Source organism: Coregonus clupeaformis, unplaced genomic scaffold (genome assembly GCF_020615455.1).
Source record: "Coregonus clupeaformis isolate EN_2021a unplaced genomic scaffold, ASM2061545v1 scaf0279, whole genome shotgun sequence".
Lineage (NCBI taxonomy): Eukaryota > Metazoa > Chordata > Actinopteri > Salmoniformes > Salmonidae > Coregonus > Coregonus clupeaformis.
This window is the reverse complement of record NW_025533734.1, coordinates 171,026-243,114: the sequence shown is the minus strand read 5'-3', so window position 1 is coordinate 243,114 and position 72,089 is coordinate 171,026. Positions and strand designations below refer to the sequence as shown.

At 43.3% G+C, this 72,089-nt stretch overlaps 1 pseudogene and 3 gene segments (V, D, J or C); 3 read left to right on the top strand and 1 right to left on the bottom strand.

Annotated features, from left to right (window-relative positions):
* Window positions 1-4,441: 4,441 nt before the first annotated feature.
* LOC121580040 lies at window positions 4,442-5,517 on the top strand. The segment is given in 2 exon segments: window positions 4,442-4,450; window positions 5,014-5,517. Coding segments are annotated over 2 exon segments (321 nt in total).
* A 21,841-nt stretch (window positions 5,518-27,358) lies between these two features.
* Window positions 27,359-28,677, top strand: LOC121580049. The segment is given in 2 exon segments: window positions 27,359-27,408; window positions 28,089-28,677. A coding segment is annotated over 1 exon segment (243 nt).
* An 8,661-nt stretch (window positions 28,678-37,338) lies between these two features.
* LOC123484340 lies at window positions 37,339-37,786 on the top strand. The segment is given in 1 exon segment: window positions 37,339-37,786. A coding segment is annotated over 1 exon segment (243 nt).
* A 12,762-nt stretch (window positions 37,787-50,548) lies between these two features.
* LOC123484343 lies at window positions 50,549-51,079 on the bottom strand (annotated as a pseudogene).
* Between the last annotated feature and the right edge of the window lie 21,010 nt (window positions 51,080-72,089).

The following is a 72,089-nucleotide window of genomic DNA, read 5'->3' as shown; positions in this document are numbered from 1 at the left end:
AGAAACATGATAGCTATGTAATCACTGAAATGGTTTCTGATATAAGTGCTGAATAGGGACTGATATAATGACTTTAGACATCTACAAGTGGAGCATATTGTTATTACTGTGTTATTAGAGAAGATAGTATCTGCATTCTGTCTCCCTCCAGTGGTCAGGGTTAGTAACTGCAGTCTATGTGTTGAATATGTGATACTGCTGATTGGCTGTGCTCTACAGGGGAGATCTCCACAGATCATACGTCTCCAGTATCCTGCTTCACCTGCTGCTCTCTGGAACTACCACAGTGGTGTGAGGGAGGATGTATGGGTAATGCTTAAGTGGTATATTGTATGTGATGGAATCATGTTGATTAAATTATAGCTATTCAAAACACAGTTCATCTTTAGGGGTTTTGATCATTGCACATCATCTCTATTCAGATTGGATGATGGTTTTCCTTGAGTTAATCAACAGAGTCAACATGTAGTTAATGGTCAGGATAAACATTTAGTGATCAGTTATGATCTAAGGTCTTCTAGACATAGCTCTAGTTTGACTTTATTGTTGTTCAGCTCTACTACACACTGTGTCATTGTAGGATCATCTCCTCCCCTCAGCACCTGCAGTAGGTCCCAGCTGTAGCAGTACAGTCACTGTGCAGTCTGACTGAGGGAGGTTTTTGTACGGCTCTGTATCACTGTGTGAACACCCAGACACTGTTGGGGTAGTGGAAACTCTGACAGTCGTAATCTCCTGCATCTTCAGCCTGGACTCCACTGATGGTCAGAGTGAAGTCACTCCCAGATCCACTGCCACTGAATCTAGATGGAGTCCCAGACTGAATGGTTTTAGCCAAGTATATTAGGAGTTTAGGAGCTACTCCAGGTTTCTGTTGGTACCAGGCCAACCACTGTCCATTGCTCTCACTGTATGAAGTCAAATATTTTACCTTGAATCCAGAGGGCAAATATCCAGATAAAGATGGTGATAAAAGTCATGGTTGTTGTGGGTTCTGTTGTCATGAAGGACAGCTCTCAGTCATGAAGTGTTAAACTCACAGGGATATAAACACTCCCAGACCACTGAAGCATGTGCTGTCTATGCAAAGTGTCCTCTCTATGCAAATGGGTCTCCTGGAGCAAGGCAGATAACGTATGCCTCATTTGGTAATATATGGGATACACACCGAGTGTCCAAGACATTAGGAACGCCTTCCTAATATTGAGTTCCACCCACTTTTGCCCTCAGAGCATACTCAATTTGTCGGGTCATGGACTCTATAAGGTGTCGAAAGTGTTCCTTCCACAGGGATGCTGGCCCATGTTGACTCCAATGCTTCCCACAGTCGTGTCAAGTTGGCTGGTAGTGGATCTCTACTCTGAATTGCTCGTTCCATCTCATCCCACAGATGCTAATTTTATTGAGATCTGGTGACTGGGAAGGCCACTGCAGTAAGCTGAATTCACTGTCATGTTCGTGGAACTATTCCTGGACAATCCTAGCCTTGTGGCATGGGGCATTATACTGATTAAAAAATCAATTTGCAGATAGATACACTTCTGCCATGAAGGGATGCACCTGATTGGCAATTTAAACGTTGCTCCACTTTTATCAAGGGGCCCAATGTGTGCTATGAAAAACACACCCCACACCATCACACCACCAACGTTGACACACAGTATTTTGGATGCATGTACTCATGTGGTTTTGTCCATACCCTAGTCCTACCATCAGCGTGAAACAGCAGGAACAGGGATTCATCAGATCAAGCAATATTTTTCCAATTCTCCAGTGTCCAGTATTTCCGTTCCATAGCCCACTGCAAACTCAGTTTCTTGTTTTTTTGCTGAAAGAAGTGTAACTCTGTAAGGATGTCGGCTGCCATACCCCATTTGTGTCAAGGTACGATGAGTTGTGCATTATTTTATGGGTCTTTGGTCACAAATGTTGTACTAGTCTGTCAGTTGACTAACTGTAGCCCGTCTGTTGCTCTGCACAATTCATGTCAGACCATTCTTGATACACATGGGAAACTGTTGACTGTAAAAAACCCAGCAGCGTTGCAGTTCTTGACACACAAACCGGTGTGCTTGGCACCTACTACCATACCCAGTTAAAAGGCACTTCAATATTTTGTCTTTCCCATTCACTCTCTGAATGGCACACATACACAATCCATGTCTTAATTGTCTCAAGGCTTAGAAATCATTCTAGAACCTGTCTCCTCCCCTTCATCTACACTGATTGAAGTGGATTTATCAAGTGACATCAATAAGCGATCACAGCTTTCACCTGGATTCACCTTGTCAGTCTGTCATGGAATGTTCCTAATGTTTTGTGCACTCAGTGTATATCATCCATTGTGTGACTGTTTTCATTTTGAGGTGTTGGTCGGTCAAATAATAAAGGGAGCCTATGATACTCTAGACTGTAGTCCTCAACACTATCACTGTTCTAGTCCCTAACACTATCACTGGTCTAGTCCTGAACACTATCACTGGTCTAGTCCTGAACACAATCACTGTTCTAGTCCCTAACACTATCACTGGTCTAGTCATGAACACTATCAATGGTCTAGTCCTCAACACTATCACTGGTCTAGTCCTGAACACTATCACTGGTCTACTCCTCAACACTATCACTGGTCTAGTCCTGAACACTATCACTGGTCTAGTCACTAACACTATCACTGGTCTATTCCTGAGCACTATCACTGTTCTAGTCCCTAACACTATCACTGGTCTAGTCCTGAACACTATCACTGGTCTAGTCCTGAACACAATCACTGTTCTAGTCCCTAACACTATCACTGGTCTAGTCCTGAACACTATCACTGGTCTAGTCCTCAACACTATCACTGGTCTAGTCCTGAACACTATCACTGGTCTACTCCTCAACACTATCACTGGTCTAGTCCTGAACACTATCACTGGTCTAGTCCTCAAAACTCTCACTGGTCTAGTCCTCAGTACTATCACTTGTCTAGTCCTGAACAATATCACTGGTCTAGTCCTCAACACTATCACTGGTCTAGTCCTCAGTACTATCACTGGTCTACTCCTGAACACTATCACTGGTCTAGTCCTCAACACTATCACTGGTCTAGTCCTCAACACTATCACCGGTCTAGTCCTCCCCCTCAGCACCTGCAGCTAAGACTGTCTGAGAGTGGTCTGAGTGGGGAGGGGAAAACGGAAAACTAGCTGTTATTGGCAGAGAGATTTGGAACTCTCTTTTTTATTGGTCTATTAACTAATTTGCTACATGGTAATGTCACCATGGAAAGCCGAACCTCCCTCAAATGCAAACCTGCTAATTAGAAGGTCCTATGTACAGTACATCATATTTTCAACTAGGAACAATCATGAAATAACACTGATCCATTTTTTTCACACTTTTACAGTGTTAGTTTCATCAGCTGTTGTACAATATTATATAAAACACAAGAAATACTGAATTTTGACTGCACAGAGCCTTTAATGGATCACTGCTGGTTTTACAGCAGTGGAGAGTAACTGCAGTATGTGACCTGAAAGGACAGCTTTCACTGCAGGATCTGAGTCACAGTGATCTGCCCTCGGGATATTGAGAAAATAATAACACATTGTCAAGATCAGATTCCATTTAAGATCAGTTTTCTAGAACATAATATGCTTTAGAATTCAACAGCAACTTTAACTTGAAAGCAAATGACAAGCATCAAGATGAAGGGATCTATTCAATCCGTATTGCTGAAGTTCAGCGTTAAGCGTGATTGGAATTTAAAGGCAATGTTCCTGTATTAGCGGAGACTGCATTCACAGTAAACGCTGCATATGGGGTGGCAGGTAGCCTAGCGGTTAAGAGGTCGCTAGTTCGAATCCCTGAGCCGACTAGGTGAAAAATCTGTCGATGTGCCCTTGAGTAAGGCCCTTATTGCTCCTGTAAGTCCCTCTGGATAAGAACATCTGCTAAGTGAAGTAAATGTAATATGTCAGCTCAATCAAAAATTATCTTGACATTTCTATCCGGCAATCTGTAACACTTCAACGATACAACTTTTATTTCAGATGAAGGGCTCTATTCAATCCGTATTGCTGAAGTTCAGCGCTAAAGCCCAATTGAAATGTAAAGGCTTCAGCGATACAGATTGAATACAGCCCTAACTGTCACTTCACTCATGCTTGGACTCTTATGTATGTTCCTCAAATCAGTTAGTGAACATTTCTCTAAAATATTTGGGTTTGTTTTATACCTTTCTATTTTATAATAAAACTATAATGTTTTTCATTTAATCAAAAAACGATTTCAAATGAAGAATATAACATTATATTTGGCCAGTATTCATATGTGCTCATGATTTAAACCACAGTCTAAAACATTTTATTATTCAGCTTGCCCCATGGTCAGGAAGTTTTTGTACCAGCAGTTATAGGGTTTGTATCACTGTGGCACACTTTTAGTAATGGCACCAGACTAGATGTTGGAAGTACGTTTCTTGATGTTTGTCTGATTCAATTTTTTTCTTAAACTCTTTAATCTCTATTAAAACATTTAGATTTGAGATAATTTACTTTCCAAAAATATTGTTATATATTGATTTTGAAAGAGCCTTCTTTCAACAGTTTATTTAATCAAAATGTTAAATTGCGGGCATTTTTTTGTATGTTTTATTTGTATGATTGCAGACTATATAACTCTTATTCTGGTATGATAACTATAATATTTGTTATTGTAGTCATCAGTGCATTGTGTTCATGATAGCCAGAAAGGGTCTCTGTTATTTGTATCCAACCTCTTGGATTCTGCAAATACTACTTAGTATTCTGATGAGAAACGATCCTAAAAAAATATATTCATGCCAAAATAATGCTAAAGTTAAACACGTCATACTTGTATGCTTTCTGCTTGTATACTTTATACTTGTAATCTGCTTTCCTATCATACTAATGTTTGGGTTTCTTCACGTCTTTTAGCAATCTAATCTAAGTTTTAGAAGTCATTTCCAAAGTACTTTGTTTTGATGTAGTTGATGTGTTATGTTTCTTCCAGGTAACAGTTCCCAAACCCGTCCTGCCCCCCTCTAGTGAGGAGCTGTCCAGTACAACAACAGCCACACTGACGTGTCTGGCCAACAAGGGCTTCCCCTCAGACTGGACCATGAGCTGGAAAGTGGATGGGACCAGCAAGAAGCAGGAGGCCAGTCCCGGGGTCCAGGAGAAGGACGGCCTGTACAGCTGGAGCAGCACACTGACTCTCACTGCCCAGGAGTGGACCAAGGCAGGAGAGGTGACCTGTGAAGCCCAGCAGAAATCCCAGACTCCAGTCACCAAGACCCTGAGGAGGGCTGACTGTTCTGGGTAGGACCCCTCAGTCACACAGCCCTGTGGAGAGAGGAGGCTGGTTCCTCTGCTTTGACTAGCTTTGTTCTAAAATCAGTAATTCTCTGATTTAGAGATCACCCTGGTGTAGACTAACAGGGGGCTTGGCTTGAATTCATGTGTCAATCCATTCTGTAGATTGAGATTGTGTTAGTTTTAGATTTGATGTGATCTGCTTTTATTCACCATCATGTTTGCTTTGATGCTTCGATTGTGTGATAATGGATTAAAATAAATATTTCTTTTTGAAATGCATATTTTTGTTGTTTCTATTAATAAACAGTATCATAGATACTGTATATTTCTAATATTCTGGAAAAATATGTATTCAGTAAGGCTGATGAATGGTGTCTTTAAAAACTGTCAAGTCTAAAACTCACTCTAACATCATAATGGACCAGTATTTAATACTATCACAATATAATATGATATAATAGAAGAGGTTCTGCCATGGTAGCAGTTGACTGTCTTCATTCATCAGGATACTGAGTCTGTGTCAGACCTGTTTGACTTGACAGACTTTACAGTAATAAAAGAAGAACTATCAAACAGTCAACCGATATCTTGGACTCTCACGTGTGTTATAGGCTTTGATTTGAAGCTAAAAAAAATAAAATACAAATACAAATATTACAAGTGGCACTACTTCAAGATTTAGCAGCGTTTCCCATACTCGGTCCTCAAGGGGTGCACATTTAGTTTTTTGTCCTAACACTACACAGCTGATTCAAATTATCATAACTTGATGATTAGTTGATTATTTGAATCAGGTGTGTAGTGCTAGAGCAAAAACCAAAACGTGCACCCCTTGGGGTCCCGAGGACCGAGTTTGGGAAACGCTGCTATATAGTGTAGTGACAGTCTTCTCTACCTCCAACACCCTGGGGACAGAGTGAACATCTGGTGACAGTACTGCTCTATTCTGGGACAAGCAGAACCACCCAGCCCTGTCTATGGAAATCTCAGTTTCACTCCCACAGATACCAGTCTAGCAGTTGAACAGTTTCACTGCCTGAAATACCCTGGACTGGGCCAGATGTGAGGGAGTGGACTGGTTTTACTGTAACCTCAATTGTGGATTCAAGGAGGGGGACTTTCTTACAATGAATAAACCACCATTTAATAGATGACATAAAATATGGGTATTACTAAATATAGGTATTGACAGTTACTGACATCACATTCTAATTCCTAATTCTATGGTTACGGAGATGTTTGTAATGTCTGAGCTCAAAATCTTTTTCCTCAAAGCAGAGGGCAAGTGTCCAGATGAGGATGGTGATAAAAGTCATGTTTTTGTGGGTTCTGTTGTCATGAAGGACAGCTCTCAGTCATGAAGTGTTCAACTCACAGGGATATAAACACTCCCAGACCTCTGAAGCATGTGCTGGCAATGCAAAGTGTTCTCTCTAACCAAACAGACTTTCATGGTCCCACAGAGAAACTGTAGTTGAAGAGATCTTCTTCTTTGGTATAATAGTGTTCGCAACAATTATGTGTATTCCGCCACCTACTGTACATGTGGATAATAAGGATCCAAAAAGGAAAAAAATGTGGGGTAAAAAATAAATAAATACATATATTTTTTAAAATCCATACAAACTATCTGTAATGAAATGTTAATTAAACTAAATCAAAACGAAATGTGTTTTAATCAGGTCCCTACACAGGCTCAGAAGGACCCTGTGATGGCGGGACATTTCCTTGCGACAGTAGTCCTTGCAGTGCTTCTGCTGTTAAGTCTTCTCACCAGGCTGCAGATATAATGATGTCCAGCTTCTTAGACACTTGTGCAGTACAATTAATAACTGTGGCTATAAATGCTACAAAATACACCTTTTTCACAATAAGTGTATCCAGATTACTTGATTGAAGTATAACATTTGCAACTGGTTGTGGTGCATCCACCACCATATCTTCTTCAGAACTGAGGCCTCTTGCCCCTTCAATGCTCTTCACCACCTCCACATAGGAGATTTGCTGTACAGCCCTGATCCTTGACACCTCAACCTCTTTCACCCTAATAGAACACTCAGGGTATTCAGAATTATGATCCCCGCCACAGTTGAATCATTTTACATTCACAGACTCTTCAATAACATATTCCTTCCATCTGCAAACACTTGACACATGGCCAAACGTTTTACACTTTTTGCATTGCTTCGGGTTTGGCACGAATGCTCTTACAGCGTATCTTATATCCCAACTTTACATAGGGTGGTAAATACTCATCAAACATCAATAATACAGATAAACTTTGCTCCTTTTTCCCATTCTCCATACGGGTCAAGCAACGTGCATTAACTACTCCTGGAATTTTTTGCCTAAGATATTGATTATCAATGTCCAACGGGACACCAGAAATAACACCATTTACCGGTTTCCTGCACCGAAAACCAAAGCTGTTCACTTCATGCATCGATATTTTCGCGATCCACAATGCACATTCCTTTTGCTCTTTAGATACACACCATATCAACACCATCCTGGTTACTATGATATCAACACCATACCACTCCTGGTTACTATGATATCAACACCATACCAGTCCTGGTTACTATGATATCAACACCATACCACTCCTGGTTACTATGATATCAACACCATACCACTCCTGGTTACTATGATATCAACACCATACCACTCCTGGTTACTATGATATCAACACCATACCACTCCTGGTTACTATGATATCAACACCATACCACTCCTGGTTACTTTGACTGCATCCACATTTCCCAATGCCTTCTTCACCATCCTCTGACTTCAAAAGGGTTTCCCAAATAAACATCTTTATCCAAAAAGTACTCCAACAGTGAATCGATTTATCAGACTCTATTTTCCACACAATCTGTCTCTCTTGTTATATAAGCTTTTTTAAACTCATCTATGCGCTATCTGACAGGATCTCCATTTTCCACAACAATTTTAGCCCTTTTGTTCCATTCTTGGACTTCACTATTGTCCACTTATCTTTCTCACTAACTGTACTAGCCGCGCTTTCAGTTTCAAATGACACTTCTTCTTCCACCATCTCTCCCCTCGTTGAAGAGATGTGTGAGCAGCTGACCTTTAAAAAGGTTGAGAGCTGATTGTCCAGCCAATCATGGCCTTGATTGGTAAATGAGCCTCAGCTGGAATCAATTAAAGACTGTGAAGGTGCTGGAAGATAGCAGGGCGTGGCAGGAACGAGGTGTTGTACTAACGGTCAGGCGTTTAAGAAATATATAATTGATTTAGAGATTCAACCTGATGTGGCTTAGACCACATCTTGATTTGATTATTCCTGGTTATTGTTCAATCAGATCCGATAGATCAACTGGACAGGGTGGTATTTGTACTATGTTCATAAGAGAAGGTCTTGTATATCGCAATATACCTATCCCATCTGAATATGAATGTGTGATGGTGGAAATATACATTGCAGGTAGTAATATTAAGTTGCACAATTTTTACAACTGTCTGTAGCGATGTTTGATGAAATATCAGGAGAAATGGGCTCTAGAGAGATATGTTGCGCAACTTTAATGCACATAATAGTTTATGGGGAAGCACACATACTGATGCTGATGGTACTATTGTGGAAGATATGATGGAAACAAGAGCATTTGTCTTAACGATGGATGTGGTACAAGAGTTTATGTTGTTAGAGGGGTTACATCCTGCCTGGACCTCGCTGGCTTCTAACTCTATTGCATCTATGTGTGAATGGAATGGATGATTCTACTGTTACCAATTTCGTGTACCATGAACTTTGAACAAAGAAAGAGAGCTTGTGTACTTAGGGTCATTAAGTATGTCAAGGGAAATGCATGGAGACAGTTCTGCTCTACAATAGGCAGGGGTACTGAGCTGGGGGATGTATGGTCTATGTTGAAGAAGATGACCGGAAGAAGCAAGTCCACTCGAATTCCAGTTTTGGTTGTGAGTCAAAAAATGATAAAGAAAAAGCTGACTTGTTGGGGAAGACATTTGCTAGTGTACATAGTGGGGTTACTTTGGATGAAGTACAAAAGCAACGTAGGTGTGAGATTTGAAATGCTCCTGTTAATGTGTATAAAAAAGGGATACTGTTGACTCTTCTTTGGATGCTGATTTTACCATACATGACATGCGTTCAGCCTTAATAGGCTGTGGATATACAACCCCAGGTCATGATCAGTTGTGCTTTGTAATGTTTAAGAATATTAAGCATATACCTGATGAGGTAATGCAGTGTATCTGTTTACTGCATGTCTTTGTAGACTTAGGGGCAGTTTGCCAGACACATTAAGCTTAGTCCTGGACTGAAAAGCAAACTCAATTGGATAATCTTCATTGAAAGAGCTTTTAGTCTAGGACAATGCTTCATCTGTGTCCAGGAAACACCCTCCTAGTGTTTTGTTGCTCTTGGTGTGCTAAACTGTAGAGCATGAATGTAACATACATATATCTGATGAATTGTTTTGTCTAGAAATGTTTTCAGAGTTTATTTTTGCCTTTATCTTTATAGATGAAGTGTTTTGTTGTTGTCGGTTGTTCTCAGTACTGTAGCTAGTTGTTTATCCTGTGTGTATTACCTCTCCTCTCCTCTCCTCTCCTCTCCTAATATATTCCATTATACAATAGTAGTAGTAGCTGACTCTCCTCTATCATCTCTCCTCTTCTCCAGCTCTTCCCTCTGTCAGGCACACAGTGTCTCTGCTCCCTCCTGTCCTCTGAGTAACTCTCCGGGGGCTCGGCCAAACTGGCCTGCCTGCTGAGTGTCTACTCCCCCCAGGGGGAGATGGTGAGCTGGGAGGTGGACGGGGCGGAGGTCAAGGATGGGGTCCTGACCACCACAGAAGAAGAGAAGGGTGGCCACTTCAGCCGCAGTAGCACCCTGACCCTGAGCAAGGCACGCTGGGAAGATGGAGAGGTGTACACCTGCACGACGACGACACCAGTGATTCAGCCGCCTGCAGGAAAAGTCAATATAGTGTCTAGAGACCGGAGAAGCAATTGTAGGGTTCTAGAGAATCCCCACATGATGCTAGTTCTGGAAACATTAGTGTTTTAGATCTGAATGTTACAGTATAATAGTGAATAATATCAGTAGTGCTGTGTGCTAAATGAAGTATTTTGAGATTATGTTGTACATGTCTTCTTGCCTCTGAGTTCAAATAAAGCTTGCTTTGATTAGAAAATAATCCAATAATTGATTTAATCATCATTCCAGTGATCACTATCACATGAATAGGCAGAACACTTCAGACTAATTTAGATCAATCAGCTTCTTTTATAATTTCAGCATTGTAGCATATAGCTACTCTCATGTTATCAAACAGATTTAAAAGGGCATCTGATCCAACAAATACTCTGCAATCATTTCTACAACTGAATGATCCTGTTATACTGTAGCACCAATAACAGGTATAATAATTAGTGATATTTGATAATAAACCTCTAAGATCTGCTCTCAGAACTCACACTACTAAACAGTTACTTTCCATAACATATATATTTATGTTTAATTCCTAATATGATTTTATTAAATTAGATATTTTTGCAATGGTTTTCAACAATGTGTGGTCTACACCTCTCCGTTATATTTCCCCTGGTCTTCTCTACCTCCAACCCCCTGGGAACAGAGTGAATATCTGGTGACAGTGCTGTTCTATTCTGGGACAAGCAGAACCACCCAGCCCTGTCTATGCTGAATTAACATTACTTTTCTTTTTACTTCAGTAGATCTTACTCTGCATATGGACAGGTAATGTGTTCCAAAACTTCTAATACATTTTTATATACACTTTCAGTTCATGACAATATAACAAGTTTAACCATGATGATGATGAGGATGACACTTTCTAACCATTATCAAAGTTGACCTCCTCTACTGATCAGTGTTCCATGTCACTGTGTCCCCCTCAGCACCTGCAGTAGGTCCCAGCTGTAGCAGTACAGTCTTACTGAGGGAGGTTAATGTATCTGTGAACACCCAGACACTGTTGGGGTAGTGGAAACTCTGACAGTAGTAATCTCCCGCATCTTCAGCCTGGACTCCACTGATGGTCAGAGTGAAGTCACTATGAGTTCCACTACCACTGAATCTAGATGGAGTCCCAGACTGAAGTGTTGTAGCATAGTAAATAAGGAGTTTAGGAGCTCCTCCAGGTTTCTGTTGATACCAGGCAAGACGGGCATCAGAGTAACCTGCTTGATACACATTACTGCACGTTTTACAGTTCAGAGAGACTGTCTGTCATAGGAGAAAAGTTTTCACTGCAGGAGTCTGAGTCACAGTGATCTGTCCTCTGGATTCTGAAAAATAGAATAAAACATTTATATGAAATGAATATCACATATATTAAGCAATTGTTCTGAATAAAATATTTACATTAATATACATTATACTTTTGTGTAGATTAAATCATTGTTCAACAACAAATTCTGAAAATGGTAACCTTGAAAGCAGAAAGCAAGTGTCCAGATGAAGATGGTGATAAAAGTCATGGTTGTTGTGGGTTCTGTTGTCATGAAGGACAGCTCTCAGTCATGAAGTGTTTAACTCACAGGGATATAAACACTCCCAGAGTACTGAAGCATGTGCTGCCAATACAAAGTGTCTTATATGTAAATATTATTCTAGGACAGTCAGACTTTATTAGTAAATGTTGTGTGATGTGATGTAGAAACATTATACCTATGTAATCACTAATATCATTTCTGATATAAGTGCTGAATGGGGACTGATATATTGCTTCCTCAAGCTCTTCCAAAAGTTATGTGCGATCCTCCATTGCATATTTACTCTAAACATATTCCATGTCCCTCCTTTTTTTCTAGTCCATCATCTTCTCCTTCACCATATCTTCCGGAAGACTAGTAATAATCCCTCACTCCATATTAATTCATAAAATGTTTCACTTTCTTCCTTTTCCCGTCCGACAGAATGTCAACCCCTCGTCCTCCTCCGCACTCGTTCAAAACAACTGGGCGTTAAAGGGATCTGTGTGAACAGAAGCATTTTAAAGGTTGAGGCTGATTGTCCAGCCAATCATGGCCTTGATTGGTTAACAAGCCTCATCTGGGCTCAATCAAATGCTGGGAAGGTTCTGGAAGGTTCCAGACAGGCGTGGCAGGAGAGAGGTTAAGCTTTGACAGAACCTTAGTTCGTTTAAGTGGCTTACAATCATTTTTTATCATCTCAAAGCAAAGTGTATTATATGTCATTATAAACTGGGTGGTTCGAGCCTTGAATGCTAATTGGTTGACAGACGTGGTATTTGAGACCGTGTACCACAGGTATGACAAAACATTTATTTGTATTTGCTCTATATACGTTGGTAACCAGTTTATAATAGCAATAAAGCTCCTCAGGGGTTTGTGATATATGGCCAATATACCACAGTTAAGGGCTATGCCTAGTTACTCCGCGTTGCGTCGTGCATAAGTAGAGCCCTTAGCCGTGGTATATTGGCCATATACCACATCCAATGAGGCCTTTTGCTTGAATAGTCTTCCTGAAAATCAGACTTATTAATAAATCTTGTGTGATGTGATGTAGAAACATGATAGCTATGTAATCACTGATATAAGTGATGAATGGGGACTGATATAATGATTATAGGCATCTACAAATGGAGCATATCGTTATTTATGTGTTATTAGACCAGACACTCTGTTTTCTGTCTCCCTCCAGTGGTCAGGGTCAGTAACTGCAGTCTGTGTGTGAACCGTGTGATGCCACTGAATGACAGCTCTAAAGGGGAGAGAGAGAGAGAGAGCTCTGACGTCTCCAGTCTCCTGCTTCACCTGCTGCTCTCTGGAACTACCACAGTGGTGTGAGGGAGGATGTATGGGTAATGTTTGTGGGCTTTATCATGTTAATTAAATTCTAGCTATTCAAAACACAGGTCATCTTAAGGGGTTTTGATCATTGCACATCATCTCTATTCAGACTGGTTGATGGTTTTCCTTGAGTTACTCAGAGTCAACATTTAGTTAATGGTCAGGAGAAACATTTAGTGATCAGTTATGATCTAAGGTCTTCTAGACATAGCTCTAGTTTGACTCTATTGTTGTTCAGCTCTACTTCACACTGTGTCATTGTACTGAATCATCTCCTCCCCTCAGCACCTGCAGTAGGTCCCAGCTGTAGCAGTACAGTCACTGTGCAGTCTGACTGAGGGAGGTTTTTGTACGACTCTGTATCACTGTGTGAACACATCTTTACTATTGATGTAGTGTTCACTCTGACAGTAGTAATCTCCTGCATCTTCAGCCTGGACTCCACTGATGGTCAGAGTGAAGTCCCTCCCAGATCCACTGCCACTGAATCTAGATGGAGTCCCAGACTGAAGGGTTTTAGCATAGTAAATAAGGAGTTTAGGAGCTCCTCTATTGTTTAACACTAGTACTTTAGTACTATCAGTCACTATTGTATTATACTAGTACTTTAGTACTATCAGTCACTATTGTATTATACTAGTACTTCAGTACTATCAGTCCCTATTGTATTATACTAGTACTTTATTACCATCAGTCCCTATTGTATTACACTAGTACTTCAGTACTATCAGTCCCTATTGTACTGTTGACCATGATGTCCTTCTGGACAGACTGGAGAGGTGGGTTGGCCTCTCCGGTCCAGTTCTAAATTGGTTGAGGACCTATTTAACCGGTCGAGAGTTTTTTGACACCCTTGGTGACCATAATTAAGAGAAAATACATATCACAGGTGGCATTCTACAAGGTTCGATTTTGGGTCCGGTACTGTTCAGTTTATATATGTTACCATTTGGAAGCGTTATCAGAAAGCACAGCATTGATTTTCACTGCTGCGCAGCGATACATAACTTTACATTTCTGTGTCACCAGAGGATTTTAGCTCCACTGGTAAATTATTAGACTGTATTAGTTATTTAAATACTTCGATGGCTCACAACTTCCTCCAGCTAAATCAAGACAAGACGGAGGTACTTATTGTTGGAGCCAAAGCACAGAGAGAGAATCTAGCCACACATTTTAATTCATGGTCAATAAAAATAAAACACCAGGAAAAAAAACTTAGGTGCTATTTTAGATTTTGAACTAAATTTCGTACCAAACATTAAGAATGTGAGCAAAATAGCTTTTTACCACCTGAGGAACATTGCCAAGGTGAGGCCGTTTCTCTCTCAGGCTGATACAGAGCAGGCTTGACTACTGTAATGTTCTCCTGTCTGGTCTACCCAGGAAAGCCATTGGTCAACTGCAAAACACACAGAATGCTGCAGCATGGGTACTGACCAAGACCAGACGGAAAGCACACATTACAACGGTTTTAAGGTCTCTGCACTGGCTCCCTGTGGGTTTTAGAATACATTTTAAGATTGGTTTTTAAATCAATCCACGATTGTGCACCCCACTACATGTCAGACATGCTTTTAAGTTATGTACCCAGTATGTCCCTCAGGTCCTCTGGCACTGGCCTTTTAACTATCCCAAAGCCTAGGACCAAGAAGCATGGAGAGGCAGCCTTTAGTTATTATGTCCCCAGCCCCTGGAATAGCCTGCCAGAGAACCTGAGGGGGGCCGAAACTGTGGACATGTTTAAAAGAGGTCTTAAAACACATATTTTAGCTTTGCTTTCCTTTGGGTTCTTTTTAGTTGTTCAGTTTGTGTCATTCTTTTGTTTTTTTATATTATGTTTTTTGTGTAGTAAATATTTCAGCTTTTATTTTCATTGTTTTTTATTCGTTTCTTCCTGTAAAGCACTTTTTGTTGCATTCCATGTCTGAAATGTGCTGTATAAATAAAGCTTGATTTGATTTGATTATACTAGTACTTCAGTAATATCAGTCCCTATTGTATTATACTAGCACTTCAGTACTATCAGTCCCTATTGTATTATACTAGTACTTCAGTACTATCAGGGTGGTACTGAGAGTGCTCTGTGTGTGAAGGTTCTCACTCTCGCTGTATCTTTTTAGAGATTTCCGTGGTCAGATTGGTAGATTGGTAAATTGTAGAGTCACCGAAGTGAGAGAATTGTTCACATACCACCAACTTTTTGTAGCAATAATAATATTCTAACATATGATATAAAAAGAACACATTTTGATATACAGTATTGCAGGTCAACTCATTGTTCTGTCAAGATGTAGCTACTACTATTTATATTATATAAGCAGCAGTTTGTATTGTATTCATAGTACATGTTAACACAGACATGGTTTAAAGGTGAACTTCATCTATAGTTTTGAATAGTATTTTGAAGTCATTTTGGCCTTGTATCTCAGAGTAGATTTTACATAAATTAATAGACGTTTCATGTCAGATTTGACATTGTGAATATTAAATTATGGTGTATCCAGACTACATATGGTATCTGTTCAATACATGTCTTTCTAGATTTAGGGGCGTATTCCCAGACACAGATTAAGCCTGGTCCTGGAATAAAAAGTAAACTCAATGGAGAATCGCCATTAAAGAAAAAGCTTTTTAGTCTAGGATTAGGCTTAACCTGTGTCTGGGAAACCGCCAGTGTTTTATTGCTAAACTGTAAAGTATGAATATACCTTTCATGTTTTACCAGACTTTTTTGTTTGCCTATTTCTTCATAGATTACGTGTTTGGTTGTTCTAAGTTGTGCTTGGTTGTTCTTTGTACTGTAGCTAGTTGTTTATGCTGTTTACTGTCGATCTGAAATGGTTTTGGTCACTGAAAACACAGTGGCCATGTCCGAATACCCATATTAGCCTACTATATACTTAAACTGCATACTCATTTTTGCGTTTGATCAAATAGAATTCACTCGTCTTTTACAACTCAAGTGTTTGACAACAGCTGATAATCAGATAAATTGACTTTCCCACTCACGTGTTTGACAACAGCTTAGTAAGGCACTCTGGGAAGAGGGAGAGGTGTACACCTGCAGGGTCACCCACGACGACACCAGTGGTTCAGTCACCTTCCGGAGAAGTCAATGTACTGTCTAGGGGCAGGAGAAGCCATTGTAGGGGTCTAGAGAGTCCCCACGTGGTGCTAGTTCTGGAAACATTAGTGTTCTTAAAGCTGAATGTTACAGTATAATAGCGAATAATATCAGTAGTGCTGTATGCTAAATGAAGTATTTTGAGATTCTGTTGTACATGTCTTCTTGACTCTGAGTTCAAATACAGCTTGTTTTAATTTAAATATAAGCACAAGAGTTACTTTAATCAGGATTCCAGTGATCACTGTCTCATGAAGGCAGCACATTTCATACTAATTTAGATCAATCAGCTTCTTTTATCATTTCAGCATTGTAGCATATAGCTACTCTCATGTTTTCAAACAGAATTAAAAGGGCATCTGATACAACAAATACTCTGCAATCATTTCTACAACTGAATGATCCTGTTATACTGTAGCACCAATACCAGTTATAATAATTAGTGATATTTGATAATAAACCTCTAAGATCTGCTCTCAGAACTCACACTGCTAAACTGTTACTTTCCATAACATATATATTTATAATGTTTAATTCTTTATTTATATTTCTTTAATTATAATAACATATATACATTGCGTTCGGAAAGTATTCGGACCCCTTCCTTTTCCACATAAAAAAAAGATATTTTTTTCAATTTCTTTCAAAAACATGTATGGGGTAGATCAGCTTTAATATTGCAGATAGATTTTAACTTCAATCAATGTAATTGTCTGCATTACTTCCAATCCCCCATATGTATTTTTTTCTCGCAAATATATAATTTATATACATATATATACATACACATACATATACACATACATACATATAAATACATATACATACATACAGTGGGGGAAAAAAGTATTTAGTCAGCCACCAATTGTGCAAGTTCTCCCACTTAAAAAGATGAGAGAGGCCTGTAATTTTCATCATAGGTACACGTCAACTATGACAGACAAATTGAGATTTTTTTTTCCCAGAAAATCACATTGTAGGATTTTTTATGAATTTATTTGCAAATTATGCTGGAAAATAAGTATTTGGTCACCTACAAACAAGCAAGATTTCTGGCTCTCACAGACCTGTAACTTTTTCTTTAAGAGGCTCCTCTGTCCTCCACTCGTTACCTGTATTAATGGCACCTGTTTGAACTTGTTATCAGTATAAAAGACACCTGTCCACAACCTCAAACAGTCACACTCCAAACGCCACTATGGCCAAGACCAAAGAGCTGTCAAAGGACACCAGAAACAACATTGTAGACCTGCACCAGGCTGGGAAGACTGAATCTGCAATAGGTAAGGAGCTTGGTTTGAAGAAATCAACTGTGGGAGCAATTATTAGGAAATGGAAGACATACAAGACCACTGATAATCTCCCTTGATCTGGGGCTCCACGCAAGATCTCACCCCGTGGGGTCAAAATGATCACAAGAACGGTGAGCAAAAATCCCAGAACCACACGGGGGGACCTAGTGAATGACCTGCAGAGAGCTGGGACCAAAGTAACAAAGCCTACCATCAGTAACACACTACGCCGCCAGGGACTCAAATCCTGCAGTGCCAGACCTGTCCCCCTGCTTAAGCCAGTACATGTCCAGGCCCGTCTGAAGTTTGCTAGAGTGCATTTGGATGATCCAGAAGAGGATTGGGAGAATGTCATATGGTCAGATGAAACCAAAATATAACTTTTTGGTAAAAACTCAACTCGTCGCGTTTGGAGGACAAAGAATGCTGAGTTGCATCCAAAGAACACCATACCTACTGTGAAGCATGGGGGTGGAAACATCATGCTTTGGGGCTGTTTTTCTGCAAAGGGACCAGGACGACTGATCCGTGTAAAGGAAAGAATGAATGGGGCCATGTATCGTGATATTTTGAGTGAAAACCTCCTTCCATCAGCAAGGGCATTGAAGATGAAACGTGGCTGGGTCTTTCAGCATGACAATGATCCCAAACACACCGCCCGGCAACGAAGGAGTGGCTTCGTAAGAAGCATTTCAAGGTCCTGGAGTGGCCTAGCCAGTCTCCAGATCTCAACCCCATAGAAAATCTTTGGAGGGAGTTGAAAGTCTGTGTTGCCCAGCGACAGCCCCAAAACATCACTGCTCTAGAGGAGATCTGCATGGAGGAATGGGCCAAAATCAAATCAAATCAAATCAAATTTTATTGGTCACATGCGCCGAATACAACAGGTGCAGACATTACAGTGAAATGCTTACTTACAGCCCTTAACCAACAGTGCATTTATTTTAAACAAAAAAAGTAGGAATAAAACAACAACAAAAAAGTGTTGAGAAAAAAAGAGCAGAAGTAAAATAAAGTGACATAAAGTGACAGTAGGGAGGCTATATATACAGTAAATAAAGTGACAGTAGGGAGGCTATATATACAGGGGGGTACCGTTGCATAGTCAATGTGCGGGGGCACCGGCTAGTTGAGGTAGTTGAGGTAATATGTACATGTGGGTAGAGTTAAAGTGACTATGCATAAATACTTAACAGAGTAGCAGCAGCGTAAAAAGGATGGGGTGGGGGGGCAGTGCAAATAGTCCGGGTAGCCATGATTAGCTGTTCAGGAGTCTTATGGCTTGGGGGTAGAAGCTGTTGAGAAGTCTTTTGGACCTAGACTTGGCACTCCTGTACCGCTTGCCGTGCGGTAGCAGAGAGAACAGTCTATGACTAGGGTGGCTGGAGTCTTTGACAATTTTGAGGGCCTTCCTCTGACACCGCCTGGTATAGAGGTCCTGGATGGCAGGGAGCTTTGCCCCAGTGATGTACTGGGCCGTACGCACTACCCTCTGTAGTGCCTTGCGGTCAGAGGCCAAGCAGTTGCCATACCAGGCGGTGATGCAACCAGTCAGGATGCTCTCGATGGTGCAGCTGTAGAATTTTTTTGAGGATCTGAGGACCCATGCCAAATCTTTTTAGTCTCCTGAGGGGGAATAGGCTTTGTCGTGCCCTCTTCACGACTGTCTTGGTGTGTTTGGACCATGATAGTTCGTTGGTGATGTGGACACCAAGGAACTTGAAGCTCTCAACCTGTTCCACTACAGCCCCGTCGATGAGAATGGGGGCGTGCTCAGTCCTCTTTTTTTTCCTGTAGTCCACAATCATCTCCTTTGTCTTGGTCACGTTGAGGGAGAGGTTGTTGTCCTGGCACCACACGGCCAGATCTCTGACCTCCCTATAGGCTGTCTCATCGTTGTCGGTGATCAGGCCTACCACTGTTGTGTCGTCGGCAAACTTAATGATGGTGTTGGAGTCGTGCCTGGCCATGCAGTCATGGGTGAACAGAGAGTACAGGAGGGGACTGAGCACGCACCCCTGAGGGGCCCCCGTGTTGAGGATCAGTGTGGCAGATGTGTTGTTACCTACCCTTACCACCTGGGGGCGGCCCGTCAGGAAGTCCAGGATCCAGTTGCAGAGGGAGGTGTTTAGTCCCAGGATCCTTAGCATAGTGATGAGCTTAGAGGGCACTATGGTGTTGAATGCTGAGCTGTAGTCAATGAATAGCATTCTCACGTAGGTGTTCCTCTTGTCCAGGTGGGAAAGGGCAGTGTGGAGTGCGATAGAGATTGCATCATCTGTGGATCTGTTGGGGCGGTATGCAAATTGGAGTGGGTCTAGGGTTTCTGGGATTATGCTGTTGATGTGAGCCATGACCAGTCTTTCAAAGCACTTCATGGCTACAGACGTCAGTGCTACGGGTCGGTAGTCATTTAGGCAGGTTATCTTAGAGTTCTTGGGCACGGGGACTATGGTGGTCTGCTTGAAACATGTTGGTATTACAGACTCAGTCAGGGACATGTTGAAAATGTCAGTGAAGACACTTGCCAGTTGGTCAGCACATGCTCGGAGTACACGTCCTGGTAATCCGTCTGGCCCTGCGGCCTTGTGAATGTTGACCTGCTTAAAAGTCTTACTCACATCGGCTACGGAGAGCGTGATCACATAGTCGTCCGGAACAGCTGGTGCTCTCGTGCATGCTTCAGTGTTGCTTGCCTCGAAGCGAGCATAGAAGTGGTTTAGCTCGTCTGGTAGGCTTGTGTCACTGGGCAGCTCGCGGCTGTGCTTCCCTTTGTAGTCTGTAATAGTTTTCAAGCCCTGCCACATCCGACGAGCGTCAGAGCCAGTGTAGTATGATTCAATCTTAGACCTGTATTGACTCTTTGCCTGTTTGATGGTTCGTCGGAGGTCATAGCGGGATTTCTTATAAGCGTCCGGGTTAGAGTCCCGTTCCTTGAAAGCGGCAGCTCTACCCTTTAGCTCAGTGCGGATGTTTCCTGTAATCCATGGCTTCTGGTTGGGGTATGTACGTCACGGTCACTGTGGGGGACGACATCATCGATGCACTTATTGATGAAGCCAGTGACTGATGTGGTGTACTCCTCAATGCTGTCTGAAGAATCCCGGAACATGTTCCAGTCTGTGCTAGCAAAACAGTCCTGTAGCTTAGCATCTGCGTCATCTGACCACTTTTTTATTAACCGAATCACTGGTGCTTCCTGCTTCAGTTTTTGCTTATAAGCAGGAATCAGGAGGATAGAGTTATGGTCAGATTTGCCAAATGGAGGGCGAGGGAGAGCTTTGTATGAGTCTCTGTGTGTGGAGTAAAGGTGGTCTAGAGTTTTTTCCCCTCTGGTTGCACATTTAACATGCTGGTAGAAATTAGGTAGAACGGATTTAAGTTTCCCTGCATTAAAGTCCCCGGCTACTAGGAGCGCTGCATCTGGATGAGCGTTTTCCTGTTGATTAATGGCCTTGTACAACTCATTCAGTGCAATCTTAATGCCAGCATTGGTTTGTGGTGGTAAATAGACAGCTATGAAAAATATAGATGAAAACTCTCTTGGTAAATAGTGTGGTCTACAGCTTATCATAAGATACTCTACCTCAGGCGAGCAAAACCTCGAGACTTCCTTAGTATTTGATTTTGTGCACCAGCTGTTGTTTACAAATATACACAGACCGCCGCCCCTTGTCTTACCAGAGTCAGACGTTCTGTCCTGCCGATGTAGCGTATAGCCTGCTAGCTGAATGTTGTCATTGTTGTCGTTCAGCCACGACTCCGTGAAACATAAGATATTACAGTTTTTAATGTCCCGTTGGTAGGATAACCGTAATCTTAAATCGTCAATTTTATTCTCAAAAGATTGAACGTTGGCTAATAGGATTGATGGGAGAGGCAGTTTACTCCCTCGCCGTCGGATCCTTACAAGGCACCCGGATCTGCGTCCACGATATCTCCGTCTCTTCCTCACGCGAATGACGGGGATCTGGGCCTTGTTGGGTGTCTGTAGAATATCCTTCGCGAACGCCTCGTTGAAGAAAAAGTATTCGTCCAATGCGAGGTGAGTAATCGCTGTCCTGATATCCAGAAGCTCTCTTTGGTTATAAGAGACGATGGCAGAAACATTATGTACAAAATAAATTACAAATAACGCGGAAAAACACACATAATAGTACAATTGGTTAGAGGGCTGTAAAACGGCAGCCATCTTCTTCCGGCGCTGTAGTGGGAAAAATACCAGCAACAGTGTGTGAAAACCTTGTAAAGACTTATAGAAAACGTTTGACATGTGTCATTGCCAACAAAGGGTATATAACAAAGTATTGAGAAACTTTTGTTATTGACCAAATACTTATTTTCCACCATAATTTGCAAATAAATTCATTAAAAATCCTACAATGTGATTTTCTTTAAAAAAAAATCTCATTTTGTCTGTCATCGTTGACGTGTACCTATGATGAAAATTACAGGCCTCTATCATCTTTTTAAGTGGGAGAACTTGCACAATTGGTGGCTGACTAAATACTTTTTTCCCCCACTGTATTTATATACATATCATTTTTAAAAATACATTTCCCTTTATTACTTTCCAACCCCACCACCCCTTCCCTAATTGGAGAAAACTAGTGAACAACAACGCTTAGGCCTCTACTTCCAACTTATACATACTATATAAATTTTATGGACACAGTCAATTTTACAATAATTCTATTTTGTTTGTTTTTACTCCTGAACTTCCTCTACCCTCAACCTCTCCGATCATTTTCATGATGTCCATCCGGTTTGCTTCTATATGCCATATCTTTCTAACTGTGCTCTTTCACAAAAGCACTCAACCTATAACCTATATACTTATTATGGACACAGTATGCTTTACATTAGTTATCTTGTTGATATTAGTTGTTGTTAGTTGTTATTAGTCCCATCTTTCAGCTCCATTCAACACCTCGCATCTATCTCTTAACACCATCCATATTGGATTTCTATTTGCCATATATTTTTCAACTGTACTGTGATGTTTCACAAAAGGTATGAACCCTTCTATTCTCATTGTTTGAAAATAAACATTTTTGCCAAAAGTATTTTTATATTATTGATCGATTGACTATGACTTTTCAGATCACCCAGTAGTGCTTTTTCCACATTTTGTTACGTTACTGCTTATTCTAAAATTGATTTTCTTTTTTTTATGTCCTCATCAATCTATACACAATACCCCCATAATTGTAAATTGAAAATAAATATTTTTGCTAAAAGTGTTATTATATTATTGATCGATTGACTATGACTTTTCAGATCACCCAGTAGAGATTTTTTTTTTATGTCCTCATCAATCTACACACAATACCCCATAACGACAAAGCGAAAACAGGTTTTTAGAAATGTTTGCAAATTTATTAAAAATAAAACACAGAAATACCTTATTTAAATAAGTATTCAGACCCGTTTTTATGAGACTTGACATTGAGCTCAGGTGCATCCTGTTTCAATTGACCATCCTTGAGATGTTTCTACAACTTCATAGGAGTCCACCTGTGGTAAATTCAATTGTAGGACATGATTTGGAAAGGCACACACCTGTCTATATAAAGTCCCACAGTTGACAGTGCATGTCAGAGCAAAAACCATGAGGTCGAAGGAATTGTCGAGGCACAGATCTGGGGAAGGGTACTAAAACATTTCTGCAGCATTGAAGGTCCCCAAGAACACAGTGGCCTCCATCATTCTTAAATGGAAGAAGTTTGGACCAGCAAGACTCTTCCTAGAGCTGGCTGCCCAGCCAAACTGAGCAATCGGGGGAGAAGGGCCTTGGTCAGGGAGGTGACCAAGAACCTGATGGTCACTCTGACAGAGCTCCAGAGCTTCTCTGTGGAGATGGGAGAACCTTACAGGATGACTACCATCTCTGCAGCACTCCACCAATCAGGCCTTTATGGTAGAGTGGCCAGACGGAAGCAACTCCTCAGTAAAAGGCACAACAGCCCGCTTGGAGTTTGCCAAAAGGCACCTAAAGGACTCTCAGACCATGGAAACAAGATTATCTTGTCTGATGAAACCAAGATTGAACTCTTTGGACTGATTGCCAAACGTCACGTCTGGAGGAAACCTGGCACCATCCCTAAGGTGAAGCATGGTGGTGGTAGCATCATGCTGTGGGGATGTTTTTCAGTGGCAGGGACTGGGAAACTAGTCAGGATCATGGGAAAGATGAACGGAACAAAGTACAGAGAGATCCTTGATGAAAACCTGCTTCAGAGCGCTCAGGACCTCAGACTGGGGCGAAGGTTCACCTTACAACAGGACAACGACCCTAAGCACACAGCTAAAACAATGCAGGAGTGGCTTCGGGACAAGTCTCTGAATGTCCTTGAGTGGCCCAGACAGAACCCGGACTTGAACCCTATCGAACATCTCTGGAGAGACCTCCCCATCCAACCTGACAGAGCTTGAGAGGATCTGCAGAGAAGAATGGGATAAACTCTCCAAATAAAGGTGTGCCAAGCTTGTAGCGTCATACACAAGAAGACTCGAAGCTGTAATCGCTGCTAAAGGTGCTTCAACAAAGTAAAGGGTCTGAATACTTATGTAAATGTATTACTTCGTTTTTTTTTTATATACATTTGCAAAAATGTATAAAAATCAGTTTCTGCTTTGTCATTATGGGGTATTGTGTGTAGATTGACGAGGGACAAAAAAACAATATAATACATTTTAGAATAAGGTTGTAATGTAACAAAATGTGGAAAAACTCAAGGGGTATGAATACTTTCCAAATGCACTGTATTTATAATGTTTAATTCCTAATGTGATTTTATTATATTAGATGTTTTAGCAATGGTTTTCAACATTGTTTAGTCTACCCTTCTCCATTATATTTCCCCTGGTCTTCTCTAACTCCATCCCCCTGGGAACAGAGCGAATATCTGGTGACAGTGCTGCTCTATTCTCGGACAAGCAGAACCACCCAGCCCTGTCTATGCAAATCTCAGTTTCACTCCTATAGCTACCAGTCTAGCAGTTGAACAGTTTCACTGCCTGAAATACCCTGGACTGGGCCAGATGTGAGGGAGTGGACTGGTTTTAACCTCTATGGTGGATTCAGGGAGGGTACAATAACAGATATTCCACCATGTAATCTATGACTGATAAAATGGATATTATACATAATGTAGATATGTCTAATGCCTGAACCCAGCATCATGTCTTATCCACAGATGTAACAGTCAGTAACTTGCTCATCAAAATAGTTAGTATAATGCCAGATGATCACATCAATATTTGGTTGTGAGGTGCATATGGGGATTGTATCTTGGGGTTCTGATGCTGATGTAACATCACCTTCTTTTTCTTTACTTCTGTACATTTTATTTTGCATATTGGACTGGTATTGTGGGTATTTCAGAACTTCAAATAACTTTTGTAGGTGCACTACAATAATGATGATGATGGGGAACATGTGATTTGAATGATGCTTTCTAAACATATTCAAAGTTGACTTCACTAACCAGTCTTCCGTGTCACTGTCTCTTGTATGACAGAACCTCAGGTTGTTTTAATGGGTTATAATCATGTTATATAATCTCAGTGAATATGGTTGAATCTTTGCTTGAAACTTACTACCTGACTGGCGGACCTTGCAGAGACTGGGATATTAACTTTGAAATAATGTGAGACATTATTTCACATAGATGGAGTCCATTCAACTTATTATCTGAAATGTTTGCCATAGCAAAAGGGAAAGAAATGTATGTAGTCTGGAACTATGGTTGTTCAGGAATGCTTTAACATAAAGGTGGATAAATTGACATTATTGTCAGCATCACTGATATATTTAGTTCAGTGTATTTTAGTTCAGTCAGTGATCCATATCACTGTCTCCTCCCCTCAGCACCTGCAGTAGGTCCCAGCTGTAGCAGTACAGTCACTGTGCAGTCTGACTGAGGGAGGTTTATGGACGACTCTGTATCACTGTGTGAACACCCAGTCACTGTTGGGGTTGTGGTGACTCTGACAGTAGTAATCTCCTGCATCTTCAGCCTGGACTCCACTGATGGTCAGAGTGAAGTCACTCCCAGATCCGCTGCCACTGAATCTAGATGGAGTCCCAGAGTTAATAGTACTTCCTTGATAAACAAGGAGTTTGGGAATGGATCCAGGTTTCTGTTGGTACCAGGCCATACAGGGCAAAGATGAACCACAGTTAGGATACACATCACTGCTGGTTTTACAGTTCAGAGAGATTGACTGTCCTGGGAGAACAGCTTTCACTGCAGGAGTCTGAGTCACAGTGATCTGTCCTCTGGATTCTGAAAAATATAATTAAAAAATTCTATGAATAAAATATTTAATATAGTAATAAATTGTTCTGAATAGAAATATTAACATTGATATACATTTCAATGGTGTAGATGTAATTCTTTTTCAACAGTAAATTCTGAAAAGTGTAACCTTGAAAGCAGAAAGCAAGTGTCCAGATGAAGATGGTGATAAAAGTCATGGTTGTTGTGGGTTCTGTTGTCATGAAGGACAGCTCTCAGTCATGAAGTGTTAAACTCACAGCGCTATAAACACTCTTAGAGCAGTGAGGCAGATGCATTATGCAAATGACTGTTTCAAATCAGTGTCAGCCTGGGGATCTGGACTAGCACCCTTTTGGTTACTAGGCCAACGCTCTAAACGCTAGCTACCTAACTTCCCTTTAATAACGTCAAACATTTTTACGCAAATAACTAATATATGCAACATTTATGTCACACCACCATTTATTTTTATTCTGATGATGATCAGATATAATGAACTGTCTGTTCACTCATGCTTGGTCTCTTATGTAAGTTCCTCTAATCAGTTAGTGAACACTTCTCTAAACTAAAGCTGGTAGGATTCCTCTGGTAGTGTTGTCTGTCCTCTGTGACTTTACCACAACTGTTAAATCTGAGATCAACATCTTTAATGAAGGAATATACAACATGGATCACTATCAGTATTGCTGCTGCTGTTGTCTTTCATATGGACAATATGGAGGAATACTAGCAACACTGGATCTAATGCTGGACTGTACCTACAGACTAGGAGAACACCTGGTACACAGAAGAAGGAAAAAATACTCATATCTGGATTGAAGATACAATACATATTTGTATTATCTAGAAACAGCTTATATGAACTGCTTGTTTTACCTGGAAGATGTTATAGTGTATTTGTGTTAAATGTGATTCTGTATGAGTGATCTTCACTGTAACAGCGGCAGCATCACAACACAGAGAGGTTTTTGTACCAGCAGTAACATAGATTGTATCACTGTGGTGGACTTTTGGTAGCGGCACCAGACTTGATGTTGGAAGTAAGTAAACAACAAAATGAACTGTTTTATTCACCTTTTGATCTTGTGTTTCAATTTCTCTATCAATTTAACCTCGATATTGAGGATTCTTTTACTTACATTTTTTAGTTGATTTCTGGACAAATATACTAGGCCTACACATACTATGACCAATTTGAATATGAACGCTATTACATCTTATCAAATTTGACCTGCATTTTTCTATGATGAGAGTGATTAGCCTACATTTTAGATTAGGTGTATGAATAAACATACTGCACCTTGTAGGAATTGTTCAATAAACAGGTTTAGCAATTTTGGGGGGAAAACTACACAAAAAACACTTTACTTCAAATGAACAAGATAAAATTATCTTTGGCAAGTATTCATACCATATTAGAGTCAATGATTTCAACCACAGTCTAAAGAAATGTAGCTTGCCCAATGGGCAGGAGGTTTTTGTACAATCAGTAATAGGGATTGTATCACAGTGGTACACTTTTGGTAGCGGCACCAGACTAGATGTTGGAAGTAAGTAACAAGCTCTCTTGATATTTCTTTCTGATTACACTTATTAAGTATGTTATTCTTAAACTCTGTCTCTATGAAAATATTGTGATTTTAGATGTTCAAAATGTTTTAATTGCTTTTGACTGACCCTTCTTTCTAATGCAATTTTATTGAATCGAAATATTTTAATTGTAGGTTTATTTATGTCTGATTTGTATGATTGCAGACTATAACTCTTAATTCTGGTATGATTACTATTTAATAGCATTGGATATAGTAGTCATTATTGTTGCATTAAGTTCATGGTAGCCTTCACTGTTAGTATGAAGACAAAGGGTCTCAGTTATGTTTGTAACATACTTCATGATCTACCATGGTTGATATGCGATTAAAACTCATCTATGCTCAGCTTTTGCAAATACTATGAATATGAGAAGGCTATTCTGACCAGATCCATTCCCAAAAAATATCTGTATGACATGTATAACTGACACCGTATGACTAGTAACTCTAGTTATTTAACCACTTTGGTTCATAAATCTGCTTTGTATCATATTACTTTTAAACAATCTAACTTTTACATTCATATTTTGAAGGCATTTACATTTCACTTTATTTTGATGTGTCCTTTGCTGAAGATAATCTCTTACTGTAACTGTACTTGATGTAGTTACTTAGTTGATGTGTTCTGTTTGTTCCAGGTAACAGTTCCCCCACCCTCACCGTCCTGCCACCCTCTAGTGAGGAGCTGTCCAGTACAACAACAGCCACACTGATGTGTCTGGCCAACAAGGGCTTCCCCTCAGACTGGACCATGAGCTGGAAAGTGGACGGGACCAGCAAGAAGCAGGAGGCCAGTCCCGGGGTCCAGGAGAAGGACGGCCTGTACAGCTGGAGCAGCACCCTGACTCTCACTGCCCAGGAGTGGACCAAGGCAGGAGAGGTGACCTGTGAAGCCCAGCAGAAATCCCAGACTTCAGTCACCAAGACCCTGAGGAGGGCTGACTGTTCTGGTTAGGACCCCTCAGTCACACACCCCTGTGGAGAGAGGATGCTGGTTCCTCTGCTTTGACTTGCTTTGTTCTAAAATCAGTCGTTCTCTGATTTAGAGATCACTCTGGTGTGGACTAACAGGGGGCTTGGCTTGAGTTCATGTGTCAATCCATTCTGTAGATTGAGATTTTGTTCGTTTTAGATTTGATGTGATCTGCTTTTATTCACTATCATGTTTGCTTTGATGCTTCGATTGTGTGATAATGGATTAAAATAAAGATTTCTTTTTGGAATGCATATTTTTGATGTTTTTATTAATAAACAGGATCATAGATACTGTATATTTGCAATATTCTGGAAAAATATGTATTCAGTAAGGCTGATTAATGATGTCTTTAAAAACGGTCAAGTCTAAAACTCACTCTAACATCATAATTGACCAGTATTTAATACTATCACAATATACTATGATATAATAGAAGAGCTGCTGCCATGGTAGTAGTTGACTGTCTTCATTCATCAGGATACTGAGTCTGTGTCAGACGTGTTTGACTTGACAGACTTTACAGTAATAAAAGAAGAACTATCAAACAGTCAACCGATATCTTGGACTCTCACGTGTGTTATAGGCTGTGATTCGAAGCTAAATATATTTAAAAAAAATACAATTATTACAAGTGGCACTAATTCAAGGTATAGCAGTGTTTCCCAAACTTGGTCCTCGGGACCCCAAGGGGTGCACGTTTAGTTTTTTACCCTAACACTACACAGCTGATTCAAATTATCAAAGCTCGATGATTAGTTTATTATTTTTTATCAACAGTGTAAAGCTAGGGCAAAAACCAAAACGTGCACCCCTTGGGGTCCCGAGGACCGAGTTTTGGAAACGCTGCTATATAGTGTAGTGACAGTCTTCTCTACCTCCAACCCCCTGGGAACAGAGTGAACATCTGGTGACAGTGCTGCTCTATTCTGGGACAAGCAGAACCACCCAGCCCTGTCTATGCAAATCTCAGTTTCACTCCCACAGATACCAGTCTAGTAGTTGAACAGTTTCACTGCCTGTAATATCCTGGACTGGGCCAGATGTGAGGGAGTGGACTGGTCTTAACCTCTATGGTGGATTCAGGGAGGGACTCATAACAGATATGCCACCATGTAATTAATTACAGATAAAATGGATATTATACTTTACATAGATAGTGTATGTAGTGTACATGTGTCTCATGTTTGAATCCAGCATCATGTCTCATTCACAGATCTAACAGTCAGTAACCTGCTCATGAAAACAGTTAATATAACGGTAGAATATCACAATTTAAATCAGACATTTGGTTGAGGTCCATTTTGGGACTTGTTTTGGGGGGCTGAAGTGATTGTAACTTTGAAGTAATGTTGAGGTCAGAACACCTTTTGTTTTACATCTGTAGATCTTGCTTTACATATTGACAGGTAATATAAAATAAAACGCCATTTAGCAGACGCTTTTATCCAAAGCGACTTACAGTCATGCGTGCATACATTTTTGTGTATGGGTGGTCCCAGGGATCGAACCCACTACCTTGACGTTACAAGCGCCGTGCTCTACCAGCTGAAATACAGAGGACCAGTGTTTCAAAACTTCAAATAAATGTTATACACACTTAAAGGCCATGACAAATATAACAGGTTAAAACCATGATGATGATGTTAATGATGATGATGATGGTCATGTGAACTGAATGATTGCTTTCTAACCATATTGTCACATGACACAGTTGACCTCATCTAGTGTTCCATGTCACTGTCTCTTCCCCCCCAGCACCTGCAGTAGGTCCCAGCTGTAGCAGTACAGTCACTGTGCAGTCTGACTGAGGGAGGTTTATGTACGACTCTGTATCACTGTGTGAACACCCAGACACTGTTGGGGTAGTGTAAACTCTGACAGTAGTAATCTCCTGCATCTTCAGCCTGGACTCATTTACATTTACATTTACGTCATTTAGCAGACGCTCTTATCCAGAGCGACTTACAAATTGGTGCATTCACCTTATAGCCAGTGGGATAACCACTTTACAATATGTTTTTTTTATTTCTTTGGCGTGGGGTAAGGGGGGTAGAATGATTACTTTATCCTATCCCAGGTATTCCTTAAAGAGGTGGGGTTTCAAGTGTCTCCGGAAGGTGGTGAGTGACTCCGCTGTCCTGGCGTCGTGAGGGAGCTTGATCCACCATTGGGGTGCCAGAGCAGCGAACAGTTTTGACTGGGCTGAGCGGGAACTGTGCTTCCGCAGAGGTAGGGGGGCCAGCAGGCCAGAGGTGGATGAACGCAATGCCCTCGTTTGGGTGTAGGGAGTGTAAGGCAGGGTCGTACTCTCCGAATGTTGTAGAGCATGAAACTACAGGATCGGGTCACCACCTTGATGTTAGCGGAGAACGACAGGGTGTTGTCCAGGGTCATGCCAAGGCTCTTTGCACTCTGGGAGGAGGACACAACGGAGTTGTCAACAGTGATGGCGAGATCATGGAACGGGCAGTCCTTCCCCGGGAGGAAGAGCAGCTCAGTCTTGCCGAGGTTCAGCTTGAGGTGGTGATCCGTCATCCACACTGATATGTCTGCCAGACGCAGAGATGCGATTCACCACCTGGTTATCAGAAGGGGGAAAGGAGAAGATTAGTTGTGTGTCATCTGCGTAGCAATGATAGGAGAGGCCATGTGAGGATATGACAGAGCCAAGTGACTTGGTGATTAGCGAGAATAGGAGAGGGCCTAGAACTGAGCCCTGGGGGACACCAGTGGTGAGAGCACGTGGTGCGGAGACAGATTCTCGCCACGCCCCTTGGTAGGAGCGACCTGTCAGGTAGGACGCAATCCAAGAGTGAGCCGCGCCGGAGATGCCCAACTCGGAGAGGGTGGAGAGGGGGATCTGATGGTTCACAGTATCAAAGGCAACAGACAGGTCTAGAAGGACAAGAGCAGAGGAGAGACAGTTAGCTTTAGCAGTGTGGAGAGCCTCCGTGACATAGAGAAGAGCAGTCTCAGTTGAATGACCAGTTTTGAAACCTGACTGGTTTGGATCAAGAAGGTCATTCTGAGAGAGATAGCAAGAGAGTTGGCTAAAGACGGCACGCTCAAGAGTTTTGGAGAGAAAAGAAAGAAGGGATACTGGTCTGTAGTTGTTGACATCGGAGGGATCGAGTGTAGGTTTTTTGAGAAGGGGTGCAACTCTCGCTCTCTTGAAGACGGAAGGGACATAGCCAACGGTCAAGGATGAGTTGATGAGCGAGGTGAGGTAAGGGAGAAGGTCTCCGGAAATGGTCTGGAGAAGAGAGGAGGGGATAGGGTCAAGCGGGCAGGTTGTTGGGCGGCCGGCCATCACAAGTCGCAAGATTTCATCTGGAGAGAGAGGGGAGAAAGAAGTCAAAGCATAGGGTAGGGTAGTGTGAGCAAGACCAGCAGTGTCATTTGACTTAACAAACGAGGATCAGATGTCGTCAACCTTCTTTTCAAAATGGTTGACGAAGTCATCCACAGAGAGGGAGGAGGGGGGAGGGGGAGGAGAAGGTGGCAAAGAGCTTCCTAGGGTTGGAGGCAGATGCTTGGAATTTAGAGTGGTAGAAAGTGGCTTTAGCAGCAGAAACAGAGGAAGAAAATGTAGAGAGGAGGGAGTGAAAAGATGCCAGGTCCACAGGGAGTCTAGTTTTCCTCCATTTCCGCTCGGCTGCCCGGAGCCCTGTTCTGTGAGCTCGCAATGAGTCGTCAAGCCACGGAGCAGGAGGGGAGGACCGAGCCAGCCGGGAGGATAGGGGACATAGAGAGTCAAAGGATGCAGAAAGGGAGGAGAGGAGGGTTGAGGAGGCAGAATCAGGAGATTGGAAGGAGAAGGATTGAGCAGAGGGAAGAGATGATAGGATGGAAGAGGAGAGAGTAGCGGGAGAGAGAGAGCGAAGGTTGCGACGGCGCATTACCATCTGAGTAGGGGCAGAGTGAGTAGTGTTGGAGGAGAGCGAGAGAGAAAAGGATACAAAGTAGTGGTCGGAGACATGGAGGGGAGTTGCAGTGAGATTAGTAGAAGAACAGTATCTAGTAAAGATGAGGTCAAGCGTATTTCCTGCCTTGTGAGTAGGGGGGGGCGGTGAGAGGGTGAGGTCAAAAGAGGAGAGGAGTGGAATGAAGGAGGCAGAGAGAAATGAGTCAAAGGTAGACGTAGGGAGGTTAAAGTCACCCAGAACTGTGAGGGGTGAGCCATCCTCAGGAAAGGAACTTATCAAGGTGTCAAGCTCATTGATGAACTCTCCAAGGGAACCTGGAGGGTGATACATTATAAGGATGTTAAGCTTGAATGGGCTAGTGACTGTGACAGCATGGAATTCAAATGAGGAGATAGACAGATGGGTCAGGGGAAAAAGATAGAATGTCCACTTGGGAGAGATGAGGATTCCTGTGCCACCACCCCGCTGACCAGATGCTCTCGGGGTATGCGAAAACACATGGTCAGACGAGGAGAGAGCAGTAGGAGTAGCAGTGTTTTCAGTGGTAATCCATGTTTCCGTCAGCGCCAAGAAGTCGAGGGACTGGAGATGAACTCTGCCTTGTTGGCCGCAGAACGGCAGTTCCAGAGGCTGCCGGAGACCGGGAACTCCACGTGGGTCGTGCGTGCAGGGACCACCAGGTTAGAGTGGTAGCAGCCACGCGGTGTGAGGCGTTTGTATAGCCTGTGCGGAGAGGAGAGAACAGGGATAGACAGATGCATAGTTGACAGGCATGAAATGAACTAAACATCTGGGAAAGCGAGAGAGCGGGGCCTCCCTCACTTACGTTTCACTGAAACACCCAAATATAACTCTCCCAACTTCCACCTCAGAAACTATAATTGTTGTAAACTACAGCGGTTCAATGTTTTCTAGGAATAGACTAACTTAGTTTGGACTCCACTGATGGTCAGAGTGAAGTCACTCCCAGATCCACTGCCACTGAATCTAGATGGACTCCCAGACTGAATGGTTGTAGCCAAGTATATTAGGAGTTTAGGAGCTCCTCCAGGTTTCTGTTGGTACCAGGCCAACCACTGTCCATTGCTGTCACAGTCAAATATTTTACCTTGAATCCAGAGGGCAAATATCCAGATAAAGATGGTGATAAAAGTCATGGTTGTTGTGGAGTCTCTTGTCATGAAGGACAGCTCTCAGTCATGAAGTGATAAACTCACAGGGCTATAAACACTCCCAGACCACTGAAGCATGTGCTGTCTATGCAAAGTGTCCTCTCTATGAAAATGACCGTCTTGGAGCAAGGCAGGTAATGTATGCCTCATTTGGTAATGTATGGGATATACACTGAGTGTACAAGACATTAGGAACGCCTTCCTAATATTGAGTTCCACCCCCTTTTGCCCTCAGAGCAGACTCAATTTGTCAGGTCATGGACTCTATAAGGTGTCGAAAGTGTTCCTTCCACAGGGATGCTGGCCCATGTTGACTCCAATGCCTCCCACAGTTGTGTCAATTTGGCTGGTAGTGGATCTCTACTCCGAATTGCTCGTTCCATCTCATCCCACAGATGCTAATTTTATTGAGATCTGGTGACTGGGCAGGCCACTACAGTAAGCTGAATTCACTGTCATGTTCATGGAACTATTCCTGGACAATCCTAGCCTTGTGGCATGGGGCATTATACTGATGAAAAAATCAATTTGCAGATAGATACACTTTTGCCATGAATGGATGCACCTGATTGGCAATTTAAATGTTGCTCCACTTTTATCAAGGGGCCCAATGTGTGCCATTAAAACACAGCCCACACCATTACATCACTAACGTTGACACACAGCTTTTTGGATGCATGTACTCATGTGGTTTTGTCCATACCCTAGTCCTCCCATCAGCGTGAAACAGCAGGAACAGGGATTCATCAGATCAAGCAATATTTTTCCAATTCTCCAGTGTCCAGTGTTTTCGTTCCGTAACCCACTGCAAACTCAGTTTCTTTTTTTTTGCTGAAAGAAGTGGAATTTTGTAAGGATGTCGGCTGCCATACCCCATTCGTGTCAAGGTACGATGAGTTGTGCATTATTTTATGGTTCTTTGGTCACCAATGTTGTACTAGTCTGTCAGTTGACTAACTGTAGCCCGTCTGTTGCTCTGCACAATTCATGTCAGGCTCCTTTGTCCTCTTTCATCAATGACCCGTTTTCGACCACTGGCCTGCCGTTGGCTGAATATCCTTTGGGTGGTTGACCATTCTTGATACACACAGGAAACTGTTGACTGTGAAAAACCCAGCAGCGTTGCAGGTCTTGACACACAAACCGGTGCGCCTGGCACCTACTACCATACCCTGTTAAAAGGAACTTCAATATTTTGTCTTGCCCATTCACTCTCTGAATGGCACACATACACAATCCATGTCTTAATTGTCTCAAGGCTTAACAATTATTCTATAACCTGTCTCCTCCCCTTCATCTACACTGATTGAAGTGGATTTATCAAGTGACATCAATAAGCGATCATAGCTTTCACCTGGATTCACCTGGTCAGTCTGTCATGGAATGTTCCTAATGTTTTGTGCACTCAGTGTATATCATCCATTTTGTGACTGTTTTCATTTTGAGGTGTTGGTCGGTCAAATAATAAAGGGAACCTATGATACTCTAGACCAGGGTTCTTCAATTCCCGAAACACTTCTGTTTTTTATTTCTACCTGGTAGTTAATTGCACTCACCTGGTGTCCAAGGTCTGAATTAGCCCCTGATTAGGAGGAGAGGATGAAAAACAGAGGTGTTGAAGAACCCTGCTCTAGACTGTAGTCCTCAACACTATCACTGTTCTAGTCCCTAACACTATCACTGGTATAGTCCTCAACACTATCACTGGTCTAGTCCTCAACACTATCACTGTTCTAGTCCCTAACACTATCACTGGTATAGTCCTCAACACTATCACTGGTCTAGTCCTCAGTACTATCACTGGTCTAGTCCTGAACACTATCACCGGTCTAGTCCTCCCCCTCAGCACCTGCAGCTAAGACTGTCTGAGAGTGGTCTGAGTGGGGAGGGGAAAACGGAAAACTAGCTGTTATTGGCAGAGAGATTTGGAACTCTCTTTGTTATTGGTCTATTAACTAATTTGCCACATGGTAATGTCACCATGGAAAGCCGAACCTCTCTCAAATGCAAACCTGCTTATTAGAAGGTCCTATACATCATATGTAGTTCCTCATATTTTCAACGAGGAACTATCAGGAAATAACACTGATCCATTTTTTCACACCTTTACAGTGTTAGTTTCATCAGCTGTTGTACAATATTATATAAAACACAAGAAAAACTGAATTTTGACTGCACAGAACCTTTAATGGATCACTGCTGGTTTTACAGCAGTGGAGAGTAACTGCAGTATGTGACCTGAAAGGACAGCTTTCACTGCAGGATCTGAGTCACAGTGATCTGCCCTCGGGATACTGAGAAATGAATAACACATTGTCAAGATCAGATTCCATTTAAGATCAGTTTTCTAGAACATAATATGCTTTAGAATTCAACAGCAACTTTAACTTGAAAGCAAATGACAAGCATCAAGATGAAGGGGTCTATTCAATCCGTATTGCTGAAGTTCAGTGTTACAGCGTGATTGGAATTTAAAGGCAATGTTCCTGTGTTAGCGGAGACTGCATTCACAGTAAACGCTGCATATGGGGAGGCAGGTAGCCTAGCGGTTAAGAGGTCGCTAGTTCGAATCCCTGAGCCGACTAGGTCAAAAATCTGTCGATGTGCCCTTGAGTAAGGCCCTTATTGCGCCTGTAAGTCCCTCTGGATAAGAGCATCTGCTAAGTGAAGTAAATGTAATATGTCAGCTCAATCAAAAATTATCTTGACATTTCTATCCGGCAATCTGTAACACTTCAACGATACACCTTTTATTTCAGATGAAGGGCTCTATTCAATCCGTATTGCTGAAGTTCAGCGCTAAAGCCCAATTGAAATTTAAAGGCTTCAGCGATACAGATTGAATACAGCCCTAACTGTCACTTCACTCATGCTTGGACTCTTATGAAAGCTTCTCAAATCAGTTACTGAACATTTCTCTAAAATGTTTGGGTTTGTTTTATACCTTTCTATTTTATAATAAAACTATAATGTTTTTCATTTAATCAAAAAACTATTTCAAATGAAGAATATAACATTATATTTGGCCAGTATTCATATGTGCTCATGATTTAAACCACAGTCTAAAACATTTTATTATTCAGCTTGCCCAATGGTCAGGAGGTTTTTGTACCAGCAGTTATAGGGGTTGTATCACTGTGGTACACTTTTGGTAGTGGCACCAGACTAGATGTTGGAAGTAAGTTTCTTGATGTTTGTCTGATTCCATTTTATTCTTAAACTCTTTAATCTCTATTAAAACATTTAGATTTGAGATACTTTACTTTCCAAAAATATTGTTATATATTGATTTTGAAAGAGCCTTATTTAACAGTTTATTTAATCAAAATGTTAAATTGCGGGCATTTTTTTGTATGTTTGATTTGTTTGATTGCAGACTATATAACTCTTATTCTGGTATGATAACTATAATATTTGTTATTGTAGTCATCAGTTTATTGTGTTCATGATAGCCAGAAAGGGTCTCTGTTATTTGTATCCAACCTCTTGGATTCTGCAAAATACTACAAATATGAGTATTCTGATGAGAAACGATCCTAATTTTTTTTTTATGTATGACAAAGTAATGCTAAAGTTAAACACGTCATACTTGTATGCTTTCTGCTTGTATACTTTATACTTGTAATCTGCTTTCCTATCATACTAATGTTTGTGTTTTCATCACGTCTTTTAGCAATCTAATCTAAGTTTTAGAAGTCATTTCCAAAGTACTTTGTTTTGATGTAGTTGATGTGTTGTGTTTCTTCCAGGTAACAGTTCCCAAACCCGTCCTTCCCCCCTCTAGTGAGGAGCTGTCCAGTAAGTCAATAGCCACGCTGATGTGTCTGGCCAACAAGGGCTTCCCCTCAGACTGGACCATGAGCTGGAAAGTGGACGGGACCAGCAAGAAGCAGGAGGCCAGTCCCGGGGTCCTGGAGAAGGACGGCCTGTACAGCTGGAGCAGCACACTGACTCTCACTGCCCAGGAGTGGACCAAGGCAGGAGAGGTGACCTGTGAATTCCAGCAGAAATCCCAGACTCCAGTCACAAAGACCCTGAGGAGGGCTGACTGTTCTGGGTAGGACCCCTCAGTCACACACCCCTGTGGAGAGAGGATGCTGGTTCCTCTGCTTTGACTAGCTTTGTTCTAAAATCAGTAATTCTCTGATTTAGAGATCACCCTGGTGTAGACTAACAGGGGGCTTGGCTTGGGTTCATGTGTCAATCCATTCTGTAGATTGAGATTGTGTTAGTTTTAGATTTGATGTGATCTGCTTTTATTCACTATCATGTTTGTGTTGATGCTTCGATTGTGTGATAATGGATTAAAATAAATATTTCTTTTTGAAATGCATATTTTTGTTGTTTCTATTAATAAACAGTATCTTAGATACTGTATATTTGTAATATTCTGGAAAAATATGTATTCAGTAATGCTGATTAATGGTGTCTTTAAAAACTGTCAAGTCTAAAACTCACTCTAACATCATAATGGACCAGTATTTAATGCTATCACAATATATTATGATATAATAGAAGAGGTTCTGCCATGGTAGTAGTTGACTGTCTTCATTCATCAGGATACTGAGTCTGTGTCAGACCTGTTTGACTTGACAGACTTTACAGTAATAAAAGAAGAACTATCAAACAGTCAACCGATATCTTGGACTCTCACGTGTGTTATAGGCTTTGATTTGAAGCAAAAAAAAATACAATAAAAATACAAATATTACAAGTGGCACTAATTCAAGATTTAGCAGCGTTTCCCATACTCGGTCCTCAAGGGGTGCACATTTAGTTTTTTGTCCTAACACTACACAGCTGATTCAAATTATCATATCTTGATGATTAGTTGATTATTTGAATCAGGTTTGTAGTGCTAGAGCAAAAACCAAAACTTGCAACCCTTCGGGTCCAGAGGACCGAGTTTGGAAAACGCTGCTATATTTACATTTTAGTCATTTAGCAGACGCTCTTATCCAGAGCGACTTACAGTTAGTGCATACATTATTTTATCGAACCCACAACCCTGGCGTTGCAAACGCCATGCTCTACCAACTGAGCTATATCCCCTGCCGGCCATTCCCTCCCCTACCCTGGACGACGCTGGGCCAATTGTGCGCGCCACCCCATGGGTCTCCCGGTCGCAGACGGCTACGACAGAGCCTGGATTCGAACCAGGATCTCTAGTGGCACAGCTAGCACTGCGATGCAGTGCCTTAAACCACTGCACCACTCGGGAGTATAGTGTAGTGATAGTCTTCTCTACCTCCAACACCCTGGGGACAGAGCGAATATCTGGTGACAGTGCTGCTCTATTCTGGGACAAGCAGAACCACCCAGCCCTGTCTATGTAAATCTCAGTTTCACTCCCACAGCTACCAGTCTAGTAGTTGAACAGTTTCATTACCTGTAATACCCTGGACTGGGTCAGATGTGAGGGAGTGGACTGGGTTTACTGTAACCTCTATAGTGGATTCAGGGAGGGGGACGTTCTTACAATGAATAAACCACCATTTAATAGATGACATAAAATATGGGTATTACTAAATATAGGCATTGACAGTTACTGACATCACATTCTAATTCCTAATTATATGGTTACGGATATGTGTGTAATGTCTGAGCTCAAAATCTTTTTCCTGAAAGCAGAGGGCAAGTGTCCAGATGAGGATGGTGATAAAAGTCATGTTTTTGTGGGTTCTGTTGTCATGAAGGACAGCTCTCAGTCATGAAGCATTCAACTCACAGGGCTATAAACACTCCCAGACCTCTGAAGCATGTGCTGGCAATGCAAAGTGTACTCGCTACGCAAACAGACTTTCATGGTCCCACAGAGAAACTGTAGTTGAAGAGATCTTCTTCTTTGGTATAATGTTGTTCGTAACAATTATGTGTATTCCGCCACCTACTGTACAGATGGATAATAAGGAACCAAAAAGGAAAAAAATGTGGGGTAAAAAATAAATAAATAAATATATTTTCTAACTATCAGCCAAAGCACAGAGAGAGAATCTAGCCACATATTTTAATTCATGGGCAATAAAAATAAAACAGCAGGAAAAAAAACGTAGGTGCTATTTTAGATTTTGAACTAAATTTCGTACCAAACATTAAGAATGTGAGCAAAATAGCTTTTTACCACCTGAGGAACATTGCCAAGGTGAGGCTGTTTCTCTCTCAGGCTGATACAGAGCAGGCTTGACTACTGTAATGTTCTCCTGTCTGGCCTACCCAGGAAAGCCATTTGTCAACTGCAAAACACACAGAATGCTGCAGCACGGGTACTGACCAAGACCAGACGGAAAGCAGACATTACAACGGTTTTAAGGTCTCTGCACTGGCTCCCTGTGAGTTTTAGAATATATTTTAAGATTGGTTTTTAAATCAATCCACGATTGTGCACCCCACTACATGTCAGACATGCTTTTAAGTTATGTTCCCAGTATGTCCCTCAGGTTCTCTGGCAATGGCCTTTTAACTATCCCAAAGCCTAGGACCAAGAGGCATGGAGAGGCAGCCTTTAGTTATTATGCCCACAGCCTCTGGAATAGCCTGCCAGAGAACCTGAGGGGGGCCGAAACTGTGGACATGTTTAAAAGAGGTCTTAAAACACATATTTTAGCTTTGCTTTTCTTTCGGTTCTTTTTAGATGTTCAGTTTGTGTCATTATTATTTTTTTTTATATTATGTTTGTTGAGTAGTAAATATTTCAGCTTTTATTTTCATTGTTTTTTATTCGTTTCTTCCTGTAAAGCACTTTTTGTTGCATTCCAAGTCTGAAATGTGCTGCATAAATAAAGCTTGATTTGATTTGATTATACTAGTACTTCAGTAATATCAGTCCCTATTGTATTATACTAGCACTTCAGTACTATCAGTCCCTATTGTATTATACTAGTACTTCAGTACTATCAGGGTGGTACTGAGAGTGCTCTGTGTGTGAAGGTTCTCACTCTTGTGTGAAGGAGGTTTTTGTACGGAGACTTCACCAGAATGAATCACTGTGGAGGACTTTTGGAAGTGGCACAAGACTGGTGCTAAAAAGCACGTCCATTGATGTCTTTCTTCTCTGATTAAAGTAAATGTAATCATGATATTGAACAACACTTTGAGACTTTTAGGCTGTATCTTTTTAGAGATTTCCGTGGACAGATTGGTAGATTGGTAAATTGTAGAGTCACCGAAGTGAGAGAATTGTTCACATACCACCAACTTTTTGTAGCAATAAAAATATTCTAACATATGATATAAAAAGAACACATTTTGATATACAGTATTGCAGGTCAACTCATTGTTCTGTCAAGATGTAGCTCCTACTAATTATATTATATAAGCAGCAGTTTGTATTGTATTCATAGTACATGTTAACACAGACATGGTTTAAAGGTGAACTTCATCTATAGTTTTGAATAGTATTTTGAAGTCATTTTGGCCTTGTATCTCAGAGTAGATTTGACATAAATTAATAGACGTTTCATGTCAGATTTGACATTGTGAATATTGAATTATAATGTATCCAGACTACATATGGTATCTGTTCAATACATGTCTTTCTAAATTTAGGGGCGTATTCCCAGACACAGATTAAGCCTGGTCCTGGAATAAAAAGTAAACTCAATGGAGAATCGCCATTAAAGAAAAAGCTTTTTAGTCTAGGATTAGGCTTAACCTGTGTCCGGGAAACCGCCAGTGTTTTATTGCTAAACTGTAAAGTATGAATATACCTTTCATGTTTTGCCAGACTTTTTTGTTTGCCTATTTCTTCATAGATTAAGTGTTTGGTTGTTCTCGGTTGTGTTTGGTTGTTCTTTGTACTGTAGCTAGTTGTTTATGCTGTTTACTGTCGATCTGAAATGGTTTTGGTCACTGATAACACAGTGGCCATGTCCGAATACCCATATTAGCCTACTATATACTTAAACTGCATACTCATTTTTGCGTTTGATCAAATAGAATTCACTCGTCTTTTACAACTCAAGTGTTTGAAAACAGCTGATAATCAGATAAATTGACTTTCCGACTCACGTGTTTGACAACAGCTGAGTAAGGCACTCTGGGAAGAGGGAGAGGTGTACACCTGCAGGCTCACCCACGACGACACCAGTGGTTCAGTCACCTTCCGGAGAAGTCAATGTACTGTCTAGGGGCAGGAGAAGCCATTGTAGGGGTCTAGAGATTCCCCACATGGTGCTGGATCTGGAAACATTCGTGTTTTAGAGCTGAATGTTAAAGTATAATAGTGAATAATATCAGTAGTGCTGTATGCTAAATGAAATATTTTGAGATTCTGTTGTACATGTCTTCTTGACTCTGAGTTCAAATACAGCTTGTTTTAATTTAAATATAAGCACAAGAGTTACTTTAATCAGGATTGCAGTGATCACTGTCTCATGAAGGCAGCACATTTCATACTATTTTGATGAATCAGGTTCTTTTATCATTTCAGCATTGTAGCATATAGCTACTCTCATGTTATCAAACAGAATTAAAAGGGCATCTGATCCAACAAATACTCTGCAATCATTTCTACAACTGAATGATCCTGTTATACTGTAGCACCAATAACAGTGATAATAATTAGTGATATTTGATAATAAACCTCTAAGATCTGCTCTCAGAACTCACACTGCTAAACTGTTACTTTCCATAACATATATATTTATAATGTTTAATTCTTTATTTATTTTTCTTTAATTATAATAACATATATACATTGCGTTCGGAAAGTATTCGGACCCCTTCCCTTTTTCCACATAAAAAAAATGATATTTTTTTCAATTTCTTTCAAAAACATGTATGGGGGTAGATCAGCTTCAATATTGCAGATTGATTTTAACTTCAATCAATGTAATTGTCTGCATACTTCCAATCCCCCATATGTTTATTTTTTCTCGCAAATATATAATTTATATACATATATATACATACACATACATATACACATACATACATATAAATACAGTGGGGAAAAAAAGTATTTAGTCAGCCACCAATTGTGCAAGTTCTCCCACTTAAAAAGATGAGAGAGGCCTGTAATTTTCATCATAGGTACACGTCAACTATGACAGATAAATTGAGAAAAAAAAATCCAGAAAATCACATTGTAGGATTTTTAATGAATTTATTTGCAAATTATGGTGGAAAATAAGTATTTGGTCACCTACAAACAAGCAAGATTTCTGGCTCTCACAGACCTGTAACTTCTTCTTTAAGAGGCTCCTCTGTCCTCCACTCGTTACCTGTATTAATGGCACCTGTTTGAACTTGTTATCAGTATAAAAGACACCTGTCCACAACCTCAAACAGTCACACTCCAAACTCCACTATGGCCAAGACCAAAGAGCTGTCAAAGGACACCAGAAACAAAATTGTAGACCTGCACCAGGCTGGGAAGACTGAATCTGCAATAGGTAAGCAGCTTGGTTTGAAGAAATCAACTGTGGGAGAAATTATTAGGAAATGGAAGACATACAAGACCACTGATAATCTCCCGTGATCTGGGGCTCCACGCAAGATCTCACCCCGTGGGGTCAAAATGATCACAAGAACGGTGAGCAAAAATCCCAGAACCACACGGGGGGACCTAGTGAATGACCTGCAGAGTGCTGGGACCAAAGTAACAAAGCCTACCATCAGTAACACACTACGCCACCAGGGACTCAAATCCTGCAGTGCTAGACGTGTCCCCCTGCTTAAGCCAGTACATGTCCAGGCCCGTCTGAAGTTTGCTAGAGTGCATTTGGATGATCCAGAAGAGGATTGGGAGAATGTCATATGGTCAGATGAAACCAAAATAGAACTTTTTGGTAAAAACTCAACTCGTTGTGTTTGGAGGACAAAGAATGCTGAGTTGCATCCAAACACCATACCTACTGTGAAGCATGGGGGTGGAAACATCATGCTTTGGGGCTGTTTTTCTGCAAAGGGACCAGGACGACTGATCCGTGTAAAGGAAAAAATGCATGGGGCCATGTATCGTGAGATTTTGAGTGAAAACCTCCTTCCATCAGCAAGGGCATTGAAGATGAAACGTGGCTGGGTCTTTCAGCATGACAATGATCCCAAACACACCGCCCGGGCAACGAAGGAGTGGCTTCGTAAGAAGCATTTCAAGGTCCTGGAGTGGCCTAGCCAGTCTCCAGATCTCAACCCCATAGAACATCTTTGGAGGGAGTTGAAAGTCCGTGTTGCCCAGCGACAGCCCCAAAACATCACTGCTCTAGAGGAGATCTGCATGGAGGAATGGGCCAAAATACCAGCAACAGTGTGTGAAAACCTTGTGAAGACTTACAGAAAACGTTTGACCTGTGTCATTGCCAACAAAAGGTATATAACAAAGTATTGAGAAACTTTAGTTATTGACCAAATACTTATTTTCCACCATAATTTCCAAATACATTCATAAAAAATCCTACAATGTGATTTTTGGGATTTTTTTCCCTCATTTTGTCTGTCATAGTTGACGTGTACCTATGATGAAAATTACAGGCCTCTCTCATCTTTTTAAGTGGGAGAACTTGCACAATTGGTGGCTGACTAAATACTTTTTTCCCCCACTGTACATATACATACATACAGTGGGGAAAAAAAAGTATTTAGTCAGCCACCAATTTTGCTAGTTCTCCCACTTAAAAAGATGAGAGAGGCCTGTAATTTTCATCACAGGTACACGTCAACTATGACAGACAAATTGAGAAAAAGAAATCCAGAAAATCACATTGTAGGATTTTTAATTAATTCATTTGCAAATTATGGTGGAAAATAAGTATTTGGTCACCTACAAACAAGCAAGATTTCTGGCTCTCACAGACCTGTAATTTCTTCTTGAAGAGGCTCCTCTGTCCTCCACTCGTTACCTGTATTAATGGCACCTGTTTGAAATTGTTATCAGTATAAAAGACACCTGTCCACAACCTCAAACAGTCACACTCCAAACTCCACTATGGCCAAGACCAAAGAGCTGTCAAAGGACACCAGAAACAACATTGTAGACCTGCACCAGGCTGGGAAGACTGAATCTGCAATAGGTAAGCAGCTTGGTTTGAAGAAATCAACTGTGGGAGCAATTATTAGGAAATGGAAGACATACAAGACCACTGATAATCTCCCTCGATCTGGGGCTCCAAGCAAGATCTCACCCCGTGGGGTCAAAATGATCACAAGAACGGTGAGCAAAAATCCCAGAACCACACGGGGGGACCTAGTGAATGACCTGCAGAGAGCTGGTACCAAAGTAACAAAGCCTACCATCAGTAACACACTACGCTGCCAGGGACTCAAATCCTGCAGTGCGAGACCTGTCCCCCTGCTTAAGCCAGTACATGTCCTGGCCCGTCTGAAGTTTGCTAGAGTGCATTTGGATGATCCAGAAGAGGATTGGGAGAATGTCATATGGTCAGATGAAACCAAAATATAACTTTTTGGTAAAAACTCAACTCGTCGTGGTTGGAGGACAAAGAATGCTGAGTTGCATCCAAAGAACACCATACCTACTGTGAAGCATGGGGGTGGAAACATCATGCTTTGGGGCTGTTTTTCTGCAAAGGGACCAGGACGACTGATCCGTGTAAAGGAAAGAATGAATGGCGCCATGTATCGTGAGATTTTGAGTGAAAACCTCCTTCCATCAGCAAGGGCATTGAAGATGAAACGTGGCTGGGTCTTTCAGCATGACAATGATCCCAAACACACCGCCCGGGCAACGAAGGAGTGGCTTCGTAAGAAGCATTTCAAGGTCCTGAAGTGGCCTAGCCAGTCTCCAGATCTCAACCCCATAGAAAATCTTTGGAGGGAGTTGAAAGTCCGTGTTGCCCAGCGACAGCCCCAAAACATCACTGCTCTAGAGGAGATCTGCATGGAGGAATGGGCCAAAATACCAGAAACAGTTTGTGAAAACCTTGTGAGGACTTACAGAAAACGTTTGACCTGTGTCATTGCCAACAAAGGGTATATAACAAAGTATTGAGAAACTTTTGTTATTGACCAAATACTTATTTTCCACCATCATTTGCAAATAAATTCATTAAAAATCTTACAATGTGATTTTCTGGTACACGTCATAGTTGACGTGTACCTATGATGAAAATTACAGGCGTCTCTCATCTTTTTAAGTGGGAGAACTTGCACAATTGGTGGCTGACTAAATACTTTTTTTCCCCACTGTATTTATATACATATCCTTTTAAAAAATACATTTCCCTTTATTACTTTCCAACCCCACCACCCCTTCCCTAATTGGCGAAAACTAGTGAACAACAACGCTTAGGCCTCTACTTCCAACCTATAACCTATATACTTATTATGGACACAGTATGCTTTACATTAGTTATCTTGTTGTTATTAGTTGTTGTTAGTTGTTATTAGTCCCATCTTTCAGCTCCATTCAACACCTCCCATCTATCTCTTGACACCATCCATATTGGATTTCTATTTGCCATATATTTTTCAACTATACTGTGATGTTTCACAAAAGTTCTGAACCCTTCTATTCTCATTTTTTGAAAATAAACATTTTTGCCAAAAGTATTTTTATATTATTGATCAATTGACTATGACTTTTCAGATCACCCAGTAGTGCTTTTTCCACATTTTGTTACGTTACTGCTTATTCTAAAATTGATTTTCTTTTTTTATGTCCTCATCAATCTATACACAATAACCCCATAATTGTAAATTGAAAATAAATATTTTTGCTAAAAGTGTTATTATATTATTGATCGATTGACTATGACTTTTCAGATCACCCAGTAGTGATTTTTTTAAAATGTCCTCATCAATCTACACACAATACCCCATAACGACAAAGCGAAAACAGGTTTTTAGAAATGTTTGCAAATTTATTAAAAATAAAACACAGAAATACCTTATTTAAATAAGTATTCAGACCCGTTGCTATGAGACTTGACATTGAGCTCAGGTGCATCCTGTTTCAATTGACCATCCTTGAGATGTTTCTACAACTTCATAGGAGTCCACCTGTGGTAAATTCAATTGTAGGACATGATTTGGAAAGGCACACACCTGTCTATATAAGGTCCCACAGTTGACAGTGCATGTCAGAGCAAAAACCATGAGGTCGATGGAATTGTCGAGGCACAGATCTGGGGAAGGGTAATAAAACATTTCTGCAGCATTGAAGGTCCCCAAGAACACAGTGGCCTCCATCATTCTTAAATGGAAGAAGTTTGGACCAGCAAGACTCTTCCTAGAGCTGGCTGCCCAGCCAAACTGAGCAATCGGGGGAGAAGGGCCTTGGTCAGGGAGGTGACCAAGAACCTGATGGTCACTCTGACAGAGCTCCAGAGCTTCTCTGTGGAGATGGGAGAACCTTACAGGATGACTACCATCTCTGCAGCACTCCACCAATCAGGCCTTTATGGTAGAGTGGCCAGACGGAAGCAACTCCTCAGTAAAAGGCACAACAGCCCGCTTGGAGTTTGCCAAAAGGCACCTAAAAGACTCTCAGACCATGGAAACAAGATTATCTTGTCTGATGAAACCAAGATTGAACTCTTTGGACTGATTGCCAAACGTCACGTCTGGAGGAAACCTGGCACCATCCCTAAGGTGAAGCATGGTGGTGGTAGCATCATGCTGTGGGGATGTTTTTCAGTGGCAGGGACTGGGAAACTAGTCAGGATCATGGGAAAGATGAACGGAACAAAGTACAGAGAGATCCTTGATGAAAACCTGCTTCAGAGCGCTCAGGACCTCAGACTGGGGCGAAGGTTCACCTTACAACAGGACAACGACCCTAAGCACACAGCTAAAACAATGCAGGAGTGGCTTCGGGACAAGTCTCTGAATGTCCTTGAGTGGCCCAGACAGAACCCGGACTTGAACCCTATCGAACATCTCTGGAGAGACCTCCCCATCCAACCTGACAGAGCTTGAGAGGATCTGCAGAGAAGAATGGGAGAAACTTTTCAAATAAAGGTGTGCCAAGCTTGTAGCGTCATACACAAGAAGACTCGAAGCTGTAATCGCTGCTAAAGGTGCTTCAACAAAGTAAAGGGTCTGAATACTTATGTAAATGTATTACTTCGTTTTTTTTATATACAGTGAGCTCCATAATTCACTGGACAGTGACCATTATTTTGTTATTTTGGTTCTGTACTCTAGCACTTTGAGTTTGAAAGGATGCAATGACAATGAGCGTGAAGTGCAGACTGTCAGCTTTAATTTGAGGATATTTTCATACATATCGGATGAACCGTTTACGAATTATAGAAGCTTTTGTACATGGTCCCCCCCATTTTCGGGCATCAAAAATCATTGGACAGTTTAACATAATGTAGAATAAAGTAATCATTGTTAATATTTGGTTGCATATCCTTTGCATGCAATGACTGCATCGCCATCACCAGACGCTGGGTATCTTCCCTGGTGATGCTCTGCCAGGCCTGTACTGCAGCCATCTTCAGTTCCTGCTTGTTTCGGGGACTTATTGCCTTAAGTCTCCTCTTCAGCATGTAAAATGCATGTTCAATTGGATTCAGATCTGGTGATTGACTCGGCCAGTCAAGGTTTTTCCACTTTTTGGCCATCAAAAACCCCTTTGTTGCTCTAGCAGTATGTTTAGGGTCATTGTCTTGTTGCGTGATTAAGTGCCGTCCAATGAGTTTGGAGGCATTTGGTTTTATCTGAGCAGATAAAATATTTCTGTAGACTTCAGAATTCATTGTTCTACTTCTGTCTGCAGTCACATCATCGATGAAGACAAGTGAGCCTGTTCCACTGGCAGCCATACAGGCCCAAGCCATAACAACCCCTCCACCATGTTTCATGGATGAGGTGGTATGCTTTGGATCATGGGCATTTCTTTTTTTCTCCACACTTTTGTCTTTCCATCACTCTGGTACATGTTAATCTTTGTCTCATCTGTCCACAATATTTTTTTCCAGAACTCTTGGGGTTCTTTTAGGTGCTTTTAGCAAACTGTAATCTTGCCTTTCTGTTCTTCAGGCTTATCAGTGGTTTGCATCTTGTAGTGTACCCTCTGTAGTCCTGCTGGTGTAGTCTTCTGCGTATGGTAGACTTTGACACATCTACACCTGCATCCAGGAGAGTGTTTTTGATCTGTTGGGCTGTTATCAGGTTTTTTTTCTTCACCATAGAGAGTATTCTCCGGTCATCCACTACAGTGGTCTTCCTCTGTCTACCGGGTCTTTTGACATAATTGAGTTCACCGGTTGTTTTTTTCTTGTTAATGATGAACAAAACTGTTGACTTGGGCATGGCCAGGGTTTTTTGCAATGTTCCTGAATGATTGATTTTCATTTCTGAGCCTTATGACGGCCAACTTCATTTGCATCGACACTGCTGTCTTCCTCATGTTGTCACACCCCAATAACAACCTCCAAAGGCAATAGCAACGTCTAGAATCATTACTATTCATCAACAGCTCTCCTGCATTCACTAACGACACAAATGAATACACCTGCCTAACGACACACATCTGTGAAGCCAATTTAACAAATACTTGTAGTACCTTAAAATGGGGGGACCATGTACAAAAGGTGCTGTCATTTCTAAACGGTTCATCCGATATGTATGAAAATACCCTCAAATTAAAGCTGACAGTCTGCACTTCACGCTCATTGTCATTGTATCCTTTCAAACTCAAAGTGCTAGAGTACAGAACCAAAATAACAAAACAATGGTCACTGTCCAATGAATTATGGAGCTCACTGTACATTTGCAAAAATGTATAAAAATCAGTTTCTGCTTTGTCATTATGGGGTATTGTGTGTAGGTTGACGAGGGACAAAAAAACAATATAATACATTTTAGAATAAGGTTGTAACGTAACAAAATGTGGAAAAACTCAAGGGGTCTGAATACTTTCCAAATGCACTGTATTTATAATGTTTAATTCCTAATATGATTTTATTATATTAGATGTTTTAGCAATGCTTTTCAACATTGTTTAGTCTACCCTTCTCCATTATATTTCCCCTTGTCTTCTCTAACTCCATCCCCCTGGGAACAGAGCGAATATCTGGTGACAGTGCTGCTCTATTCTGGGACAAGCAGAACCACACAGCCCTGTCTATGCAAATCTCAGTTTCACTCCTATAGCTACCAGTCTAGCAGTTGAACAGTTTCACAGCCTGAAATACCCTGGACTGGGCCAGATGTGAGGGAGTGGACTGGTTTTAACCTCTATGGTGGATTCAGGGAGGGTACAATAACAGATATTCCACCATGTAATCTATGACTGATAAAATGGATATTATACATAATGTAGATATGTCTAATGCCTGAACCCAGCATCATGTTTTATCCACAGATGTAACAGTCAGTAACTTTCTCATCAAAATAGTTAGTATAATTCCAGATGATCACATCAATATTTGGTTGTGAGGTGCATATGGGGATTGTATCTTGGGGTTCTGATGCTGATGTAACATCACCTTCGTTTTCTTTACTTCTGTACATTTTATTTTGTATATTGGACTGGTATTGTGGGTATTTCAGAACTTCAAATAACTTTTGTAGGTGCACTACAATAATGATGATGATGGGGAACATGTGATTTGAATGATGCTTTCTAAACATATTCAAAGTTGACTTCACTAACCAGTCTTCCGTGTCACTGTCTCTTGTATGACAGAACCTCAGGTTGTTTTAATGGGTTATAATCATGTAATATAATCTCAGTGAATATGGTTGAATCTTTGCTTGAAACTTACTACCTGACTGGCGGACCTTGCAGAGACTGGGATATTAACTTTGAAATAATGTGAGACATTATTTCACATAGATGGAGTCCATTCAACTTATTATCTGAAATGTTTGCCATAGCAAAAGGGAAAGAAATGTATGTAGTCTGGAACTATGGTTGTTCAGGAATGCTTTAACATAAAGGTGGATAAATTGACATTATTGTCAGCATCACTGATATATTTAGTTCAGTGTATTTTAGTTCAGTCAGTGATCCATATCACTGTCTCCTCCCCTCAGCACCTGCAGTAGGTCCCAGCTGTAGCAGTACAGTCACTGTGCAGTCTGACTGAGGGAGGTTTTTGTACGACTCTGTATCACTGTGTGAACACCCAGACACTGTTGGGGTAGTGTTGACTCTGACAGTAGTAATCTCCTGCATCTTCAGCCTGGACTCCACTGATGGTCAGAGTGAAGTCACTCCCAGATCCGCTGCCACTGAATCTAGATGGAGTCCCAGACTGAAGGGTTTTAGCCCAGTATATTAGGAGTTTAGGAGCTCCTCCAGGTTTCTGTTGATACCAGTGCAAATAGTGTCCATTGCTGTCTGACTACAGCACTGTTGGACTTACAGCTCAGACTGACTGAGTGACCCACTGAAACAGTTTTCACTGCAGGAGTCTGAGTCACAGTGACCTGGCCTCTGGACTCTGAAACAGAGATGGCACGTAGAATTAGCATTAAATTGTTCAATCATTTGTCCATATAGCATATTCACCAAACCTGTAATGAGGTTATATATGTATTTATATGATCCGGGTCATTTTCTGTAAAATATATTACCTTGGAGACAGAGGGCAAATATCCAGATGAAGATGGTGATAAAAGTCATGGTTGTTGTGGGTTCTGTTGTCTTTAAGGACAGATCTCAGTCATGAAGTGTTAAACTCACAGAGATATAAACACTACCAGAGTACTGAAGCATGTGCTGGCAATGCAAAGTGTTCTCTCTATGCAAACATACTTTTTTGGTCCCACAGGGATACTGTAGTTGAAGGGTTCTTCTTCTTCTTTGGGATTTGGTTGGCGGATCACATCCAAATTTTAGGTGCTTACACCGCCACCTACTGTACTGATGTGTGAGGCCATTCACAGCCTACCTATCTTATATGCTTTGATACAATAATACAACATTGGGAAAAAGGAAAATGACCCTACCACCTATTAGCCCTCTCTAAAAACCCACCACCCATTCTACTATTTAACCCTACCTAGTCCTACTACAGACCAACGGTCTGAGAGACATATCACTAACACTCAAGACCCCCTGCAGCTGTTCAGCAGTAAATGCCTCTTTCACAAAAACCTATATTTCTGTGACTTTCGAACCATTTCTGCAGTACAATTAACAACCATGGCTATAAATGCTAAAAAGCCCACCTTAATGAAGCACATATTCCTCCCATCACTCTCTCTTGTTCTCTGCCTACTCACAGGAATCCTCTCAGGATCCCTCACCCTGTACCCATCTTCCTCTACCACTCTCTTCACTGCTTCAGCATATGACACTTTCTGTACTACTCTGACCCTGGCAACCTCAATCTGTCTTTCTCTCACCAGACACCTCCGATCTCCAGCCCCATGAACACCCCCTCAACTAACACACACAAATCTCTCCACCGAAAACACACATTCCTTTGTCTCATGCCCTCCTGCACACTTCTCACATCTAGAAATCTCCCTACTACACACTGCTACAATATGCCCATAACCTTGACACCTAAAACACTGTAATATTTTCGGAACATAAGCTCTCACAGGATAACTGACACTTCCTACCTTGACCTTATCTGTTAACGACTCTGCATCAAAACTCAGCATGACAGATAATGTCTTCTCCGTTTCCCAATCGGATCTATGTCTCACCAAACGGAGGGCATCACAGACACCGGGAATCTTCAATTTCAACTGCTCCTCCTCAACACTTAATGCCACCCCTGTTATCACTCTTTTCACTCTGACACCACATATGGATCAACCAAAAAGCAAGGATCCATTCTCTCTACAAATCTCACTCCCACTGGGCCAAAATCATCCTTATAATACTTGGAATGAGACCTGAACTCTGCGATCCTCGCTGCAGGTACTTCACCCTCACTCTCAACAACTTCCATCTCTGAACTACTGGAGTATCCCTGTTTTTGCACTTAAAGCCTACCTTCCTCACCTCACTACTTCCCTCTACACTCAACTTCTTCTCAGTAGTCATCACTGCACCTGCCACCTCATTTAATTCATCATCACTCTTGTCATGTTCCATTTCCTCCTCAAGCTCTTCCAAAAGTTCTGTGCGATCCTCCATTGCATATTTACTCAAAACATATTCCGTCTCTCCTTTTTTCTAGTCCATCATCTTCTCCTTCACCAGATCTTCCAGATGACTAGTATAATCCCTCACTATATATTTATTCAGAATATGTTTATCTTTCTTCCTTTTTCTCTTGTCCTCCATCTTCCCGTCCGACAGAATGTTAACCCCTCGTCCTCCTCCGCACTCGTTCAAAACAACTGGGCGTTGAAGGGATCTGTGTGAACAGAATAATTTTAAAGGTTGAGGCTGATTATCCAGCCAATCATGGCATTGATTGGTAAACAAGCTTCATCTAGGATCAATCAAAGGCTGGGAAGGTTTGGAAGGTTCTAGCCGGGCGTGGCAGGAGAGAGGTTTTGCCTTGACAGAACCTTAGGTCGTTTAAGTGGCTTTTATCATTTTATATAATCTCAAAGCAAAGTGTCTTATATGTCATTATAAACTGGGTGGTTCGAGCCCTGAATGCTGATTGGCTGACATTCGTGGTATATCAGACTGTATACCACATGTATGACAAAACATGTGTTTTTACTGCTCCAGTTATGTTGGTAACCAGTTTATAATAGCAATAAGGCACTTCGGAGGTTGGTGGTATATGGCCAATATACCACGGCTAAGGGCTTTATCCAGGAACTCCGCTTTGCGTCGTGGATAAGAACAGCACTTAGCCGTGGTACATTGGCCATATACCACACCCCCTCGTGACTTATTTCTTAATTATAAACATGGTGGTTCGAGCCCTGAATGCTGATTTGCTGACAGACGTGGTATTTGAGACCGTATACCACAGGTATGACAAAACATTTAATTACGCTGGTAACCAGTTTATAATAGCAATACGGCACCTCAGGGATTTGTGGTATATGGCCAATATACCACGGCTAAGGGCTGTGTCTAAGCACTCCATGTTGCGTCGTGCGTAAGAACAGCCCTTAGCCATGGTTTGTTGGCCATATACCACACATCCTTGTGCCTTATCGCTTAAATAGTCTTCCTGAACAATCAAACGTATTAATACATGTTGTGTGATGTGATGTGATGTAGAAACCTGATAGCTATGTAATCACTGACATGGTTTCTGATATAAGTGCTGAATGGGGACTGATGTATTGATTATAGACATCTACAAATGGAGCATATTGATATTACTGTGTTATTAGACCAGCTAGTATCTGCTTTCTGTCTCTCTCCTGTGGTGGGGGTTAGTAACTGCAGTCTGTGTGTGGACTGTGTGATGCTGATGACTGACTTCTCTAAAGGGGAGATCTCCAGAGCTCTGACGTCTCCAGTCTCCTGCTTCACCTGCTGGTCTCTGGAACTACCACAGTGGTGTGAGGGAGGATTTATGGGTAATGTTTAGGGGCTTTTTTGTATGTGTTTGAATCATGTTGATTAAATTCTAGATATTCAAACCACAGGTTGTCTGTAGTGGTGTTGATCATTGTCCATCATCTCTTTTCAGACTGGTTGATGGTTTTCCTTGAGTTACTCAACAGAGTCAACATGTAGTTAATGGTCAGGAGAAACATTTAGTGATCAGTTATGATCTAAGGTCTTCTAGACATAGCTCTAGTTTGACTCTATTGTTGTTCAGCTCTACTACACACTGTGTCATTGTACTGGATCATCTCCTACCATCAGCACCTGCAGTAGGTCCCAGCTGTAGCAGTACAGTCACTGTGCAGTCTGACTGAGGGAGGTTTTTGTACGACTCTGTATCACTGTGTGAACACTCCACCACTGTGGTAACTCTGACAGTAGTAATCTCCTGCATCTTCAGCCTGGACTCCACTGATGGTCAGAGTGAAGTCACTATGAGATCCACTGCCACTGAATCTAGATGGAGTCCCAGACAGACGTTGGTTGGAAGAGTGCATCAGGAGTTTAGGAGCTCCTCCAGGTTTCTGTTCGTACCAGGCCATACAGGTGTAAGACCCAGTACAACCATTTGATACAGTCGCACTGGTTTTACAGTTTATAATAACTGTCTGTCCTGAGAGAACAGCTATCACTGCAGGAGTCTGAGTCACAGTGACCTGTCCTCTGGAATCTGAAAAATAGACAATTAAGATCTCAGATAACATTTGGTCATGTTGTCTAATTTTTTCAATTTCAGACAAACTTAAGATGAAACACTTAAATAATAAACTGATTTTAGACCAATAAATTGTAAATCTTACCTTGAATTAAGAACATCAATATCCACACAAAACTCATGATAATAGTCATCGTTGAAGTTCTGTTGTCATGAAGGACAGCTCTCAGTAATGAAGTGTTGAACTCACAGGGCTATAAACACTCCCAGACCACTGAAGCATGTGCTGCCAATGCAAAGTTTCCTATGTAAATATTCTTCCTGGTAAGGACCCACATTCAACTGTTAACTATGATTCAGATTATACAGATTATTTTATCGTGTTTTAAATAACTTTTACTGTAAATCAGTGATTCAAGATTAACATTTAATGAACTGCGTTCTTCAGTGGATTATAGTCATAACCCAGAACTATCAGTCCCAATTGTATTATACTAGTACTTCAGTACTATCAGTCCCTATTGTATTATACTAGTACTTCAGTACTATCAGTCCCCATTGTATTGTACTAGTACTTCAGTAATATCAGTCCCTAGTGTGTTATACTAGTACTTCAGCACTATTAGGATGGTATTGAGAGTACTCTGTGTGTGAAGGTGCTCACACTTGTGTGAAGGAGGTTTTTGTTGAGACTTCACCAGAATGAATCACTGTGGAGGACTTTTGGAAGCGGCACAAAACCAGTGCTAAAAAGTATGTCCATTGTTGTCTTTCTTCTTTCATAAAACAAAATATAATCATGCTATTGAACAACGTTATGAGATGTTATCATCTTCTCCAGAGGAAAGACTTTTAGGCTATATCTTTTTAGAGATTTCTGTTGACAGATTGGTAGATTGGTAAATGGCAGAGTCACCGAAGTAAGAGAATTGTTCACATACCACCAAGTTTATTTGGCAATAACATGCGATTTAAAAAGAGCACATTTTGATAGACACTATTGCATGTCAGCTCATTGTTCTGTCGAGACGTAGCAAATACTATTTCTATAATATAAGCAACACTTTGTATTGTATTCATAGTAGATGTTAACACTGACATGGTTTAATGGTGAACCTCATCTATAGTTTTTAATAGTATTTTGAGGTCATTTTGGCTTGTGTCTCAGAGTGGTTTTGACATAAATTGACATGGAGAATTTGTCGTAGAAATATTTGACTAATAAATAATCAACTCAAAAATATCTCTCAAAACACCGGAGCTTGTGAATCCAAGATTTAGACTTTATTGCGTAACAAAGCCGAGCTTGCTCCATGGAACAACTGTCTTCCTTTAGCTTAGAGCTCCCTTTTATACACACAAATGCATAATCATGTTACATAGCATATACAGTCCCTCCCCTTAGGGCAAATGATTAACTTATTTTAGTACCACTCTACCTTAGCTTTCAACGTCCAGATGTCACCTGTAATGTACTCCAAAAGGTCATGGGCGCTTTTCCACAAGAAGCCTCTTCCCTAATCTCATTATATTGGTAGCAGACCCTTTCCCTAATCTCATTATATGGTTGCAGACCCCTTCTTGACAAATAATACACGTACATACATTAAGGCATTTATCATTTACCATCCTCCCTGGCCCTTGAGATTATGTGCATGTGGCCATGTGTCAGGTCATAGGGTCATAAGCAAAACAAATGATAACACTAGGTCCATTGTTACTCCAATCCCCACACAGCCATCACATGTCATTGACAAACTCAGACAAGCTGCAGAGAGTCTATGAAAAACACATAAATGTCTCTGCCCTTCAACTGGTTCTCAATCCATAAACATTTTAAGTTTAGGTGTTTAATTCTACAACATATGTACTTGAAAATCATCCATAATTTCATGTCAGATTTTACATTGTGAATATTAAATGATACTGTATACAGATTATATATGGTATCTGGTCACTGCATGTCTTTCTAGATTTAGCGGCGGTTTCCCAGACATAGATTAAGCCTGGTCCTGGAATAAAAAGCAATCTCAGTGGAAAATCTCAATAAAAAGGGCTATTAAGTCTAGGACTAGGCTTAACCTGTGTTTGGGAAACCGCTGGGGTTTTGTTGCTCTTTGAAGGCTAAACTGTAGAGCATGAATATATCTTCCCCAACCTCTCCTCCACCCAACCTGACACCACATATGGATCAACCAAAGAGCAAGGATCCATTCTCTCTTCAAATCTCATTCCCACTGGGCCAAAATCATCCTTATCATCCTTATGACGAGGCCCGAACTCAGCGATCCTCACCGCAGGTTTCAAGTTCCATCTCTGAACTACTGGAGCACGTCCCTTTTTTTGCACATAACGCCCACCTTCCTCACCTCACTACTTCCTTCTACACTCAACTTCTTCTCAGCAGTCATCACTGCACCTGCCACCTCATTTAATTCATCCTCACTCTCGTTATGTTCCATTTCCTCCTCAAGCTCTTCCAAAAGTTATGTGCGATTCTCCATTGAATATTTAATCAAAACATATTCCATGTCTCTCCTTCTTTTCTTGACCATCATCTTCAACTTCACCAGATCTTCCAGAAGACTAGTACAATCCCCCACTCCATGTTTATTCAGAATATGTTTCACTTTCTTCCTTTTTTGCTTGTTCTCCATCTTCCCATCCGACAGAATGTCAACCCCTCGTCCTCCTCTGCACTCGTTCAAAACAACTGGGCATTGAAGGGATCTGTGTGAACATTTTAAAAGTTGAGGCTGATTGTCCAGTCAATCATGGCCTTGATTGGTTACCAAGCCTCATCTGGGCTCAAACAAATGCTGGGAAAGTTCTGGAAGGTTCTAGCCGGGCGTGGCAGGAGAGAGGTTTTGCTTTGACAGAACCTTAGGTCGTTTAAGTGGCTTTTATCATTTTATATAATCTCAAAGCAAAGTGTCTTATCTGTCATTATAAACTGTGTGGTTTGAGCCCTGAATGCTGATTAGCTGACATATGTGGTAATTCAGACCGTATACCACAGGTATTACAAAAAATATATTTTTATTGCTCTATTTACGTTGGTAACCAGCTTATAATAGCAATAAAGCTCCTCAGGGGTTTGTGATAGATGGCCAATATACCACAGCTAAGGGCTGTGTCTAGACACTCCGTGTTGCGTCACGCATAAGAAGAGCCCTTAACGTGGTATATTGGCCATTTACCACCCCCCCTCAGGCCTTATTGCTTAAATAGTCTTCCTGAAAATCAGACTTATTAATACATTTTGTGTGATGTGATGTAGATTCATGATAGCTATGTAATCACTGACATGGTTTCTGATATAAGTGCTGAAAGGGGACTAATATATTGATTATAGGCATCTACAAATGGAGCATATTGCTATTACTGTGTCATTGGACCAGAAAGTATCTGCTTTCTGTCTCTCTCCTGTGGTCAGTGTCAGTAACTGCAGTCTGTGTATGGCCTGTGTGATGCTACTGAATGACTGATCTAAAGGGGAGATATCCAGAGCTCTGACGTCTCCAGTCTCCTGCTTCACCTGTTGCTCTCTGGAACTACCACAGTGGTGTTAGAGAGGATGTATGGGTAATGTTTATTGCTTTTTTGTATGTGTTTGAATCATATTGATTAAATTCTAGCTATTCAAAACACAGGTCATCTTAAGTTTTTTATATATCATTTCACATAATATCTATTCAGATTGGGTGATGGTTTTCCTTGAGTTACTCAACAGAGTCAACACGTAGTAAATGGTCAGGAGAAACAATTAGTGATCAGTTATGGTCGAAGGTCTTCTAGACATAGCTCTAGTTTTACTTTATTGTTGTTCAGCTCTACTACACAGTGTCATTGTAAGTTCCTTTCCTGAGGATGGCTCACCCCTCACAGTTCTGGGTGACTTGAACCTCCCTACATCTGACTCATTTCTCTCTGCCTCCTTCTTTCCACTCCTTTCCTCTTTTGACATCACCCTCTCACCGTCCCCCCCTACTCACAAGGCAGGCAATACGCTTGACCTAATTTTTACTAGATGCTGTTCTTCTACTAATCTCATTGCAACTCCCCTCCAAGTCTCCGACCACTACTTTGTATCCTTTTCTCTCTCGCTCTCCTCCAACACTACTCACTCTGCCCCTACTCAGATGGTAATGTGCCGTCGCAACCTTCGCTCTCTCTCTCCCACTACTCTCTCCTCTTCCATCCTATCATCCTTCCCTCTGCTAAATCCTTCTTCCTCCGATCTCCTGATTCTGCCTCCTCAACCCTCCTCTCCTCTCTTTCTGCATCTTTTGACTCTCTATGTCCCCTATCCTCCCGGCCGGCTCTGTCCTCCCCTCCTGCTCCGTGGCTTGACGACTCATTGCGAGCTCACAGAACAGGGCTCCGGGCAGCCGAGCGGAAATGGAGGAAAACTAGACTCCCTGCGGACCTGTCATATTTTCACTCCCTCCTCTCTACATTTTCTTCCTCTGTTTCTGCTGCTAAAGCCACTTTCTACCACTTTACATTTCAAGCCTCTGCCTCTAACCCTAGGAAACTCTTTGCCACCTTCTCCTCCCTGCTGAATCCTCCTCCTCCACCCCTCATCCCTCTCTGTGGATGACTTCGTCAACCATTTTGAAAAGAATGTTGACGACATCCGATCCTCATTCATTAAATCAAATGACACCGCTGGTCCTGCTCACACTGCCCTACCCTATGCTTTGACTTCTTTCTGCCATCTCTCTCCAGATAAAATCTTGCGACTTGTGACGGCCGGCCAACAACCTGCCCGCTTGACCCTATCCCCTCCTCTCTTCTCCAGACCATTTCCGGAGACCTTCTCCCTTACCTCACCTCGCTCATCAACTCATCCTTGACCGCTGGCTATGTCCCTTCTGTCTTGAAGAGAGTGAGAGTTGCACCCCTCCTCAAAAAACCTACACTCGATCCCTCCAATGTCAACAACTACAGACCAGTATCCCTTCTTTCTTTTCTCTCCAAAACTCTTGAGCGTGCCGTCTTTAGCCAACTCTCTTGCTATCTCTCTCAGAATGACCTTCTTGATGCAAACCAGTCAGGTTTCAAGACTGGTCATTCAACTGAGACTGCTCTTCTCTGTGTCACGGAGGCTCTCCGCACTGCTAAAGCTAACTCTCTCTCCTCTTATCCTTCTAGACCTATCTGCTGCCTTTGATACTGTGAACCATCAGATCCTCCTCTCCACCCTCTCCGAGTAGGGCATCTCCGGTGCTGCTCACTCTTGGATTGCGTCCTACCTGACAGGTCGCTCCTACCAGGTGGAATGGCGAGAATCTGTCTCCGCACCACGTGCTCTCACCACTGGTGTCCCCCAGGGCTCAGTTCTAGGCCCTCTCCTATTCTCTCTATACACCAAGTCACTTGGCTCTGTCATATCCTCACATGGTCTCTCCTATCATTGCTACGCAGACGACACACAATAAATGTTCTCCTTTTCCCCTTCATATAACCAGGTGTTGAATCACATCTCGGCATGTCTGGCAGACATATCAGTGTGGATGTCGGATCACCACCTCAAGCTGAACCTCGGCAAGACGGAGCTGCACTTCCTCCCGGGGAAGGACTGCCCGCTCCATGATCTCGCCATCACGGTTGACAACTCCATTGTGTCCTCCTCCCAGAGTGCAAAGAACCTTGGCATGACCCTGGACAACACCCTGTCGTTCTCTGCTAACATCAAAGCGGTGACCCGATCCTGCAGGTTCATGCTCTACAACATTCGCAGAGTACAACCATACCTTACACAGAAAGCGGCACAGGTCCTAATCCAGGCACTTGTCATCTCCCGTCTGGATTACTGCAACTCACTTTTCGCTGGACTCCCTTTCTGTGCCATTAAACCCCTACAACTTATCCAGAACGCTGCAGCCCGTCTGGTGTTCAACCTTCCCAAGTTCTCTCATGTCACCCCGCTCCTCCGCACACTCCACTTGCTTCCAGTTGTAGCTCGCATCTACTACAAAACCATGGTGCTTGCCTACGGAGCTGTGAGGGGAACGGCACCTCATTACCTTCAGGCTCTGATCCTACACCCAAACGAGGGCACTACGTTCATCCACCTCTGGCCTGCTAGCCCCCCTACCTCTACGGAAGCACAGTTCCCGCTCAGCCAAGTCAAAGCTATTCGCTGCTCTGGCACCCCAATGGTGGAACAAGGTCCCCCATGATGCCAGGACAGCGGAGTCACTGACCACCTTCCGGAGACACTTGAAACCCTATGTCACAAGAATTTCTATCTCTAATTAAACTCAAATTTGAATAATTCCCAGAGGGTGTAAGGCTCTGGTTTTAATCATGAATTAAACAAAGGTCCACAACCAGCAAGAATGATCTGTATTATTTAATCATGGAGAGCTCTGCCGCCAAAACACATATACAGCCTTTATATATGCCTCCACACAAAGAAACTTTGCTCCGCCCACCTTTAGGCGGCCTGTACATTTCCACAACTAGTTTCTAAGTCTCCTCCCTCCTGGAATGTTTGTCTCAGCAGTTTCTAACTCACCCCATCTGTTAGTGGGTTTACACTACATTATAACTCTAACACAGTTCACACATTTATACCGTATTTGGGGTGAAATCCTTTAGTCATTATTTTCAAAATACAAATTAATCTATCAATCCACCCTTTGACAAAAAATGTCACACTCAGGATGAATGTATTTACAAGCCTGATTAATCTCAGAGATTAGTTCTATTTAACTCCTTCCAACCATAGGCCTTCTGTCACGGACGTTGTAAGAGGAAGCGGACCAAGGCGCAGCGTGATAACCGTACATCTTTATTACGTACTTAACACACGATCAAAACAAAACAACAAACGATATGTGAAGTCCTAGGTTTTACACCAAAACAAACCTTACGGAACAAGATCCCACAATTAACTGTGCAAAACAGGCTGCCTAAGTATTGGCCCCAATCAGAGACAACGAGCTACAGCTGTCTCTGATTGGGAACCACCCTGGCCAACATAGAAACTAAACGTTCTAGAACAACACCCTAGAAAACAAAACATAGAAACTAACACCCTGGCTCAACATTAAAGAGTCCCCAGAGCCAGGGCGTGACACCTTCTTTTTAAGATTTTCCCTATGATATTCATACGTCAGAACTAATAAATGTTTCATCCAATTGCGGTCTTTCAGGGTCAAAGTCCTCGTTATCCACCAAGCCTGGAGGATCGTATTTCACATTCCACTGGTCAGAGTCCGGAGTCGGTCCATATCTCATCATCTGTTAAGAAACTGCATTCTCCAATGCCTTACTCACCAACCCTCGGACACAGGGAACAAGACAACAACAACCGCATAATACAAGCAATTGCATCCAATTGCGGTGGCTGCCCCCAAGATGGTGGCTGCTATGGTTTTCCATTTACCAAACATTTTGTGACGAGTACTGAGGATACGAAGAGGTAGGACGCAGACGCAGGAATTAACAAGGTCAAGGTTTACTCAAAGAGAATTAACAAAGATAGAGTACATGACACGAAGTAAAACAATCACACACAACATGACACAGAACAGTCCAGGGTCAGGGCGGCGACTGTGGAAGTCCCGAATTAGGTTGGGGTCCACAATGTCCCCAGCCAGAACCCAGCTCCTCTCCTCAGGACCATACCCATCCCAGTCCACCAGGTTATGGAGCCGTCCCCCACGGAACCTGGAGTCCAGCAGGTCCCTCACCACATATGCCGGACTCCCATCAATGTCCAGGGGCGGAGGAGGCGTACCCCGGGGGACGGCATCCGCCTAAGGACCAGGAACCACCGGCCTGAGGAGAGACACATGAAAAGTGGGTGAGACACGGTAGTGAGGAGGAAGGAGCAGCCGGTACGATACCTCATTTATCTGCCGGAGGACCTTAAACAGCCCCACAAACAGGGGGCTCGGTTTCTTGCAGGGCAGGCGGAGAGGAAGGTTTTTTGTGGACAGCCAGACACGAGCCACAGGCTGGAATACAGGGGCTTCACTGCGGTGGCGGTTGGCTTGGTCCTTCTGCAGATGAATGGCCCTCTGGAGATGGACATGGGCGGCGTCCCAGACCTGTCCGGCCCTGTGAAACCACTCGTCAACAACGGGCGCATCGGTCTGGCTGGGTGTCCAAGGGGCCAGGGCCGGCTGGTACCCCAGGACACACTGGAAGGGAGTGAGCCCCGTGGAGGAGTAAATGAGGGAGTTCTGCGCATATTCTGCCCAGGGAAGAAACCTCGCCCACTCACCCTGCCGGTCCTGACAGTGGCAACGAAGAAACCTCCCAAGCTCCTGGTTCATGTGCTCCACCTGCCCATTAGACTGAGGCCTATACCCGGAAAGGATTCCACACTCGGGAGGTGAACTGGGGGCCACGGTCCGAGATGATGTCCTCCGGAAGTCCATAATGCCGGAAGACCTGTTGGAACAGAACCTCAGCAACCTGGAGAGCAGAAGGAAGACCAGTTAGTGGCAAAAAACGGCATGATTTGGAGAACCGATCTACGACCACTATTATTGTGGTGAAGCCGTCAGAACGTGGAAGGTTGGTGACAAAGTCTATGGACAGGTGTGACCAAGGTTGCTGAGGCACTGGGAGAGGAACTAGTTTGCCTGCCGGGGTGTTCCGAGGTGTCTTCGTTTGGGCACATACGGAACAGGAGTTGACATAGCGGGACACATCAGAAGCCAAGGTGGGCCACCAGTACTTTTGTGCTAGAGAATGCAGAGTGTGCGTAATACCGGAGTGCCCTGCCATAAGGGTGGTGTGCACCCAGATCAGCATGTGGTTACGGACACTGGTGGGTACATACACGCGCCCCGGAGGGGCGTTGGCAGGCTCCGGGTCCTCCTGAGCCGCCGGGCGGATGTCTTTTTCCACATCCCAAATGACAGGTGCAACAATGTAGACGTGGGCAGAATAGGACCCCCCAGATCCTTCCTTTCTCCGGTATGGTGCATCCTGGAGAGTGCGTCAGCTTTCACATTCTGGGACCCAGGGCAGTAGGACAGAATGAATTGAAATCGAGTGAGAAATTGGGCCCACCTGGCTTGACGAGAGTTCATCCGTTTCGCTGCCCGAATGTGCTCCAAATTCCGGTGGTCAGTAAGAATCCGGAATGGATGGACTGCGCCCTCCAGCCAGTGTCTCCATTCCTCCAGAGCGTGGACCACCGCCAACAGCTCCCTGTCTCCAACTCCATAGTTCCTCTCTACGGGGGTAAGCTTTTTTGAGAAAAAGGCACAGGGATACATTTTCTCTGGCTTACCGTGCCACTGGGAGAGGACCGCACCCATGCCCTCCTCCAATGCATCCACATCCAGGATGAAAGGACGAGAGGGATCTGGGTGTTTTAGGATGGGCGCTGTGGTGAACCTCTCCTTCAGCCTCTTGAGGGCATCGTCAGCCTCAGGGTTCCAGGTCAGCTTCTGAGGCCCGCCCTTAAGGAGAGAGGTGAGCGAGGCGGCTATGGAGCTGAAGGACCTGATGAAACGGCGGTAGAAATTGGCGAAGCCCAGGAAGCTCTGTAGGCCCTTGATGGTAGTGGGAACTGGCCATGACCTGACGGCGTCCGTCTTCACTCCTTCCATGAACACCCCTTGAGGACTGATCCTGTATCCTAAGAAAGAGATGGCCGGTTGGTGGAATTCGCATTTTCCCATTTCACGAACAGCCTGTGTTCCAGGAGACGAAGTAGGATGTCCCTGACGTGCTCCTCGAACGTAGCCGAGTAGATCAGGATATCGTCGATGTACACCACCACCTGTCTACTCAGCATGTCCCGGAACACGTCATTGACAAAGGACTGGAACACAGATGGTGCGTTGGCGAGGCCGTAGGGCAAGACGCGGTATTCATAGTGGCCTGAGGTAGTACTGAATGCCGTTTTCCACTCATCTCCTTCCCGGATTCGGATTAGGTTGTAGGCACTACTCAGGTCCAACTTGGTAAAGTACCGGGCCCCTCATAGCTGCTCGATGGCCGACGGAACCAGAGGGAGGGGGTACCGGTACTTGGTGGTGACTGTGTTCAGCCCCCTGTAGTCAATGCATGGTCTCAGTCCTCCGTCTTTCTTTTCATTATTATTTTTTTATTTAACCTTTATTTAACCAGGTAAGCCAGTTGAGAACAAGTTCTCATTTACAACTGCGACCTGGCCAAGATAAAGCAAAGCAGTGCGATAAAAACAACAACACAGAGTTACATATGGGGCAAACAAAACATAAAGTCAAAAATACAACAGAATATATATATACAGTGTGTGCGAATGTAGTAAGTTATGGAGGTAAGGCAATAAATAGGCCATAGTGCAAATTAGTTACAATTTCGTATTAAAATTGGAATGATAGATGTGCAAAAGATGATGTGCAAATAGAGATACTGTGGTGCAAATTAGCAAAATAAATAACAATATTGGGATGAGGTAGTTGGGTGGGCTAATTTCAGAATGGCTGTGTACAGGTGCAGTGATCGGTAAGCTGCTCTGACAACTGACGCTTAAAGTTAATGAGGGAGATAAGAGATTCCAGCTTCAGAGATTTTTGGAGTTCGTTCCAGTCATTGGCAGCAGAGAACTGGAAGGAAAGGCGGCCAAAGGAGGTGTTGGCTTTGGGGATGACCAGTGAGATATACCTGCTGGAGCGCAGACTACGGGTGGGTGTTGCTATGGTGACCAGTGAGCTAAGATAAGACAGGGATTTGCCTAGCACGAAGAAGAAGATGGCGGAGGCAGGAGAGGTAGAGCATCTGATGAACCCCTGTTTCAGGGTCTCCGCCACATACTTCTCCATGGCCTCAGTCTTCGCCATGGAAAGGGGGTAAATGCGACTCTTCAGGGGGTGTTGTCCCTCCAGCAGGTCAATGGCGCAGTCCCAGGGCCTTTGAGGAGGGAGACACGTAGCCTTTACTGAAGGGAAGACATCGGAGAGATCTGCATACTCACGTGGAATGTTGGGCTGGAGGGCGGAGTCCGGACTCTCCACTGACGTGGAACAACAAACCACCGGCAGCCATGTCTTCCGGCATGAGGTAGACCAGGCTGTGATACTCTTGGTGCTCCAATTGATGGTCGGGTTGTGAAGTCTGAGCAAGGGCAATCCCCAGACGATCTGGTGAATGGGTGACGTGACGATGTGGAATGACAGCTCCTCGTGGCGCTCCGTTAGTGTGGGAATGGTGATGGTGATGGGGACAGTGACGTACATAATGGTGCCTGATCCAAGGGCTTTATTGTCCAGTGAGGTGACATGTAGCGGAGATGGCAGTGGCATGGTGGGCAACCCCCATTCAGAGACCAGCTCCCTATCTATAAGGTTCCCCACTGATCCGGAATCTATCATAGCAGTAGAAATGGAAGAGAAGGAATAACCAGACACCGTTATGGGAACTAAAAACAATGGTTTTGTGATAGGAGCTGACGTAACACTCACGGAGCGGCGACTGGAGTCATATCGCCTAGATAGGGAGCCGCCAGGAGATCTGTGGTCCGTGGTGGTGTAAGGGGTGCTGCCCACCTCCATGGGTGAGGACTCGGAAGCAGGGTGGCTTCCATAGCTCAGATGGGGTGAGCGTTGAGACTCCGGGAGGTGTTGGGAACTTCGTCTCTCTCTCAACATGTTGTCAAGACGGATAGACGTGGTGATGAAGGTATCAAGGTCCATCTCGTCGTCCCGACATGCGAGTTCCATCTTGTTGTCCTCCCGTAAGCCTCTTCTGAAGGCCATGCGCAGAGCACGCCCATTCCAGCCGGAAGACGCCGCCACCGTGCAAAAGCTCAGAGCGTACTCGGACGCGGGCCCCTCTCTCTGTTGTAGATGGAGGAGACGCTCACCCCCGTCCTTTCCCTCCGTGGGATGATCAAACACCGCCCTGAACTGAGCGAGGAAGGTGGGGTAGGGTAGTGCCACTGCCTCCTCTCCTTCCCAGACTGCCGTCGCCCAATCCAGCCCCTTCCCCTTAAGAAGTGAAATCACCAGCGCTATCCTGGCTTGGTCAGATGGATATGCCCCAGGCTGACGCGCCATATAAAGTGACACTTGTAGCAAGAAGCCTCTACATTTAGTAGTTTTACCATCAAAGCACTCCGGTAGGGCGAGGGTTCCCGCAAAAGTGGGTTTGGAGGCACTCGCCGCTCCTGAGGTAGAACTGGAGAGCTGGGCAGATTGTGCAGAGTTTGGAGTACTTCCTGCATGGCGATGTTCAACTGTGCAAGCTGCTGCTGGTGCTGGTCGAGACACTGGGAAACTCCTGCTGCATCCATTTTTGTTTGATGTGTGATTCTGTGACGAGTACTGAGGATACGAAGAGGCAGGAGGGGAGCAACGGGAGGAGACGTGATAGATTTAAATACTTGAATGGCTCACAACTTCCTCCAGCTAAATCAAGACAAGATGGAGTTATTTATTGTTGGAGCCAAAGCACAGAGAGAGAATCTAGCCACATTTATATTCACGGGCAATAAAGATAAAACACCAGGTAAAAAAACCTAGGTGTTATTTTAGATTCTGAACAAAATTTTGAATCAAACATTAGGAATGTGACCAAAATAGCTTTTTACTACCTGAGGAACATTGCCAAGGTGCGGCCGTTTCTCTCTCAGGCTGATACAGAGAGACTCATTAATGTCGTTGTTGTTTTTGTTGTAGTAGTAGTAGTAGTAGTAGTAGTAGTAGTAGTAGTAATAGTAGTAGTAGTAGTAGCTGAACCTCTCCTCTCCTCTCCTCTCCTCTCCTCTCCTCTCCTCTCCTCTCCTCTCCTCTCCTCTCTTCTCCTCTTCTCCTCTCTCCTCTCCTCTCCTCTCCTCAGTAGTTGTAGTAGTAGTAGTAGTAGTAGTAGTAGTAGTTGTATTAGTAGCAGTAGTATTAGTAGTAGTAGTAGTAGTTGTTGTTGCTGTTGTAGTAGTAGTAGTAGTAGTAGTAGTAGTAGTAGTAGTAGTAGTAGTAGTAGTAGTAGTAGTAGTAGTAGTTGTTGTTGTTGTTTTTGTTGAAGTAGTAGTAGTAGTAGTAGTAGTAGTAGTTGTTGTTGTTGTTTTTGTAGTAGTAGTAGTAGTAGTAGTAGTAGTAGTAATAGTAGTAGTAGCTTTACCTCTCCTCTCCTCTCCTCTCCTGTCACGGTTTCGGCCGAGGCTGCCTCTCTCTCTTGTTCGGGCAGGCTTCGGCGTTCGTTGTCTCCGGAGTACTAGCTGCCACCGTTGTATGTTTCATGTTCGTTTGCTTCTGTCTAAGTGTTGTCACACCTGTTTTCATTCAGTGTCATTAGTGTCCTATTTAGTTCCCGTTGTGTGTGTCAGGTGTTGTGTAATATTGTTTTGTGTCAGATGTGTTTTCGCTCGGTTGAGCTTCTCTCCACTGCGCTGGAGTTACGCACCTGTTTGTGCGCTGTTCTGTTTCGTTTTCGCCTTCGTGCGTATTTCGCCTTCGGGCAAGAGTTGTCCGTTTTGCCGTGTTTTCGGCTCAATACAAGTTTGTTGGATTATCCGTCTGCGTCCTGCAATTGATTCCGCCACTACACCTACAGCACACCTTGACAGAATATTACACCACCTATGGAATCAGCAGGAGCCGCAGCAGCCCAGGCGACTCTGGAGGACAGGGTCCGGGAGCAAGGGGGACCAGATCCTGCAGATGGGGACCGCCCTGCAGGAGGTGATCACCACCATCCGAGGCTGGGGGACGCCTCCACCGCCACCCTCCGTGCCAGCACCATCGGCCAGTCAGCCTAGTCCCGCACCAGAAACCCGAGGAGTCCGACTCTCGCTCCCGAGGGCTTACGATGGGACCGCAGCCGGGTGCCAGGGTTTCCTTCTCCAGGTGGAGCTGTACCTGGCCACCGTGCATCCGGCGCCCTCGGGACATGAGAGCGTGTCCGCCCTGATCTCCTGCCTGTCCGGGAAGGCGTTGGAGTGGGCCAACGCGGAGTGGAGGAGGATCGACGCGGACACCATCACGTACAGCGAGTTCTCCCGCCGCTTCAAGGCGGTGTTTGACCATCCCCCGGAGGGGAAAGCGGCGGGGGAGCGTCTGGTCTTCCTCCGGCAGGGAGGAGGAGTGCTCAGGAGTTCGCCCTCGAATTCCGTCTCTAGCGGCAGATGCAGGGTGGAATGATCGGGCCCTCGTCGATCACTACAGGTGTAGTCTACGAGAGGACGTCCGTCGGGAGCTGGCCTGTAGGGACACCAGCCTCACGTTCGACCAGTTGGTTGACATGTCCATCAGGCTGGATAACCTGCTAGCTACCCGCGGGCGTTCCGAGGGGGGTCCGTCCATTTCACCCTCCAGCGCTTCCGAGCCGTGCCCCATGGAGCTCGGGGGTGCTGGCGCTAGAGAGAGGAGGGGGTCGGCTTGCTAGGGGGTCCATCCCTTGCACCAACTGTGGTCGGGGAGGACACACCGCGGCTAGGTGCTGGGGATGGCCTCCTAAGGGAGAGGACGACAGGTCCCGCACTGGGGATTCCCTCCAGGTGAGTAGGCGCCCCACTCACCCAGAGCTCTCTGTTGCACATTTTTGTATGCCTGTGCGTTTTCCACAGGTAGCACCTCATTCCCAGCATAAGGCGCTGGTAGATTCAGGCGCGGCTGGGAATTTTATTGATAAAAAAGTTTTGTTTAGCGTTAGGGATTCCCCTTCTTCCTGTTGATGTTCCTTTCCCCGTTCATGCCCTAGATAGCCGTCCGTTGGGTACGGGCTTGATCAGGGAGGTCATGGCGCCACTTAGGATGTGTGCGCAGGGGGTCATCAGGAGATGATTCAGCTATTTCTGATTGACTCTCCTGCGTATCCGGTGGTGCTGGGCATGCCCTGGTTGAGTACCCATAACCCATCCATTTCGTGGCAGGAGAGGGCTCTGATGGAGTGGTCTGCTCAGTGTGTGGGTAGATGTTTGGGCGTTTCCGTAGGGGCTACCTCGGTGGAGAGTCCAAACCAGGTGCCCGCATTGCACGTTCCCCCCTGAGTATGGGGATTTGGCTATTGCGTTTAGTAAGGCGAGGGCGACGCAGTTGCCGCCCCATAGGCAGGGAGATTGTGCGATAGACCTCCAGGCAGGGAGCTGCGCTCCCACGGAGGCATGTGTATCCTCTGTCTCAAGAGGAGAAGAAAGCTATGGAGACTTACATAGACGAATCTCTGAGACAAGGATACATACGGCCTTCCACTTCCCCTGCGTCCTCGAGTTTCTTTTTTGTGAAGAAAAAAGATGGTGGTTTGCGCCCGTGCATCGATTACCGTGGTCTCAATCAGATTACGGTGAAGTACAGTTATCCACTCCCGCTGATTGCGACCATGACTGAGTCGTTGCATGGGGCGCGTTTCTTCACAAAATTAGATCTCAGGAGCGCATACAACTTGGTGCGCATCAGGGAGGGCGATGAATGGAAGACAGCCTTTAGTACCACCTCGGGCCATTACGAGTATCTGGTCATGCCATACGGGTTGATGAACGCTCCGTCAGTTTTCCAATCATTCGTGGATGAGATCTTCAGGGACATGCAGGGGCAGGGGGTGGTTGTGTACATTGATGACATTCTCGTGTACTCGCCTACCCGTGTCGAGCATGTGGCCCTGGTGCGCAGAGTGTTGCGGAGGCTGGTGGAGCACGACCTGTATGTGAAGGCAGAGAAGTGTCTGTTTTTCCAGGAGTCGGTCTCCTTTTTGGGGTATCAGTTGTCTGCGTCAGGGGTGAAGATGGAGGTAGACCGGGTGTCGGCCGTGCGTAATTGGCAAACACCAACCACTGTGAAGGAGGTGCAGCAGTTTTTGGGGTTTGCGAATTACTACCGGAGGTTTATCCGGGGTTTTGGACAGGTGGCAGCTCCCATCACGTCTCTGTTGAAGGGGGGTCCGTGCGTCTGCAGTGGTCGGCCGAGGCGGACAGGGCGTTTGGGAGGCTGAAGGACCTGTTTACCTCGGCCCCGGTGCTGGCGCATCCGGATCCCTCTTTGCCGTTCCAGGTAGAGGTGGACGCGTCAGAGGCCGGTCTAGGAGCCGTGCTTTCACAACGGTCTGGCGCGCCACCTAAACTCCGCCCCTGTGCTTTTTATTCTAAGAAGCTCAGTCCGGCGGAGCGGAACTATGACGTAGGGGACAGGGAGCTGTTAGCCGTGGTACAGGCCTTAAAGGTGTGGAGGCACTGGCTTGAGGGGGCTCAACACCCTTTCCTCATTTTGACGGACCACCGTAACCTGGAGTACATCCGGGCGGCGAGGAGGCTGAACCCTCGCCAGGCAAGATGGAATATGTTCTTGACCAGGTTTACTTTTAAGATCACGTACATCCCTGGGTCACAGAATGGTAAGGCAGATGCGCTGTCTCGGCGGTATGACACGGAGGAGAGGTCCGTGGAGCCCACTCCCATACTGCCGGAGTCGTGTCTGGTGGCACCGGTAGTGTGGGAGGTCGATGCTGAACTCGAGCGGGCGCTACGCACCGACCCTAGTCCACCACAGTGCCCGGAGGGTCGGAAGTACGTTCCGCTCGAGGTTCGGGATCGATTGATCTATTGGGCTCACACGTCACCCTCCTCTGGACATCCGGGTATCGGCCGGACAGTGCACTGTCTTAGTGCCAAGTACTGGTGGCCCACGTTGGCAAGGGATGTGAGGGTTTATGTTTCCTCCTGCTCGGTGTGCGCCCAGTGTAAGGCGCCTAGACATCTGCCTAGGGGTAAGTTACTACCCCTGCCCGTGCCACAACGACCATGGTCCCACCTCTCGGTGGATTTCCTTACTGACCTTCCTCCTTCACAGGGGAATACCACCATACTGGTCGTTGTGGACCGGTTTTCTAAGGCCTGTCGTTTGCTCCCCATGCCGGGCCTTCCTACCGCCCTGCAAACTGCCGAGGCCCTGTTCACCCATGTGTTCCGGCACTACGGGGTACCCGAGGATATTGTGTCTGATCGGGGTCCCCAATTTACCTCCAGAGTCTGGAGGGCCTTTATGGAGCGGTTGGGGGTCTCGGTGAGCCTCACCTCGGGTTACCACCCGGAGAGTAATGGGCAGGTGGAACGTGTAAACCAGGATGTGGGCAGGTTTCTTAGAACATACTGCCAGGACCAGCCGGAGGAGTGGGCAAGGTACGTTCCCTGGGCCGAAATGGCCCAGAATTCCCTACGCCATTCCTCCACTAACCTAACCCCTTTCCAATGCGTGTTAGGTTACCAGCCGGTTCTGGCACCCTGGCAGCAGAGCCAGATCGAGGCTCCTGCGGTGGATGAGTGGGCGAGGCGCTCGGAGGAGACATGGAACGCTGCACACGTCCACCTGCAGCGGGCCCTCCGACGTCATAAGGCGAGCGCTGATCTCCACCGCAGTGAGGGACCGGTGTACGCACCTGGTGATCGAGTCTGGCTCTCTACCAGGAACCTGCCCCTCCGCCTGCCCTGTCGGAAACTGGGTCGGCGGTTTGTAGGGCCATTTAAAGTCCTGGGAAGGTTGAACGAGGTGTGTTATAAATTACAGCTACCTGTTGAATATAAAAGTATTAACCCCTCGTTCCATGTGTCCCTTCTCAGGCCGGTGGT